The sequence below is a fragment of the Pristiophorus japonicus genome, chromosome 6, assembly GCF_044704955.1.
Source record: "Pristiophorus japonicus isolate sPriJap1 chromosome 6, sPriJap1.hap1, whole genome shotgun sequence".
Lineage (NCBI taxonomy): Eukaryota > Metazoa > Chordata > Chondrichthyes > Pristiophoridae > Pristiophorus > Pristiophorus japonicus.
The window spans coordinates 180,875,865-180,947,953 of NC_091982.1; the positions used below are offsets into that span (position 1 = coordinate 180,875,865).

Below are 72,089 nucleotides of genomic sequence, written 5' to 3' on the forward strand. Positions count from 1 at the left end.
CTTGAGCATCCCTGATTATAATCACTCAACCATTGGTGGTCATGCCTTCTGTTGCCTAGGCCTCAAGCTTTGGAACTCCCCGCCTAAATCTCTCCACCTCTCTACGTCTCTTTCCTCCTTCAAGATGCTCCTTAAAACATACCTCTTTGACCAAGCTTTTGGTCACCTGAGCTAATTTCTACTTATGCAACTTGGTTTAAAAATTTTTTTATCTCATAATATTTCTGTGAAGTGTATTGGGATGTTAAAGGTGCTGTATAAATACAAGTTATTGTACTCTCTGTTTTCTGTCCGTTAACCAATCCTCAATCCATGCTAGTATATTACCCCCAATCCCATGAGCCCGAATTTTGTTTAATAACCTCTTGCGTGGCATCTTATCGAATGCTTTCTGAAAATCCAAATACACCACATCCACTGGTTCCCCCTTACCTATTCTGCTAATTACAACCTCAAAAAACTCTTAACTGAGTTGTCAAACATGATTTCCCTTTCATAAACTCATGTTGACTCTGCCCAATCCTATTATTATTTTCTAAGTGCGCTGTTACCGCGTCCTTAATAATAAATTCTAGCATTTTCCCTACTACTGATGTCAGGCTAACTGGTCTGTTTCCCCGATTTCTCTCTCCCTCCTTTCTTAAATAGCGGGGTTACTTTTGCTACCTTCTAATCCGAGGGAACCTTTCTAGAATCTATGGAATTTTGGAAGATGACAACCAATACATCCACTATCTCTGTAACCACCTCTTTCAAAACCATTGGATGTAGGCCGTCAGGTCAGGGGATTTATCGGCTTTCAGTCCCATTAATTTCTCCAGTACTTTTTTTTAACTAATAATTTCTTTCATAAATAAAAACAGAAAATGCTGCAAAAAAACTCAGCAGGTCAGGCACCATCTGTGGAGAGAGACAGTTAACTTTTCAGGTCGATGACCCTTTGTCAGAACTGGAAAAAGTTAGAGATGTAACAGGGTTTTAAGCAAGTGTAGGGAAAGGGGGGAGGCGAGAAAAGAACAAAAGGGAAGGTCTGTGATAGGGTGGAAGTCAGAAGAGATTAAGAAATAAAAGAAGTGATGGTGCAAAGCAAAAGGAGATGGTAATGGGGCAAGTTAAGAAATAAAATATTAGTCTAGATGGGGCCTCGGACAGTGAACAGTGTAAATGGAAAACTCATCAACAGCTGCCATGGAAAGAGAAAAAATAAAAGAAATAAAAAATAGGGGCAGGGGTTATGGTCTGAAATTGTTGAACTCGATATTGAGTCCAGAAGGCTGTAAAGTGGCTAAACGAAAGCTGAGGTGTTGTTCCTCGATCTTGCGTTGAGCTTCTTGGAACAGTGTAAGAGGCTGAGGATGGAAAGATCAGAGTAGGAGTGGAGCAGAGAATTAAAGTGACAGACGACCGGAAGCTCGGGGTCACGCTTACGGACTGAACGGAGGTGTTCTGCAAAGCGGTCACCCAATTTGCATTTGGTCTCCCCAATGTAGAGGAGATCACGTCGTGAGCAGCGAATACAATATACTAAATTGAAAGAAGTACAAGTAAATCGCTGTTTCACTTGGAAGGAGTGTTCAGGGCCTTGGACAATGGGAGGGGAGGAGATAAAAGGGCAGGTGTTGCATCTCCTGCACTTGCACAGGAAGGTGCTGTGGGAAGAGGAGGGGGTGCTGGGGATGATTGAGTAGTGGACCAGGATGTTGCGGAGGGAGCGGTCCATTTGGAATGCTGAAAGGGGAAGGGAGGGGAAGATGTGTTTGGTGGTGGGATCATGCCGGAGGTGGCGGAAATGGCGGAGGATGATCCGTTGAACGTGGATGCTGGTGGGGTGAAAGGTGAGGACAAGGGGAACCCTATCATCGTTCTGGGAGGGAGGGGATGGGTGAGAGCAGAAGTGCGGGAAATAGAACGGACACGGTCAAGGGCCATATCAACCATGGTAGAGGGGAATTTTAGGTTGAGGGAAGCACTAGTATGGAAGGTGGCGTCGTCAGAACAGATGCAACACAGATGGAGAAACTGGGAGAATGGAAGAGGGATGGGGGGAGGAAGTGTAGTCCAGATAGCTGTGGGAGTCAGTGGGCTTATAGTGAATGTTTGTCAATAGCCTTTCCCCAGGAATTGTGACAGAGAAGTCGAGGAAGGGAAGGGAAGAGTCGGAGATGGACCATGTGAAGGTGAGGGAAGGGTGAAAATTGGAGGCAAAGTGAATGAAATTTTCTAGTTCAGGGTAAGAGCAGGAAACAGCATGGATACAGTCATCAATGTACTGGAAAAAGAGGTGAGGCATGGGCCCTCAATAGGACTGGAACAAAGAATGTTCCACATATCCCACGAAAGGCAGGCATAGCTAGGACCCATGCGGATTCCCATAGCAACACCTTTAATTTGGAGGAAATGAATGGAGTCAAAGGAGAAGTTGTTCAATATGAGAACAAGTTCAGCCAGGCGGAGGAGGGGGGTGGTAGATGGGGACTAGTTGGGCTCTATTCAAGGAAGAAGCAGAGCACCCTCAGGCTGTCCTGATGGGGGATGGAAAAGTAGAGGATTGGACGTCTATGGTGAAAAGGAGACGGTTGGGGCCAGGAAACTGGAAACTGTTAAAAGTGATGGAGGGCATCAGAAGAGTTGCGGATGCAGGTGGGAAGAGACTGGACAAGAGGAGGAAAAATAGAGTCGCGATAGGAAGAAATCAGTTCTGTGGGGCTAGACCCTTGGTTCTCCACTATTTCCGGAAGGTTTTTTTTGTGTCTTTTTCAGTGAAGACAGACACAAAGTATTTGTTTAATTTCTCTGCCATTTCCTTATTCCCCATTATAATTTCAACTGTATCAGCCTTGTAAGGGACCCACATTTACTTCGCTAATCTTTTCTTTTTTACCTATCTATCCCCGCATTGTGACACTCGACCAGTTCCGTTGGGCAGGCCACATCGTCTGCATGCCCGACACGAGACTCCCTAAGCAAGTACTCTACTCGGAACTCCTACACGGCAAGCGAGCCGCAGGTGGGCAGAGGAAATGCTTCAAGGACACCCTCAAAACCTCCTTGATAAAGTGTAACATCCCCACCGGCACCTGGGAATCCCTGGCCCAAGAGCGTCCAAAGTGAAGGAAGAGCATCTGGGGAGGGTGCTGAGCACCTTGAGTCTCGTCGTCGAGAGCATGCAGAAACCAAATGCAGACAGCGGAAGGAGCGTGCGGCAAACCAGGCTCCCCATCCACCCTTTCCTTCAACCACTGTCTGTCGCACCTGTTACAGAGACTGGATTTCTCGCATTGGACTGTACAGCCACCTGAGAACTCATTTTAGAGTGGAAGCAAGTCTTCCTTGATTTCAAGGGATTGCCTATGATGATGATGATGATGATGATGACGACATATCTATCATATCAGCATCGAAGCATTGACCATGCTCAATCAGCTCCATTGGGCGGGTCACATCGCCCACATGCCCCACATGAGACACCCAAAGCAAGCGCTCCACACGGAACTTCGATACGGCAAGCGAGCCCCAGATGGGCAGAGGAAATGATTCAAGGACACCCTCAAAGTCTCCTTGATAAAGTGCAACATCCCCACCGACTGCTGGGAATCCCTGGTCCACAACCGCCCAAAATGAAGGAAGAGCATCCGGGAGGGTGCTGAGCACCTCGAGTCCCATCGCTGAGAAGAAGCAGAAACCAAGCATGGACAGCGGAAGGAGCGTGTGTCAACCCTGACTCCCCACCCACCCTTTCCTTCAGCCACTTTCTGCCCCACCTGTGATAGAGACTGTAGGTCCCACGTTGGACTCCTCAGTCACCTGAGAACTCACTTTTAGAGTGGAAGCAAGTCATCCTCGACTTCAAGGGACTGCCTATGATGATGATGATGACATACCTATAGAAGCTTTCAGTCTGTTTTTATGTCTCTCGCTAATTTACTCTCATATTCTACTTTCCCTTTCTTTATCAATTTCTTGGTCCTCCTTTGCTGAATTCTAAAATCCTCCCAAACCTCAGGCTTGCTGCTCTTTTTGGCAACATTATAGGGATCTTCCCCTGACTTTGGTCCATCAATAGAATGTGAGCATCACATTTGCTAAGTTTCAGCAACTGCATATCTTGTGCATGTAGTTATTCTGATATTCTCATTGGGTTTTTAAATCTGCCCTGAAGTATAAATGGCTGAAAGTAGATCAAAACTGCAGAAATGCTTCCACCAGAAGAGACTCTGTGACACAGTATAAGTTCAGTATTTAAACCATAACTGACATTTTAGTTAACTACCCTCTTAGCCATGAAGCTATCTATGCATGGCACAAAGAGACCTAAAGGAAATTAAAATGTGACAATAAAAGAGTGACTTAAAAAAATTATTAAATTGTTCAGAATGTTATTTAAAAATAGGTTTAGAAACATAGAAACATGGAAAAATAGGTGCAGGAGTAGGCCATTCGGCCCTTCGGGCCTGCATCGCCATTCAATAAGATCATGGCTGATCATTCCTTCAGTACCCCTTTCCTGCTTTCTCTCCATACCCCTTGATCCCCTTCACCGTAAGAGCCATATCTAACTCCCTCTTGAATATATCCAGTGAACTGACATCAACAACTCTCTGTGGCAGGGAATTCCACAGGTTTACAACTCTCTGAGTGAAGAAGTTTCTCCTCATCTCAGTCCTAAATGGCCTAGCCCTTATCCTAAGACTATGTCCCCTGGTTCTGGACTTCCCCAACATCGGGAACATTCTTCCCGCATCTAACCTGTCCAGTCCCGTCAGAATCTTATATGTTTCTATGAGATCCCCTCTCATCCTTCTAAACTCCAGTGAATAAAGGCCCAGTTGATCCAGTCTCTCCTCATATGACAGCCCAGCCATCCCTGGAATCAGTCTGGTGAACTTCGCTGCACTCCCTCAATAGCAAGAACGTCCTTCCTCAGACTAGGAGACCAAAACTGAACACAATATTCCAGGTGAGGCCTCACTAAGACCCTGTACAACTGCAGTAAGACCTCCCTGCTTCTATATTCAAATCCCCTAGCTATGAAGGCCAACATACCATTTGCCTTCTTTACCGCCTGCTGTACCTGCGTGCCCACTTTCAGTGACTGATGAACCATGACACCCAGGTCTCGTTGCTCCTCCCCTTTTCGTAGTCTGCCGTCATTCAGATAATATTCTGCCTTCGTGTTTTTGCCCCCAAAATGGATAACCTCACATTTATCCATATTATACTGCATCTGCCATGCATTTGCCCACTCACCTAACCTGTCCAAGTCACCCTGCAGCCTCTTAGCGTCCTCCTCACAGCTCACACCGCCACCCAGTTTAGTGTCATCTGCAAACTTGGAGATATTACACACAATTCCTTCATCCAAATCGTTAATGTATATTGTAAAGAGCTGGGGTCCCAGCACTGAGCCCTGCGGCACTCCACTAGTCACTGCCTGCCATTCTGAAAAGGACCCGTTTATCCCGACTCTCTCCCTATCTATGGACTGGGTAATTCAGCTGGTTAGCACATTACCGCTTCATTTCTGGGATCTGAGTTACAATACATCACTAACTGATGGACTGAAAGTCTCTTCTTTCCAGGCTGTAATGCCTGTGTTATATTCAGGGATCAGTACATTATCAGCCACTACATTCACCCTGAAACTACCAAAATATGAAACAGTACTGTGAGTTTGTGCTGCTGATGTATGAATTACCTTGTGGTAGGCTGGGCTTAGAAGACTAATGAGTGGCATTAGGGTTTCAAGTGTTTAAGGATGAGCTATTTTGAGGAAAATCAGGAAAATTGAGGCGCAGAGATAATTTTAAAGATGCTCAAAGGTCAATGGGAACAGAACCAGGAAAGTTAGTGTAAACCAAGAAACATGGAAGGCACCATGAATATGGAAAAAGGATGGGGGACATTAAGGAAGACACAGAATGGGGACAGCCAGCGTGGGGTGCAGTGCAGAGTAGTTTGTTTTCTAAACATATATTCTATTCTCATCATTCCTCTAGAAGTAACTTTAACTAACACCCCACAATAAAAGTGCAAAATGTTGCACTATGGATTCAAAGGTCTATGTATAATTTTAGTTTGAGACCTTCAATGAAACACTCCACACACATTAGTCCTAAGGTCAGGCTTTATTTTTAAAATGTAAATTCCTATGTAATATAATTCATATGCTAAAACATTTACTATCTAAGATTCTACAAAAGTTAATATTCACTTAGTGTAAAATTCATATAATAAGACAAAATTTACAGTAAAATTCTTCATCTAACAAGCTGTGTCCACAAATTGAACAGATTGATAGTTACCAAATCTGGGAGGCACCAGATGATGTTCCACCTTGACTTTAGCTATCAGCTTTCTTGTCACACTCAACTAGGCTGATAACGGCCCCTCTATTTATGGCCTGAAACTACTGTCTCTATGACTCTTTGACACATCTGCCAATCACTATACAGCTGTACCAGGGGAATGTTACAGAAGAAACAATCTCACAAGGTAAAATTAATGGGCTGACAAAGTCCTTCTATCTAACTGAAGGAGTGTAGTCCTCTTATCAATTAATGCATTCCTTTCACAGATGTGGCCTTGTAGACTTGTTTTTGCAGCTAACAATTCTGCAGCATATCCTCTTCCCACGATTAAATGCTGGGCTTCAGGAATTAATTGAAACTATAAACTCCTATATTAATAGCTAAACCATGAGGTTTACACAAAACATTTTGTCCTGTGAAGAGCTGTAATAAAGATGGCATAATATTTCCTATATCCTTGTGAATCTGGGAGAATTGATAGTACTTAAGGTGTAGATGTTTCTAAAGTTTTATATATTTGTTAACACCAAAAGGGTAATTAAAATGCTGGCGGTATAAGTTTAGCTATAATTCAAAAGTTTTAGTGGTTTAATTTTATTTTTAATTCAGAATCTAATAGCCTCTATCTTAGCCAGGCCTGTAAATAATACAAAAGCAAAAAACTGGATATTCTAAATCTAAAGTAAAGAAACGCAAAATGCTGGAAACACTCATCTGGTCAGGTAGCATCTGTGGCAAGAGCTAAAACATTTCCAGTCAATGAACTTTCATCAGAACTGGCAGATTTTGCTTTTAAACAAGTGCAGATCCAGGGAAGAGAGAGAGAGAGAGAGAGAAATCAGGAAATTATAGACCTGTTAGTCTAACATCTGTTGTGAGGAAGTTACTTGAATCTATAATTGAGGACAGAGTGACTGAGCACTTGGAGAAATGTGATCTGATTAGAGAGAGCCAACGTGGATTTGTAAAGGGTAACACATGTCTAATGAACCTAATTGAATTTTTTGAGGAAGTAACTAAAGTAGTGGACAGGGGAATGTCAATGGATGTAGTTTATATGGACTTCCAGAAGGCATTCGATTAGGTTCCACATATCAGACTGTTAACTAAAATTAAAGCTCATGTGATTCAAGGCAAATTATTGACCTGGTTAAGAGATTATCTTCTACCTCTAAGAGTAGGGAATGGGTATGTACTCGAATTGGAAGTGTTGTGTATGTATAATGTATGTACTGTAACCCCAGACCACTGAATGTATCTTCACACTGTATACACCATACCAGTACCACCAGATGGTGACACTGGTGGAGACCAAAGTGTCACTGCACACTGCAGGTAACCAAGTATAAAAGGGAGCTCACCTCATTGTGTCCTCACTCAAGGAACTGCAATAAACGGACTAAGGTCACTACGGTTCAAGTACAATACCCTTACCTCGTGGAGTCATTATTAGAGTGCTTGCATATACTACAACTGGCGACGGAATTACGAATTTCCACGCGCAATATGTCCAACCTAAGCAACTTTCAACAACGGTGTTCCAGTCTCGATGGAGGTCGACACGGGCGAGCCAATCGCTGATGAATCAGACGGCCTTCGAGAAACTCTGGGACAATCCCGCCAAACGACTCAAAATGCTCCCAATCCAGACGAAGCTGCTCATTTACACAAAAGACACCCATCCCAGTCGTTGGCAGCGTGGATGTCCAGGTGTCCCATGGCGGCGCGATGCACAAGCTACCTTTATGGATCGTTGCTGGTGATGGCCCAATGCTGCTGGGAAGAAGATGGATGAAGCAAATCCAAATCTGTTGGAGCTGGGAAAGCCTCCAGGCCCCGGCGATCGACATCCGACGCGGTCCCAAACTTGAATCCGTCACAGCACCTGGAAATCCTACCGTCCAACTCGATTGCGTGGCGACAACACAGACTGAACAACTCAACAACGAGATGATCCAACCTGAACGACCAGACCTCACCTTCCGGGCTCCAATGGCAGGACTCCGAGGGAAGAAGTTCGGCGCAGAAGGTAGATTCCCGGCTTCCGTGGCAGAACCTGTGGAGAAAAGGATCACTGCAGCCTACCTCGGAGAGAAAGAAGATGGCGCCCGCACCACGAGGTGAAGCACCTGAAATCAAGATGGCCATGACCAGACCACGAGGAGCAGCGTTGAGGGAGCAACACGTGTTGCCGAGCAGCGAACCGGATTGGGGTAAAGGTTGCAAGGCCCTTTTAAAGGAGACCGGCAACCCAGAACAATTAAAGGGACAGTTCCACTCTTTGTACAGCGATGCCAGTGACACTAATGATAAGGATGTAATTAATGAATGCAAGTATACAAATGTACCGTTGAACAGCGATGCCGGTGACACTAATGAAAAAAATTTAACTAACAAATGCAGGTATCTAAATGTAACCTTGCACCGAGATGCAGATAGTACACAGGAAAGTGAGGTCATTGACAAATGCTAAAGTGTAAAGATAAGTAACAATGTCGAGTCGGCTGATTACGGTCGGAGCCAATGTATCGTGACTGCTAATGATGAAATGAGATACGATGCCGGGTTCTACATGCACGCTGACAAAGCCAAAGGTAATCTCCCTTGGGAAGCACCCGGGTCCAGCGGGCTACCTGATCATGTAGCCTGTGCCTCTGGGACCAATGTGATGCCCCAGGGAGTGTGGCCATATACACAGTGGGTATGCTCCCACTGTAGGGCCAGCGATCAATGGATGGCACAGGCACCACCACTGGCACCCTGCCCCAGATCGGCCCTACCCCCCAGCCACCAGGGCCAGCACCGGGAGCAAGAGGCCAGCACCCTCCAGCCCTCCCGGCGAGGCCTGGGATGACCAGACTCCCACCACCGCTGAAGGGCAGCAGGGAGACCCTGCAGCCCTCAAAGGAGGACAGGGAGGCCACACACTCCTGTGGCTCTGCCCACCACTAAACGTCCTCACCCACCGGCACCCACACCCCAGTGGCCAGACCGCAATACCACGTATGTACCTTACCTGTAATATGCACTTGCTCTACCACTGCTGAACGCTAAAACAGTGACATAACCAATCCGATTCTTTATTCTCAGTACATGTATGCCAATGCAGGTATTGAGCCACACACATGATCTATGTATGTGGTGGGGGAAATGGATGTATGTAGCCATGGACACATGGATCACACCCAGAACCCACACAACCCTCACTACAACCTCCAACCGTCCACTGCCAACCACTTCCCAATGGCGTGGCAATAAGGACTTGGGGGTCCACAGGGAGAGAGCCATTCCCAAGCAAAGACAAAGTGCTTTGGGCACTCAAGTCGAGGGCCAGAGCACACAGTGCAAAAGCCTGTGGCACAAGACTAGGGGGGAATGTTGTGTATGTATAATGTATGTACTATAACCCTAGACCACTGAATGTATCTTCACACTGTATACACCAAACCTGTACCACCAGAGGGTGCTACTGGTGGAGACCTAAGGGTCACCTGCACACTACAGGTAACTAAGTATAAAAGGGAGCTCACCTCCTTGTCCTCACTCAAGGAGCTGCAATAAACGGACTAAGGTCATTACAGTTCAAGTACAATACCCTTACCTCGTGGAGTCATTATTAGAGTGCTTGCATATACTACAGGAAGGAAGTGACTAGTGGTGTCCCACAAGGATCTGTGCTGGGGCCTCAACTATTCACTATATTTATTAATTATTTAGATAACAGTAGAGAGCCATATATCCAAATTTGCCGATGACACAAAGACTGGTGGCATAGTAAGTAGTGTAGATGGGAGCATAAAATTACAGAGAGACGTTGATAAATTGAGTGGGCAAAACTGTGCAAATGGATTTCAACACGGGTAAGCATGAGGTCATCTATTTTGGACCAAAAAAAGGATAGATCCAAATACTTTCTAAATGGTGAAAAGCTAAGAACAGTAGAGGTCCAAAGAAATTTAGGGGTCTATGCACACAGATCACTAAAATATAGTGGTCACGTACAAAAAATAATCAGAAAGAAAGAAAAAGAAAGACCTGCTTTTATATAGCGCCTTTCATGACCACAGGACATCTCAGTGCTTTACAACCATTGAAGTACTTTTGAAGTGTCGTCACTGTTGTAATGTGGGAAACGCAGCAGCCAATTTGCGCCCAGTAAGCTCCCAGAAATGTGATAATGACCAGATAATCTGTTTTGTGATGTTGATTGAGGGATAAATATTGACCAAGACACCGGAGACAATTCCCCTGCTCTTCTTTAAAATAGTGCCAGGATCTTTTTACGTCCATCTGAGAGAGTAGATGAGGCCTCTTTTTGTTTTTAACATCTCATCTGAAAGACGGCACATCCAACAATGCAGCACTCCCTCAATATTGCATTAGAGTGTCAATCTAGATTTTTGTGCTCAAGTCTCTGAACCCACAATCTTCTGAATCTGAGGCGAGAATGTTACCAACTGAGCACAGTTGTCACTGAAGGTTAATGGAATGATAGTTGTTATAACTAGACAGCTAGAATATAAAGGGGAGGACGTTTTGCTACAGCTGTACAAAGCCCTGGTTCGGCCACATATGGAGTATTATGCACAGTTCTGGGCACTTTAGAAGGGATATACTGGCCTTGGAAGGCGGCAGTGCAGATTCACCAGAATATTACCAGGGCTCCAAGGGTTAAATTATGAGGAGAGATTACATAAACTGCATTCCCTGGAATATAGAAGGTTATGGGGTGCTTTGATTGAGATTTTTAGTATTTTGAAAGGAATTGATACGATAGAGAGAAACTTTTTATGCTGGTCAGGTAGTCCAGGACAAGAGGACATAACCTTAAAATCATAGCCAGGCCATTCAATAGAGTAGTTAGGAAACACTTCTTCACGCAAAGGATGGTAGAAGTGTGGAACTCTCTCTCACAAGATGCTAGCTCAATTAATAATTTTAATTCTGAGAGTGATAGATGTTTGCTAGCCAGGGGTATTAAGGGATGTGGAGCCAAAGCAGGTGGATTGAGTTATGATACAGATCAGCCATTGAATGGCAGATCAGACTCGAGGGGCTGAACGGCCTACTTCTGTTCCTACTTTCCGAGAACAAAAGGGAAAGGTCTGTGATCTGGTGAAGGACAGGAGGGCAGGAGTAAATGACAAAAGTGATGATGGTGCAAGGCAAAATTAAATGATGAGTCAAGTATATAGACAAAATATGGGTCCAGGGGAGGTGCAAATTATTAGAGCAGAATAGCAGAGATGGAGGGAAGCATAAAAAATCTGGCAAAGAGAAGGCTCACATAGTGCAGGAATGCAGCAGAGAAGAGACAGATATACTCCAAGGGTGTGAATCACTTCTTCAGCTGTGTATTCCACCCTCAATGTCAGCCACATTTCCTCCACTTCCAGTGGCTCTGGCATGGCCATTCTCCATTACCAGCACCTGCTGTCTAAGAGAAAATGGATGTGGTGGTTAAGATCTATAGTTGTTAAACTCAATGTTAAGGCCAGAATGTTGTAAAGTGCCTAACAGAAAAATGAGGTGCTGTTCCTCGAGTTTACGTTGAACTTAATTGGAACAATAGAGAAGACAAAGGACAGAGGGTGAGTGGGATGGATAATTAAAGTGGTAAGCGACTGGAGGCTCAGTGTCATGCTTGGCGAATGGTTGGAGCTGTTCAGCAAAACCATCACCCAATCTGCATTTTGTTTTCCCAATGTACAGGAGACTGTGAGCAGCGAAAAACAGTATACTAAGTTGGAAGAAGTACAAGTAAATCACTGTTTCACCCAAAAGGACTTTGGGACCCTGGTTGGTGGGAATGGAGGAGGAAAAAGGGCAGGTGTTGCATCTGCTATGCTTGCATAGGAAGATGCTGGGGGAAGTGGAACAGGTGTTGGAGGTGAATGAAGAGTGGACCAAGGTGTCACAGAAAGAATGGTCCCTTTGGAATGCTGAAAGGGGAGAGGATGGGAGGATGTGTTTGGTGGCATTGCACTGGAGATGGTGGAAATACCCGAGAATGATCCGTTGAATGTGGAGGCTGGTGGGGTGGAATGTGAGGACAAAGGTGGCCGTATCATGGTTCTGGAAGGGATGAGAGAAGGTGAGGGAGAAAGTTTGGGAAATAGGACAGATACTGTTATGTATCGATGTGTGTAGCGTCCTGCGTCCTGGGGGGGAAGTGAGATGTTATGTATTGATGTGTGTATCGTCCTGGTACCTTAAATGTATAATAAGCACAATGGTACACCACAGAGGGCGCTGTGGTGGGAGACCTGAAAGTCCCTGCAAGAGACAGTATAAAAGGCTGACCACCACACCTGAGAGGCGCACTCTGAGACTGTTCAATAAAGGACGAAGGTCACAGCAGTTAGATTAACACCAGACCCTGTGGAGTCGGTGATTGTGTGCTACATACACCACATTGGCGACAAGGAAGCGTACGAACTCCACGCAACCATGGCTACTCTGGGCTCGCTAAAGGATTTTACCGTGGGCAATGATCGGGAGGCCTTTACGGAAAGGCTCGAGTACTACTTCACAGCAAACGACCTGACGGAGGACACGGATGCAATGAGAGATAAATGTAAGGCGATATTGCTTTCCAGTTGTGGAGATGAGATTTACTGTCTCGTCAGGGATTTGTGGGCACCCGAGAGCGCCAGGGACAAGTTATAGGAGGAGTTGATCGCATTCATTTGTGACCAGTTGAAACCGAAGGAGAGCATCCTCACGGCCAGATACAAATTTTACCATCACTGCAGACCTGAGGGCCAGGATGTCACAATACGCTGCGGACCTCAGGAGACTCGCAGCGCTGTGTGATTTTGGCGCACACCTTGACAAGGCGTTGCAGGACGTTTTCGTTATGGAGATTGGCCACGAGGGCCTCCCTCATAAGCTGCTAGCCACGGAACCCACAGTCACCCTGACAAAGGCCATCACCATCAGCCGGGCATATATGACCTCGACTTGCAGCACCAAGCAAATGATCCACACAGTCTCGAACCCGGCAGGCACTGTCCACAGGATAGCGCCCACCATGGACAAAACTGCAGAACATGGCTCTGCCCGGGGCAGAGAGCACGGACCTCGGGGTCCTAGAGCTCAGAGTCCGCTGAGGGGGGGCCATTCAAGCAGCACCATGCTGGCACTGCGGAGGAAGCCATGGGGTTCACCCTGGTGCAGGTTTGCGGAGCACATGTGCAATACCTGCCACCTGAAAGGCCACCTTCAGCCGCATGTGTAAAAGAAATCGGACTCACCATGTGGCAGAGGAGATGGGGGATGAACCACTGTTCAGCGAGGAGCAGGCAGAAGAAGATGAGGTGTTGGGACTGTATATGTGCACCGACGATTTGCCCCCAGTGATAATGGAAGTAAAAATCAACGGAGTCCCTGTGAGTATGGAAGTGGACACGGGCTCGGGTCCGTCGTTGATGAGTCGGAGAACTGATAAACTGTGGATTAACCCAGCTGCACGACCCAAGCTGGTCCCGGTCACGGCGAAGCTGCATACCTACACCTGGGAACTAATACCTGTTCTTGGCAGAGCGGAAATGCAGGTATCCCACGGGGACAAGATGCACGGTTTATCTTTGTGGGGCGTTGCAGGCGATGGGCCAACGCTCCTCGGCCGGAGGTGGATGGGGACAGTCCACTCAACAGGCTGCAGCTCCCCGGGGTGCTGCCATGCCCTGGGTTCCCAGAGAGCAGCGCCGACCGAGCTTGAGCTGCAGCCTCAATCCACCCACAGGCAAGCAGAGCAAGCCCCAGCCCCGGACCTCAAGCCACAGAGATCCTGCAGCCTTAGCCCCCACAGGCAAGCAGCCCAGCAGAGGCGGGCCTAGTGGGGGGAGGTGAACCGGCGAGGCGCTGCAGGCGGGGTGCGAGGGATCCAGGATGGCTGGCGAGGCGCTGCGGGCGGGGTGCGAGGGATCCAGGATGGCCGGCGGATTGGAGGGGCTCACGCAGAGGGAGAGTCGGGCGGCAGCAGCAGCTGGAGGTCGGCGGCCGCAGGGGAGGCCGCTATGGAGGCCACCGGAGAAACGACAATGACGGCCACAGGGGAGGCGGCAAGTCAGGTGGCAGCGGAGGCTGCGGCGGCGAAGGGCAAGATGGCGGCGGCCTCGTGTCCAGAGCAGCAGAGCATCAAAGATGGCGGTGCCCAAGGAGAAGCCTCGTGGAATCCTGCTGCATCAAAGATGGCACCTTAAAAAGGAAATGCACCCGGGAGTCTTAAAAGAGCCTTACCACGTGGTGGTCCCCACAAAGGACTTCTGTAAGGCAAGAGCGAGTCTAAAATGAGCTATGTTAATGTGAGATGGCGGATTTACAATAAGAATTAATATTTTAATGCTGAATGGTCACTGTTTGTGTAAAATAATGGATATGAAGTACAATTAATGATAAGAGCTAATAAGGAAATCAGGGATCCGTTACCAGTTAATAACTATTTAATGTAACTGCTCAGTGTACCCGCAACCCATTGACGCAACATCTGTACCAGATAACATGTACCATATAAAAGCACTGTCTATGCATACCTGCCTTCCGTTGGACAAACAAGGCCGAGATCCCCGGCAACGGCTTCAGGACTGCGGGGGGGGAAATGAGATGTTATGTATTGATGTGTGTATCGTCCTGGTACCTTAAATGTATAATAAGCACAATGGTACACCACAGAGGGCACTGTGGTGGGAGACCTGAAAGTACCTGCAAGAGGCAGTATAAAAGGCTGACCACCACACCTGAGAGGCGCACTCTGAGGCTGTTCAATAAAGGATGAAGGTCACAGCAGTTAGATTAACACCAGACTGTGTGGAGTCAGCGATTGTGTGCTACATACACCACAGACACAGTAGAAGGCCCTGTCAACCATGGTGGAGGGGGATCCTCGGCTGAAGAAAAAGGAAGTTCTGGTGGAAAGTAGCATTGTCAGAACAAATGCAACAGAGACGAAGAAACTGGGAGAATGGAATACAGTCCTTACAGGAAATGGGATGGGAAGAAGTATAATCCAGTATAATGGCTGTGGGAGTTGGTGGGCTTGTAATTAACATTGGTGGGCAACATATCCCCAGAAATGGAGATAAAGAAGTTATGGATGGGATGAGAAGGGAAGAGTCAGAGATGGACCATGTGAAGGTCATCATAGGCAGTGCCTCGGAATCGAGGAAGACTTGATTCCACTCCTAAAGTGAGTTCTTTGGTGGCTGAGCAGTCCAATATGGAGCCACAGACCCTGTCATAGGTGGGGCAGACATTCGTCGGGGGAAAGGGGGGGGTGGTGGGACTGATTTACCACATGCTCCTTCTGCTGCCTGCACCTGACCTCTTCACGCTCGCGGCGTTGAGAATCAAAGAGCTCAACGCCCTCCCGGATGCACTTTCTCCACCTTCGGCCAGGGACTCCCAGGTGTCAGTGGTGATGTCACACTTCACCAGGGAGGCTTTGAGTGTGTCCTTGTGAAGGTAGAGGAGGGTTGGAAGTTTGAAGCAAAGTTGCTGACGTCTTTTAGACGGCAGCTGACGATGGGTTACATTTGAAATATTAACTATTTTCTTCTTTATGTCTTCAGTCATAGAAACATAGAAAATAGATGCAGGAGGTAGGCCATTCGAGCCTGCACCACCACTCAATAAGATCATGGCTGATCATTCACCTCAGTACCCCTTTCCTGCTTTCTCTCCATACCCCTTGATCCCTTTAGCCGTAAGGGCCATATCTAACTCCCTCTTGAATATATCCAATGAACTGGCATCAACAACTCTCTGCGGTAGAGAATTCCACAGGTTAACAACTCTCTGAGTGAAGAAGTTTCTCCTCATCTCAGTCCTAAATGGCTTACCCCTTATCCTTAGACTATGTCCCCTGGTTCTGGACTTCCCCAGCATCGGGAACATTATTCCTGCATCTAACCTGTCCAGTCCTGTCAGAAGTTTATATGTTTCTATGAGATCCCCTCTCATCCTTCTAAATTCCATTCAGCATTGCAATATAAATAGACAGCCTTAGGAGGTCAATCCTTCTAAAGAGACAAAGCACTGGGAGAAATAAAGAGCTTTTACGACTAGCAGTTCCCATCTGCACCACTATTTTATTCTAGTGGAGGGCAAGGCTGAGTAGTTATCTTATTTTTAACACTATTTGCTTGTCGACCTCCTCTCCACCTGAACTGCATGTGTTAACCTAGTGTTACCAAATTTATCCCACAATAACCATACAGTCAACCATGTCAGCTTGTCAATGTTTGCAGGAAAAATCTTTTTTTTTTTTACAAGGATTGAGGTTGTCAAAATTAACTCAGAACCAATCAAGTGGATGCCAAGATTAGAATTTGTCAATCAGATGTTATTTTTTCCAACTGATGGTTCCAATGAATTATGAGGCAAAAAGATTTTAAAATGAGTTTTCGGTTACTGAGATACAGTTACTTTGTGTTTGTCCCCAAAGAAGTTATATATCGCAAATAAGCTGCTGATATAGCTTTAAAAACTTTTCCTGAACTGTAAAAGAACTTTGTAGGGCATACTAAACTGTTGTCTAACATGAAGGTTATCTTCTTCAGGATAAATTACAGCCAAATTTTTTGAGCTAAGGAAGATGTTTTCAGATGTGAATAATTTGAGTATTCCTATCACTGCACATGTAGAATTGCCGATATCTGGAAAAAAAATAGGGAGTAGGATGGGAGTGGTGTTCATTTTGACTTAAAATTAAAAAAATTAATTGATTCTCATATTTAGGATTTTACTACAAAACATACCATGTGTGCCATTGGTTTGCTTTTGATTACAGCACCCAATTGTACTCTGTAACTTTGAAATATGTTTTTAGTTTGTTTGCATGTGCACCGTGGAAGTCCCATTGCTACAGTGGCATACCCAAGAGAGAGAAGCTCCAACATCTGTTTTGAGCTGTCAAATCCACGGAGAAATCTGAGGACTGGCTCTCTTCTCGCCCCAACAAGACTGCAGGCACCAAGTCAAGTAGACCAGAACCAACCCATGCCTGTTTATGTAAACGGCACTTTAGTTTTATTTTAATGACTGCAAACTACGAGAAAATAAAACTTTCCCACAAGTTGAAAAGAGCTAAACACAACTGTTTTTATTAATAGTAAATGGATGTTTAACACATTGTTTCACAATCTTGTGTCTATTACTTTAATGGAGGGCTTTAACCCACATATTTTATCATGTAAAGTTGTATTCAACTAGCTTCAAGCTTTTATTTTCATACTTAAAATATCTATAACCCTTCTAGGGTGATTTATTTATGGCTTGAAAGGCATATTTACAACGAGCTCCACAATGCACCAAATAAAATGTTAAAAAACTATTTTCTTGGGAGGTGGTAATTGTCCTAGAAAATAAATCTCATGTCTTCATCACTCACACATGGTGTGTCAGCCAATGGTTCAGATGGTAGCACCGTCGCCTGAGTCAGAATGTTATGGGTTCAAGTCCGACTCCAGAAACTTGAGCATAAAAATCTAGGCTATCACTGCAGTGCAGAAGTGAGGGAGTGCTGCATTGCCGGAGGGGCTGTATTTCTGATGAGAATTTAAACCTAGGTCCTATCTGCTTTCCTAGGTGGATGTGCAAGATCCCATTGCACTATTTCAAAGAGCAGAGGAGTTAACCTTGGTGTCCTGGCCAATATTTATCCCTAAATCAGCGTAACCAAAACAGATTATCTGGTCATTAACACGTTGCTGTTTGTGGGAGCTTGCAGTGCGCAAATTGGCTGCTGCGTTTCCTACGTTGCAACTGCACTCCAAAAATACTTTCTTGGCTGTATAGCGCTTTGGGATGTCCATTGGTCGTGAAAGGCACTATATCTATGTCTCCAGTAAATTCTACATTTATTATTGAGCGTTTAGGTCCCCCTACAATGAAAAAGATGGATTGTTTGCCGTATCTGCAGTTTGTTCCCCCAATGAAGCCCGAGACAAAATGAAGTGGTTCTAAAAATTCACCAACATTCTCAAAGTACAGTCAAGTGTCACTCAAACACAGTTTCACCAAACACAACCTCCTGCTCCTCCCCTAGCTGAGAGCCATTTTACTTTAACAATTTAAGAAAGCTTCAGATAGCTTATATGCCAGTACTATTAATATTTACTGTCGCATACCTCAACCTTGCACAGATCGATAAAATATACACAAAGCAGTGATTTTTTTTAAATGTTTACTCTTTCAACAAGGCCAGTCAGTAGTTATTTTTGAACTGGTCACCGTTTATTTTAAGCTCACGTCAGCCATTTTAAAAGAGCGCGCATATAATTCGGCCTTTTGAGTTAATACAGGGTTGCTGATTTGCTGCTTAGAATATTTATCAACTCTCATTGGCTAATGCTTCTTACAAAGGCTCCGATTAGATTGGTTCGCAGCTTAAGGCTGGTCGCAGGATGGGGGCCAAACTACACGCTAGCGCGTGATTGGACGATTCTCTGTGTGGGGAATCCGAAGTGGACTCTGAATGGGGAAAGCGTGTCACGTGAACAGGTGATGTAAGTCAAAACTGTGACGTTGGCGCTGGCTTTCTCTTTGCTGCGCAGCTTGCTGGGGAGTTGCACGTGGGTCACTGTTCGTCAGAATTGTCCCGTCTGCTTGATAAAGAAACAGCCATTCTCTATCTGAAAAATGGTGAAATTAGCGAAGGTAAGCGCGCCTGTTTTCGGACTGGATTGGACGATATCCACTCGGCCTTGAGGAGTAATGTCGCGGTAGTCGATCGGTGCCAGGGTTGCGCCGTGCACGGTGCGCGCCGAGCGAGGCCTTGGGATCGATGTGTGTTTATGGAGCCCGCGAGGCAAAAGGCTGGACCGCGTGGAAGGGGAACACGGTCCCCCCTAGTTTTGCACGCTTCTCCACCCCCTCCCCCCAAACTTGTATTAACTATCCTGGATGGTTTTAGATCCCACCGCCGTAACCTGCGCTCAGAGCCTTCTCGACAGGCCTCGTGTATATTTTAACCCGTTTTTTTTTTGTTCACTCCATCCGGGCTTTTGGGGCGATGTAGTCCACCTCTCGCGAGTGGCTGAGCGATGAGCTTGGGCTGGGGGCCGCTTCCCCCGGGGCACGAGGCCCGGGCCGGCCCGGGCTAGCACAGCGTGGCGCTCCTCCCTGTGTATTCTCTTTGCCAGTTCCCTCTGCCCTCTCTGCCATGTAACTAGCATTTTTTAAATATACTCGGTTTAGTGTGTATCTCGCCACGGTTCAGTTTTTTTTTAGGGAATCCGGGAAAGGAATCGTTTTGTGGAAGTGGCCCACGTTTTCGAAAGGCACGTGTGGCTTGAATGTGTTTTCAGTCACGTTGATGCCTGATTTTGGTCGCTTGGGGATTATTTTCGTATTGCTACTAATACCTTACTGAGCATAATTTTAAATTAATTTAGTTTATATTTTTGAATGTTACTAATTAACTTAAACACTGCTATTTTTAAAAAAAAATCCAGCCACTGCTGTAGATTGTCGATCAGAGATTTTGTTGGTATCCAATCAAGTAAAGAGAAAAACTTGAATTTATATAGCACGTACACCACTTTACAGCCAATTAAGTACAGTGTAGTTAACTGTTGTACAGTAGGAAACAAATACCTCCGATGAAAAAGAAAAGGAGAGCAACTTTTAAGTATTGTTGGGGGGAGGGGGGAATTGAGTAGTTGGTTAAGAAATGTTAAATCCATGTATCAACATAATCGCTTTTGCAATTTTGTATTGCAGCAGTTGCGGTACATAATTTTACTGTTCAGCAAACCCGTCCAGTGTAATGAAATATTTTATTTAAATATTGTGGAATACTTGATCTCTCAGGAGGATAGGATTCTTACTCTAAATCTAGTGCCGTGATGCAATCTAATTTGTTTTATTCTCCAGGCCGATAAAAAGCAAGGAAAACCCAAAAAGGCTGCTCCTCCACCACCCCCTGAGGATTTTGAAGAGTCGACTTCCGAGGAGGAAAGTGAAGACGAGGTGATTATAATAGTTCAGTCATAACTCATCAACTCCTGTGTAACTAACTTGGACGTCCACAATGATGTATCTCTGCAAATCGTTTTGTAGAGAAGATGGATCAGTGTAGAGTGGTGGAACAGTTTAGATGTTTGCAGGCTAAATTTAGAGACTAGGATGATCCAATGGAATGGGGGCGAAGGTGTGTAATCGCATTACACTTTATTCATGGTATGATACAACAGTCTGCAAAATACAATCTACACTAGAAGCAATTAGAAAACTTAAGAATAATCTCATTCCATTTAAATGTTGCATTGATTTAGGAACTGCCAGTAGCTCCTGTTAAAAAGGCTGCCACTCCAGCGGCAAAGACCCCACAGTCTGTCAACAAAAAAAATGGTAAGGCTGTAAAAAAAGAGAGCAGTGAGGAAGAAGATGAAGAGGAGGAGGAGGAGGAAGACGACGAAGAGGATGATGGTTCTGGTGAGTACAAAAATTAATTTCAATGTTTGTCACCTCTAGTTTGTGAAATGTAAAAATTTCCATTTACATAGCTCCTTTTACATCTCGAGATGCTTCTTTGGCGTTATCAAACAAATGATAGTGCTACAGGGCTGGTGACAAAGCTTGGCCAAAGAGGTAGGTTTTGAGGAACGCCTTAGAGAAGAGAGAGTAGAAAGCTAGAGAGGCTTGGGGGTCTCTTGCGCAGCCCGATTGCAATCACTGCACCTTTTGACAACCATGCCTTCAAGCGCCCAGGCCCCAAGATTTAAATTTACCACCCTACAACAACTTGCATTTATATAGCGCCTTTAACACACTACAGCACCCCAAGACGCTTCACAGGAGCATTTCATTTCAAACAAAGTTTGACACCAAGCCACATGATATTAGGACGGATGACTAAAAGCTTGGTCGGGATAGTTTTTAAGGAGCGTCTCGAGGCAGAGAGGGTTAGGGAGAGATTTCCAGAGTTTAGGGCCTAGGCGGGTGGCAGTTGGAGTGGTTGAATTCGGGAATGTACAAGAGGCCAGAATTGGTTCAGCGTAGGGCTGGAGAAGGTTAGAGATGGGAGGACTGAGGATTTGAGCACAAAGATGAGAATTTAAAAATGGAGGCATTACCAGACTGGGAGCCAATGTAGAGGGGGTGATAGGTAATGGGACTTGATGCGATAAGATTCAGGCAACAGAGTTTTGAGTGAGTTGAAGTTTATGCAAGGTGTGAGGCAAGCCAAAAGAACATTGGAATGGTTGAGTCTGGAGGCAACAAAAGCACGGATGGAGGTTTCAAATAGTGGGTAAGTGCACCATGTGGTGCAGTACTCAGCCACTGATTGATTCATTGCTTCAACCCAACAGTTTCTCATGGAGGTCAAAATTGATGGGGAAGTGTGGACAGGTTCAGAGCATGCTCTGGTGTCTCATGATTCAACAGCCTGCCAATATTTCTATTGGCCCATTTTGAGAAAGAATAGCTACACAGACAAGGCTGAATCCACCCAACTTCTCCCATTCCCCCCAATTGTGATGGTGAAAAATTGGGAGGGTGGCAAAGAAGGAAAAAAAAATTTCCGCCATCTTTTATTTAATGCAATTTGTCAAGAGTATGTAAAGTGTGAGAAACAGCTTTCTTGGAGGAGTAGAATTAATATGCAAGTAAAAGACCCCTGTAGTAAATAAAGTTATGTATGAACATTTTTTTTCTCTCAGAGGAAGAATCTGAAGAAGAGAAACCTGTAGCGAAGCATGCAGCTGCTCTGACTAAAAAAGCAAAGGAAGAATCTGACGATGAGGATGAAGACGAGGATGGTAAACAAAATTTAAAGATATGCAATCTAGACTCCTTTGGCTTAGCGAATTTAACTAGAGACTCAGATTAGCAAGGGACTTGGGTTGAAACCGCTGTTAGGCTAGGTAGCTGGTCCCACCAGAAGCGGCAATGCCATGCTATAATTGGCCCCTGGATTTGAGAGTAACTTCTTTAACCATGTGCGTGTAGGGCAAGTGGAGTGTGTTGCAGTGGCAGAATATCTGAGTAATAGTGATCATATATATGGTTTAAAGCAGTTATTGAGAGGGACAAAGAAAAATCTGTGAAAATACCCAACTGGAGAAGAGCCATTTTGTGATTTGAGAAGGATTCTTGCATGGATGGTCTGGAAACTAAGATTGGCCAAACAGTAAATATGCAATGGGGTGCAATTTGGGTACAAACCAAGTATATTGCTGTATGGAAGAAAGATGGGACATCCAAAGCTAGCTGAATGATAAAGTAAACAGGTTAAAATAAAACACAAAAAGGTGTTAGATGTCAGGTACAGTATGCAGTAGGAAACCAGGCAGAATAGAGTGCGTAGGGGGAAATTGAAAAAGAATACCAAAGGAAAGAGTATGAATAAAAATTAGTGGGTAGCATGAATAGGAACCCAAGGTAAAAAGAGAATTAAAGGAATGGCAGGGCTGATGAATGACAAGAAAGGAAATCTTGTGGCGGCAGAGGGCATGGCTGAGGTGCTGAATGAGTACATTGCATCTGTAGGGACAGTAGAGATATTGGATGGGATAACAATAGACGGAAAGGAGGTACTAACTAGGTTGGCACCACTCAAAGTTATCATGTCGCATGAGCTAGATGGGATACATCCTAGTTGTTGAGTGAGCTTTGGCGCAGATAGCAGCTGTGACCACAATCTTTCAATCCTCCTTTATTATGGGAGTGGTGGCTGAGATCTGGAGGATTGCAAATGTTGTTTATCCCTAATTAAAATGGGAAGAGGGATAATCTACAGTCTTAATGTGAGTGGTGGTAAAACTACTGGAGACCATTGTCAGGATCAAAATTAATTCTCTGAGAAGCATGGGTTAATGAGGGACAGCCAGCACGGATTTGTTAAAAGCAAATCGTGTGTGAGGAACCTGGTTGAGTTCTTTGAAGGAACAGAATTGGAGAGGGAATCCTTGTGTGTTTGTGTGTGTGATTGGCTAAGGGATAGGAAGGAGGCAAAAAATGGTGATTGGAGAAAAGTATGCTGTGTGGTTCCCCCAGTGGTGGGTATTGGGATCATTGCTTTTCTTGTATATAAATAACCTTGAGTTGGGTGTAGGGAGTACAATTTCACTGGTTAGAACTCAGCCGGAGTATTACGCACAATTCTGGGCACCACATTTCAGGAAGTATGTCCAGGCCTTTGAGCTGGTGGTACAAAGGAGGTTTACCAGGGATGAGTGAGTTCAGTTTTGTGGAGAAACTGGGATTGTTCTCTTTGGAGCAGAGAAGGTTAAGGGGAGACCTAATGGAGGTATTCAAAATTATGAAGGGCATGTAGGGAGAAATTATTTCATCTGGCAATTGGGTCAGTAACGAGAGGTCATTAATTTAAAATAATTGGCAAAAGAACAGATCATTGGATTTTTGGATATTAAGGGAAACAAGTGATATGGGGATAGCGGGGAAGGTAGTGTTGCGGAAAATCAGCTATCGCCTACTTCTGTTCCTATAGGGGAAATTTCTTCACACGGGGTTGTTGAGATCTGGAAAGCACTACCTGAAAGTGGTGGTATCAGATTCCATAGTAACTTTCAAAACTCAATTGGGCATGCACTTGAAGAGGGCTGATTTGCAGGGTTATGGGGAGAAGACTGGGGTGTGGGACTAATTTGGGCAGCTTGTTTAAAGAGCCTGCGCAGGCCAAATCGTCTCCTTTGCTGATAGATGCTATGATTCTGTTGAGAATCAGTTGTGTGGGTCCTCATGTCATCCTCTTCTCCCCCCATCTCTCTTCCCTTCTGGTAGTTGGATAGCCTCCCAACACTCTTATTGAGACTTGTGCATGATCAACCACTATTTTGGTTACTTGAAGGTTCTTCGTCTTGGTGGGAATTCAAGTTGATATTTGGATGCATCAGTCCTCCCATTTCACTGTTTATTCATTGAATTTTTAACATATTCTTTTCTTAGAATCGGAAGAGGAAGAGGCTATGGATACAGCACCACCACCCAAGGCAAAAAAAGCTGGCATGGTAAAAGTTCAGGAAGACGATGAGGATGAGGATGAAGATGATGAGGATGAAGATGACGATGACGACGAAGAAGATAGTGAAGATGAGGAAGGTAGTTTAAATGTCTATTTAAGGTGGTAACCTGTATAATGTAAGTGTTGCATAAGTAATTTATTCCACGTGAGAATTTAAAATCAGTTGTGTAGGTCCTCTAATGTCACCTAAAGACCTAAGCTAGTATAAATCTACAAGACCCAATTTTGAAGGCAGTTTATTCTACATTTTAGTAAAATGGCTGTCTGATATGATAGTTTGCACATTTCTAGAGATATATTTGGTTAGCTGCTGTGTTGGAAACTTGTTTCAGGTGATGAAAGTTAAGTATATGTAATTATTTTGTTATAAATGATAGAATATCCATAAAATTCCTCCCTTCTGTTAATGCCGTTACACAGTTAAACAACTCCGAGTCTGGGTAAACCAAATGAGTAATTGAAAGATCTGATGTTCAATATCTGGTATGTCCTCAGTGTGCCCAAGTAAGCAAAGTGACTGCTGTAACTAGGTAATTTTCAGTCTCTGCCATATTTGAAGTATGGTTCCCCCCCCACCCCCCTGTTGCATGTAGAATGCAAGATTTGGATTTGAAGTGACTTGTGTGCAATGTGTTTATAATTTAAATCGCATACAATCCTTGTGTGCATTAATTTGGCAGATTCCTCACTCATTGGCTTTATAGGCAGCAAGGGTATGTAATTTGTATACAATGTATATGGGTTGATCAATGTATATCAGTTGCAGCAGCTCTTGGGCCAATAGAAAGAGTCTATTTTTGATCTTCCATACAACAAGCAAACTTGTTTTACTCGGATGGCAAACATGTAATGTTCCCGTTCAATTCTGAAGAGTCTAGAAGTTTAGTTTGTCTTTGGTTCATTTCGTAGCTGCCATTTTAAATTTTAGGTAAGGATTCCAGTCTTTACTAAATTGGAAAATTTGAGCAAATGCTGAGCCGTGGTATGAATAGGTTGCAGTCCACCCACCATATTTTATGCAGAGTGTTGGCTTTTTTGTCTGAACGGCTGTTCAAAATATGCATTGGAAATCAAAATGCTGGGTTGAACATCGGTTCAGTTGAAAAGAACACTTTCCCAGTAATGAAGGGGAAAAGGCCTAGAAATCCAATTTTGTTCATCTGAAATGCCAGCTGATTTTCCCCTCAATTGAATAATCTTGTGTTGACTGAACCTTTGCAGAGATAGCTGTGCCAAAGAAAGCTGGAAAGAGAAAGAAAGAGGAGCAGAAGGCAATGACTCCAGCTAAAAAGCAGAAGACTGAAAGTGATGGTGAGTGCAAGGGAAATTTAATTAGAATTTAGGAAAAAATGTTCTGGGTTGAAGTTAAACTTTCAAAACATTGAAAGGTGATTCAGAAGGGGGTGTAAAAATGATTAACATTAGGTCTCTCTGAAGGGGCTGCAAACCCCAAAATAATTAGAAGATTGGTGAGCAGTAACAGGTTTTTTTGTAATGAGCTAAAGTTGGAAGGTTGGTGGCTAAATGAGGCATCCTCATTAAAAAGAAATAAAAACCATATTGGTTCCCATTCAGGAAAACTTGCATCATGTTTTTTTAAGAACCACTTCACTTCAAATTTATTGAACTTTTCTACTACTTGCACAGATGATGATCATCAAAAGGGACTTAATACTGAAGTATATGATGTTTTTTTGTTCCTGATGTGTCAGTAGTATGCCTTTTGGACTATAGAAGGCTCAAAATGATGCACACATTATAAGCTTTCCTTTTCTGCTTGACTTAATAGGAGCATTTTCACTATTTGTTGGAAACTTGAACTCTGAAAAGAGCTTTGAAGAACTAAAGAAGGCATTGAATGACTTCTTCACCAAAAAGAAACTTTCAGTCACAGATGTCCGAATTGGATCTAGCAGGTAATTATGTATCAATTGACAATATTTTTCAATGACCAGTTTCTAGAATTGGAGTCATGGGTTATGTTGTATAGATTCTTGTATACAGTAGGATATCAATGCTAACTTATATCAGCTTGGGCCATTACAGTAGGCTGTAGGCCCCTTATTTGGGGAAGGGGGTAAAATCTCGTGATAGCCATCAATTAACCTGCTGGATGTGTATTCATGTAGATACATGATCCGTCCTGGATTATTGGTTTACTGTAGAGGTAGATTTACATCAGCTATGTCTGTTTACACATGGTTTCAAATAGTGATTTTCTGCCATAGTCTGTACCCCACTAAAAAGTAATTGGATGTTTTGACTTGTCAATAATCTTGACATGGGAGTTCTAACATTGGGATCTCATGCAGATTATACCAAGAATAGAGTTTGCAATAAAGAGTTTTATTAAGAATGCTGATTGGGTATGGGATGTCAGATGTATAATAAATCAACTTTTTTTTATTGTGTGAATTTTGAGAGAATTTTAAGTGTTCCTTTTTTGGTATAGGAAATTTGGATATGTAGACTTTGAATCCGAAGAACAACTGGAAAAGGCATTGGAATTCAATGGAAACAAAGTTATGGGGCATGCAGTCAAACTTGACAAAGCACGCAGCAAGGAAAGCAATGCAGATAGCAAAAGAGGTACGGGCTGGTTCTCATTTTGTATTCTGTTTCAAGCCACTGAGTTATCCTTTTTACCAATTTCACCTCTGTTCCAGTAGACACTGGCATAAAGCATACAACTTTCTCTTGACTTGGCATCAAATGGGTAATCTTTTGGTCACGGGGATGGCTGGTATATGAAATGGAAAATGTTATGGGTGCAATAAGGATGCTCTTGTTGGGTGTTAATGCCACGAGAGCACTAAATGTAACATTACTCCACTTGGCTGATATATCTGACTAATATTCCTTCTGTTATTTTTAATTTTGCTTGTTTGCCCCTCTTTTCCCCCCCCCCCCCCCCCCCCAAACCCCATATAAAGAAAAACATTGTGTACAGTACATGCTTTCTGGCCAGAAACTTAACATTCGTGTAACATGTTTGTCAACAACATTGACTTGACCGCACCCCCCGGTATGGTCATAATCATTTTTGTCATCATGGGTAGTCCCTCGAAATCAAGGAAGACTTGCTTCCGCTCTAAAAGTGAGTTCTCAGATGGCTGTACAGTCCAATGCGGGAATTAATCTCTGTCACAGGTGGGGCAGACAATGGTTGAAGGAAAGGGTGGGTGGGTAGCCTGTTTTGCCGCATTCTCTTTCCGCTGCCTGCGCTTGATTTCTGTATGCTCTCGGCAATGAGACTCTAGGTGCTCAGTGCCCTCCTGGATGCTCTTCCTCCATTTTAGGCGGTCTTGTGCCAGGGATGTTGCACTTTATCAAGGAGGTTTTGAGGATGTCCTTGAAGCGATTCCTCTGCCCACCTGGGGCTCGGTTGCCGTGTAGGAGTTCCGAGTAGAGCGTTTCTTGGGGAGTATCGTGATCGATGTGGCCCGCCCAACGGAGCTGGTCAAGCGTGGTCAGTACTTCGATGCTGGGGGTGTTGGCCTGAGCGAGAACACTTGACGGTGCGTCTATCCTCCCAGTGGATTTGCAGGATCTTGAGGAGGCAGCGTTGTGGTGGTACTTCTCCAGTGTTTTGAGATTTTTGTGTGATGATTGGAACTGCCCATGAAAACTAATGAGATGCTTTTCTTGCAGAAAGGGACTACAGAACATTGTTTGTCAAGAATCTTCCATTCAAGATAACTCAGAATGGCCTCAAAGAGATTTTTGAAGATGCCATTGACATTAGAATTCCTGCTGCTCGTGATGGTTCAGGAACTCGGGGGTACGTTTTAAATTTTAATGTGGATTGACCTGTTACTTTCTTCCCATCTCTTAAAAATGTGGTGATGTATGAGAAAGATGGTTCTTAATCAGTAGATTGATTGACTGTCTACATTTTCTTGAATTCAGCATTGCGTATATTGAATTTGAAAATGAAGCAGCTGCAGATAAAGCATTGGAACAGAAACAAGGCACTGATGTTGAGGGACGCTACATCGTTATTGACTTCACTGGCGATAAGAGTATGTTAAATGTAAAAGGTGGACAAACGCAACCAGGTATGAATTTTTGTGGAATGTTGATCTAAAATTTGTGTATTAAATTAATTTTGAATTCTAAGCATGCAGATCACCCAAGAATTTTAGCAGGAAAGGCTATTTTGCATGATTCTTATGACAAGTCATGTCTCCAGATGTTTTAATAGCTGGATATGATGAATTTTCTGTCTGATAAACATGATGATATTTTTTGAACAATTCCTCTAGATAGTCAAGTACTGATCCAGCTGTAATAAAACAAAACTGCATTTAGATCTGATGAGTTAAAGATGACGTGCTCATTTTCATTTTAGATTCCGATACACTCATTGTAAATAACTTGGCATATTCTGCAACAGAAGAAACCCTTCAGGGCATTTTTGAAAAAGCATCATTGATCAGAATACCAGAAAAGAATGGCAGACCAAAAGGGTAAGTTGAATGTGTTTGAAACATCTGGTATGGGAATCTCAAACCCCACCGCAATCGTCCTACCGTGATAGTGTAACATGCGTTTAAGGCTAAAAAATTTGAGGTAGTGTATAAATGTCATTAAAGGAAACCAAAAAGATTTGGCCTCTTAAGATTTTCCCCATATTAATTTCAGTTGCATTGTTGGTGTAATCCAAGCACTAAAAAAAAACCCAAGTAAAATTACCAGCTGTGGAAAAAAATATGTTGGAAGTGGCTTCATTTCACGATTATTTATTTCTTCTATCCTAGGTTTGCATTTGTTAAATTTGAATCTATCGAGGATGCTAAAGAAGCTCTTGAGAATCACGGCAATACAGAAATTGAAGGGAGAACTGTGAGGTTGGATTTCAGCAACCAAGGACAGAGAAGTGGTGACGGTAAGTAGTAATGCATAAGATTTAATGTTTGCCCTTTTTTCAACTATTTGCTCATTTCCAAATGATTCAAATTGGTGTCCATTACTGTGTTGCACACTGTTTGCTAACTAAATCAACTTTTAGGTCCCAGCAAGACCTTGTTTATTCGTGGCCTATCTGATGACACGACTGAAGACACTTTAAAAGAAGCCTTTGAAGGAGCTGAGAGTGCTAGAATTGCAACAGACAGAGACTCTGGAAGATCAAAAGGGTATCTAAATTTTAAATTACTTTTTTGTTCCTTCTCATTGAGCTCCTCACTGTCTAATCAGTGATGGTGGATGGATTCGCAAGAGAAGCATAGCAAAACACAATCTGGTCTGTTTCTTTAAATAAAAGGAACGCTGGCCAGTCTGTGTCACACTTAAAATTTAATAAATGAAAGATTTTATTTATGGCTTCAATGCAATTTTTTTTTGTTTTAGTTTTGTATTACTGGGGTTTATTGTGTTTCTCCATAATAGAAAATAATGCTTGTTGCATAACTCTTTGTTTTAGTTTTGGTTTTGTGGACTTCCCATCTGAAGAAGATGCAAAATCAGCTAAAGAAACAATGGAAGATGGAGAAATTGACGGATGCAAAATTACACTTGACTTTGCTCGACCCAAGGGCGAAAGCCAGCGAGGTGGTCGAGGTTTTGGAAGAGCTAGAAGAGGCCGAGGTAGCTTTGGCGGCAGAGGTCGGGGTGGCCGAGGTGGTGGTGCTGGTCGGGGTGGATTTGGAGGTATGGGGCTATAAATGAGTTTTTGTTTTATTGGAATAAGTTCTTCAATACAATAAAAGGTAAACAATATATGATGTGTGCCATTGTACAGTGCAATTTCACATTAAAAGACTTGTACATGTATTTGATTAAAATTGGTCACGTTACTGTATTTTTCATTAATTCAAATACCCAAAAGTGGGGCAGATTCCATATTTAGATATGAACATCATCTGGGCAGAGTGTAGAGGGGAAAATCTGGAGCGATGGAAAGGAAAATGGGACAAGTTCTTAAGTATGCGATTCCCCCACATATGATCTTCTGCACTATGCCTAATGCCCAGGCAGTAAAGATGAAAATCTATGCCGTGGATGTGTTTAAATTCATGGATCGTGTAGGTTTGTGGTGCTGAGTCAGTCCTTAAGTATCTGCCCCATTCTGTCCTGCATTCATTTTTCCTTGTTTGTAGTTCTTTTTCCCTCTTCTAATACTGAGCCTGTTATCCTCACTTGATAACAGTGCACGATCACTTTCCAGGAGTCTGGTAACAGGACATTGAGTCCTGGTAAACTTGACTTGTCTTGGTCCAGTTCAGGGACACTAAAGCCAACTGTAACCACAAGCCTGAAGACCACATACCATGGTTTGTTGCTGGACTTTTCTGGCCTGTGTAGCTCACTATGCTATTTAGCCACCAAACAATGTTTACTGGCCTGTTTTTCTAGGAGCTCCTTTTAATTAGCTTGAATTATCTTTTGTCTTGCCCATTTTTAGATTTGAACCTAAATCTAAATATTCTTTTGTAGGCTTCAGAGGTGGAAAGACGACTCCTCAAGGAAAGAAAATCAAATTTGATTAAAGAGGCTAATAAGACTGCTTTACCTCTTTGTGTTCAGACAGAGCCTCTGTTGATTGCCTCACAGTCGGACATTCCAGAGTTCTGCATGGTCTGGCTGGCTATGCAGTTTGTGGAGTGTGGTGGGCGCTCCATAAGTTTCTGAATGGACTTGCAATTAAGTAAAGACAGAAATTGTTGGTACACCTTTGTGGATTTTGTCAAATTTATTAAGTATTCTGTTTTACCAATGTGTAAATGTACTGTTCCCAATTTTTTTTTAGTTACAATGTAAATGCAAAATGATGTTTTAGAATGTTGTGCTTGGCATACTGTCTGACGGATTAAAAGGACCTTATTTCATGTTTTGGGTATTCAATAGTGCGCATTAAACTGGTTACTAAACTTGTTTACAATATTGCAGCACTTCCTAAAATACCTCACCTGAAGCACCACCAAAGGTTTGAAGCTGGGCTCTTCCTTTCCATTTTCATATTACGAATAGCAATACTTTGATGTTGATAACCTTGTTTTGCAAATTCAATTTTTGATTTATTGCAGTTACTAGACAATAATTGAGGTGGAAATGTCAGCTGGATTATTTTCCCCTTCTCTAGCCCCTGGGTTCTAAGTCTAGTAACACTGCCTGGCTAAGATCAGCTAATGTGCATAGACCAGGGTTTAAATTTAGGACCCACCTGGTCTGTGTTTCAGTTGCTTACTTGATTTGGTTACTTTGATTTTCTAGGAAGGAAACTTAGTCCAAATCCTGATACTTCATTATTTTGACAAGCAAAATTTAGCAAAAAAGGATATCAACACTTAATTGGAACTAAGCTATTGTGATTCGTCAAGTTCCTGAACCACAAATAATTAGTTTTAAGAGTTGAAAGTTGTGTTTATAGCTCAGTGCAATTACATCAATCATTAAGATGTTAAGTATTCAAAACTGTACAACATGATTAAGTATGGATTCCATGTTTACAGTAACTACCTTGAACCTCGGCTCACTGCTGCATAATTCATTTGGCACAGATGCTGCAGGTCAGAATTGAAACAACTTATCCAAGTGTGTACTTTTATCATGTTTTTTATGGGCTGGGTGATGACATTCATTTTTTTATAACCAAAAGAACCCAACAGATATATCCCCTGACGAGTTTTTGTAATGTGTATGTTCTGCTCAATTATGTGAATTTTTTTTTTAAGCACTTGCAGTTTTCCCCTTGTGATGCTGCATTCCACAAGTAGAACAAAACCTACTCAACTACAGTGATACCCAAAATTCACAAGTTTGTTTTAAGCTAGCTGCTGCCCTGTACTGAGTGGGTTCTTTGGACTGTATTAAACATCATCCAAATCAAGTGACTGCTGCATGGAGGTTCACTGTGTGGAGTATGTTTAAAAAAAAAATATATATATATATTTAAAACTTGCAGATCAAAAAAAGAACCCATGGTACATCCCCAGCAGCTTTTGCTTGGTGTCCAGTTTCTGATCGATCATGTTATAATGGCTTGGTGAGAGCTTCTATGCTCCCTACTTTAAAGGGATGACTTTAAATTGGGACCTAACATTGTAACATCTGTTGCCTGAACTGTCCAATGCTACCTTAGTACTTGTCTCATGTCTACATTTTAGGATTGTCGATTGGGAGTGCTGTAGCAAGGGTCAACTGTATATACAGATTGAGTTTTTTAGTTGTCTTAATTTTTACAAAATGAAAGTATCCAAGGTGCAACATTGTAGAAAATATTTTTCTGAAAAGTGGAATAAATGGACATGTAAACCTGCCTCCCTGTTCAATGTGCATTAGTCTTTTGTAAGCTGTGAAAGAAGCCCTCAAAGGGTTTACCAGTTTCAGACTAATGTTTAAAGTTAAAATGCTGTTCAGCTAACCTTGGGTACAATATCAAAGGAATTACTAAACTGCATGCTATTTTTCTCATGCTCTCTGGGCCAGTTGCAGAATTTATAAATGAGTGCAAACAGTATAAATTTACAGGCACTTCATCCAAATCCAGTTTTATTACACAAACTGAACCAGTATGCGGTTTACTGATGAATTAACCATTTGCTACTTGCATTTAAAGAAATGGCAGTGCCATCTGTTAAAACACTGGATGACTTTTGCCTTTACTGCAAGGGTCTATGTGGGATTAACTAATGCTGCCAAAAATTAATTTATAGGCACTTCATCTAAATCAAGTTTTAGAATTAACTATTCCTATGTTTATTCAGAAAAATGGCAGTGCATCTTCTGTGCATACATTCCATTGACTGGGTGACTTGTTTTTAAATCAAGGGTGGGTCTGAGTGGGAATTAATTAAATGCTGATGGAGATTAAACATTTATTTTACCTCCAGCCACTTAATTAACTAATCACAGCTATGCTAACTGATCTTGGAGGATAGAGAGCAATTAAGATGCTTGGAATGTACACAGTAGAGTTGGTACTAGTATTGATAGCTGCTGGATGCAGCTTAATGGTGGCTAAGAACTAAAGGAAAATCAAGACACCCTCTTGCCCAACTTGCTTGTGTAGACAACTGGTTCCAAGATCAGAGTGTGCCTATGCTGTTCTCCACAACCAACTGGCTCATGTGATATTCAGAGGTTAGGTACAGTAGAGCCTGTAGTACAGTGCTCTTATGGAAGAGCTGAACTAGGAAAGAAGTAAAAAGCCATTGAGACTTGGAAATTAACATTTACCTCTTGACTACTGTAGCTCATGTATAATAGGAATGATGATGCCAACGTGCAAAACCTGGCTGCCTGTGTCTGTTCCCTAAGGAGTCTGGTTCGCCCTAACCCCTATTCCCAACACATTTCATTTAAAGTCCTTGGCTTAGTCTTCAAATTTGTCCTCAGCCTAGCCCTTCTCCAGCCCTTTATACCTTTCTGCACCTGTTGGTCCTTAATTCTGGCATGTGCATTATTCTCGTTTTTCCCCACCATTGGTGGCAGAGCATTCAGCAACTTTGTCCAACTGCTTGGCTAAATCCCATCACCTCCACTGCTCCCCAAATTTTAACAACTATGGTAGTTTGTAGTGCTAAATTAGCATCTCATTGTACGTTAAATTTAATTCACTAAAACTGATCTGTTCTGAGCTAGGAGCCAGACAAAATGACAGCTGCCAGATTGTGTAAAAGCACATAGTTCATTCATGACATTTAGAGAAAGGAACCTGCCACCCTAACTCAGTCTGATTTGTGACTCTAGTCCCACACTAATTGATTCTTGATGCATTCAGTAGCCTAGCAAGCCACTGAGTTGTAATCATTGAAATAATTTTATTAGCAAAATAAACTTTCTGTTCAAGTTTGAGGTTAGCTTCAAAATAAAATGGAAGATGGGGACAAGTAATGATGGGACTTTGGACTATTTTCAGAAACTGGATAGAAATTTGCAGTTTAATGCACATAGATGGCAATTGTGCACGAGGATGGGATTAATAGGGACAATAAGGAAAGGGCTCTGGGAATTGTAGATGGATCCCTCAACAATCTGACTAGATTTTCTAATGTTGGTTGGGGGGTTCAAGTCCCACTCCAGGAACTGCACAAAAACACAGCTGGGCATTATCACATTGCTGTTTCTGGGAGTTAAAAACAGAAAATGCTGGAAATCTCAGCGGGTCATGCAGCATCTGTGGAGAGAGAAATAGTTAATATTTCAGGTCGAAGACCCTTCATCAGAACTCTTCAAACTGAAACGTTAACTCTTGTTTCTCTCTCCACAGATGCTGCCTGAGCATTTTCTGTTATTTCAGATTCCAGCATCCACAGTATTTTGCTTTTCCAATCTGTCAAGTTGCTGACTCGGGAGCGAGGACATTTGTATGGGCAAGATTGTGGTATTTATCTATAACTTGCCCAGGAAATGTCCTGAAAACTCTTGCGCCTGATAAAAAGCAGACGCATAGCCTACTTTTATTCCGACGCGCAGTGAGTGGACGCCTCGGGACCGGGATCCCTCGTGGGTGCACAGCAATTTCTGGTAAGCCATAAGAGTTTTAAATATTTTATTGTTAAAAACCACCTCTACTATGGTTAGTTTATTTTAAACCATAATTTAAAACATTTTGTTTTTTAAAAAAACTTAGGGTATTTTTTTATAAGACAAATAACTGATTTAAATTAATGTTAAGTATGTGGTGTTTTTTATTAGTGTTTGGGGTGGAGGAGGCAGGAGTGGGGGGTTCTCAATCATAATGGGAATGCCATAGGTTGGAGTTCCCATTATGAATGAGGAAATATTGTATCTGGATTGGCTGCAGCTCTGCAGACGTGCACGTGCTCCCGATGCGCAGTGAGTGGAGGCCTCGGGACCAGGATCCCTCGTGGGTGCGCAGCAGGTTCTGGTAAGTGCGCATCTTTTTTCCCTTTTTTTAGCCGATCGCCCGCGGGGAAGCAGCCGACTGGGATTTCCAGGCCATTATGTATATTTTTGGAATTGCTGGAAGAATGTAGATGAGATTGAATTAGAGCTACTAAAATGTTTAGGAGATTGGAGAATAAATGCAAGAACTCTTCCCTGTAGAAGACTGGGATGTTAGGGAGGTATCCAAATGTATACCTCCTTGGCACAAGGAGACACAATTTGAAAAGGAATAGAATCGAGTGGGAATTAAGTGAGCATCAATTAACTTAGGTTTCTGAAATATGTTGGAGGGTGAAGTAGCTTAGATCTCGAGCTCAAATTAGACTAGTAAATTGCTAGGATATTGGGAAGTCTGACCAGATTTATCCGGGCCAAGGGTTTCTGCTTCTGCGTGTCATACTGTGAATTTCCATCCATTTGCTGAAAATTGCATTTGATAAGCGCAACAATCTTTTCCAAAGTTCAGATTTTCTGTTTCATTCCTTTTGTATACTTGCCCACACAAGACCCCCAACAGAACTTATGGCCAGCATTTCTTTTAACATTTTGTATTCTATGGTTTTAGAAAACCAATGATTCAGATTGCCTTTTTACTTACATTGCCATTGATTTGCAGATCTGTATATCATTTAAAATCTTACCATTCAAGGAATATTTCAATGTACTATGCATTTTTCTGCACTGAACTGTGTATGTTATCTATCTTCCCAATGCGCTCGGCGCTTGCCTGCTACAGTTTTTGTAACAGCTTGTATTTATCCAGCACTCCTTATCTATGAAACTTTTTTTTAATGTGTATGGATAACATTTGGAGGGGTAACTAGAAGCTTTGCCAAAGATGGGTTTTGAGGGTGTTTCCAATGGAGAAGCAGAATTCTCAAAAAGTAGGGCCTAGGCACCTGAAGGCTCTGCTGCCACTGGTTGGGTGAGGATTAGAGCTACGAACAGGAAAGGACCCTCTGGTCCATTCAACTTGTCGCAGTGAATTGTGATGCATAGCACCTTGTATTTATATATTGTCTTTAATGTAAAACATCTCAAGGCGCTTCACAGGTGCATTATGAAACAATTTGACACCGAGCCACATGAAGATATTAGGGCAGATGACCAAAAGTTTGGTTAGAGGTTTTAAGGTGCATCTTAAAGGAGGGAAGAGGTTTAGGGAAAGATTTCCAGAGCTTAGAGCCTTGGCAGCTGAATGCATGGCTACCAATGGTGAAGTGACAAAAATAACTCTAGGCCAGAATTGGAGGAGTGCAGATATCTGAGGGTTGTGGGGCTGGAGGAGATTGCAGCGATAGAGGGGCGGGGCCATGGAGGGATTTGAAAACGGGTGAGAATTTTTAAATTGAGGCGTTACTTAACTGGAAGCCAATGTAGGTCAGCAAACATGGGTGAATGGGACTTGGTGGAAGTTAGAGCACAGGCAGCTGAGTTTTGGGTGACCTCGAGTTTAGAGGGTAGAACTTGGGAGGCCGGCCAGGAGTGTTTTGGAATAGTCAAGTCCTGAGGTAACGGGCATGGATGAGGGTTTCAGCAATAGATGAACTGCGGCGGGGACAGAGTTGGGCGATGCTCTGGAGGTGGAAATAGATGGTCTTAGTGATGGTGCGGATATGTAGTTGGAAGCTCAACGCGAACGTATATGACACACAGGTTGTAAACTATCTGCTTTAGCCTCTGACAGTTGCCAGGGAGAGGGGTGGAAGCAGTGGCTAGGGAACATTGTTGGGGGGTGGGAAAACCAAAGTCGGTGGCTTTGGTCTTCCCAATATTTAGTTGGAGGAAATTTATGCTCACTGGATGTTGTCTGACAATTTAGATACTGTGGAGGGATTGAGAGAGGTAGCGAGATAGAGCTTGGAGTTAGCGTACATGGAGAAATTGATGTGATTTCAGCTGATGTCACCAAGGACAGCACGTAGATGAGAAATACGGGGTGGCCATGGATAGATCCTTGGACACCAGAGATAACGATGCGGGAGTGGGAAGAGAGGCCATTACAGATGATTCTCTGGCTACGATTAGATAGATGATAATGGAACCAAGCGAGTGCAGTCTCCCCCAGCAGCATGACAGTGGAGAGGCGTTGGAGGATCTACCCCACCCCAAAACCGTGTGATCTCCCAGGAGATGTGAAATCCTGAGGCCATAGAGGGTGTTAGTGACATTAGGGCTGTTTCAGTGCAATAACCACCCCTCCCCAATTTTGTGTTGATAGGAAATTTCAATATTGCTTCCTCAATAGTCCAGATTGTTTATGTATATGGTAATAAAGGGTGGCTCCAAAACAGATTTCTGGAACACTAGTCACCACACCTTTACATTGAGAAACATTCCCACTATCCCTTGAAAACTTGCATTTATATAGCAGCTTTCACTTTGTCAGGATGTCCTAAACTTTTCACTATTATGTGGGCAAATGATGCAGTCTATTTGTTTTGGTGATTTTGGCTGAAGGGTAATTGTTGGCCAAGGTGCCACAAAGATTCCTCTGCTGTTTAAATTGCCGTTTCTTTTACATTCACCTGGATAGACAGATAAGGCCTAGGTTTAATGTCATCAAAAAGACTACCCCTAACACTGCATCATTCCTTCGACTCCCTTGAATTTTCTGCTTAAGCCCTGGAGTCTTAGCACCTTCGGGGTCACATACAGCCTAGCTGACACGCTAAAATGCGGCCAGATTCCTCTTAATTTCATTTATCATATTGGCTATAAATCTCGTGAGTTATCTTATCAAATACTTTTTAAAAATCCACATAAATCACAGCTACTTTATTTCCTTTTACTTTAAATAATTCTATAAGGTTGGTAAAGACTTTTACAAATCTGGTAACTAACACTGATTAATGTTTCTCCATGTAATTTCATATTATTTGAGTCCTCTTCATTTATCCAATGCATTAATGACAAACCCATCCATGTAGTACCTGAAGAGGAAGAAACATGACAAATGAAAGTGGATATAACAGCTGGACAATACTGAGTATTTGATATGCTTGCCTGGGCATTGAATCTAGTAATGAAGGCTCTGATTTAGGAATGCATCTGGCCATAATACCAACAGGTTGATTATAAAAATGTCCTGGTTAATGTCCCCTAAATCCCAGAATGTGGAAATCCATAAGGCACATTTGTAGTCGTGCATTTACACAAGCAATTCAAAGACATTGTTGTAATTCATTGAATGATCTTCCATTTATTGTGATTTTATTGGATTCAGTAGTTTTTATAGAGCAATTGGAATGAATCAAAATAAAATAACAAACCATTCTATTTAAATGGATTATTTCAAATTACTACTGCTAGGATTTTTCCATATTGCTGACACTCAACGTGATTCCTATACCAAAGATGAACACCCAGTCCAATTGACCAGTGCACTTTGTTCAGAGAGCATTAAATCTAAAGAAAAGCAATCGATCTCATTAGAGTCATGCAGAAAACTTGCAGAAAACATGTGTTGAGAAACTGATTAAATAAAATTATTTTTGAACTGTAAATTCCCAAACCCAACTTGCACACCAATGCCCTTCATGGAAGCAAACCTGCCATCCACACCCCGTCTGGCCTAAATGTGACTCCAGCCCGAAACTATGTGGTTTACTCTTAATGCCCTCTGAAGTACCTAGCAAGCTACCCAGTTATAAATAAAGTTCAATAATAGGTCCATTCAATTTTCTTATCAACCATGACACAGACATTGTATCAGGATAAAACTAATCAATTTCTATTACATTTATATAGCACCTTTCACATTGTCAGGATGTCCCAGTCTACTTTTCAAAGTATCACTATTACGTGGGTAAATGCAGCAGTCTCATTAATATCTGGTGGCTGATGCTCAAATTGGAACAGTTGTCCCACAGATTAGTCAAGCAACAGCCTGATATTGTCGTACTCACTGAATCATACGGCCAACACCACAGGCTCCTCCATCACCATCCTTGGGTATGTTCTGTCCCCGCAGCAGAATAGACCCAACAGAGGTAAGGGCACAATGGTATAAAGTCAGATTGGAGTGCCCGTTGACCCCAGACCCCATCAAGTTTCAGGTCAAACAAGATCAAGGAAACCTGTTCACTGCCTACTGCCTCAACTAATGAATCAGTACTCTGCCTGGATGAACATGACTTAAAAGAAGCTCTGAGGAAAACAAAGGCATAGGAAAAGTAGACAACATAAATACTGCATGAATGGTGTTGACATAACCACAGAACGAAGAGACCTAAATGTCTTAGATTGAACACTAAACATGTCCAACCAATTCAGGTCAACAATTAGCAAAGTCAATAGAACGTTGGCTACATAGTCAAATACAAGTCAGAGAAAGTCCTGATCAAACTACAGTATTCTAGTCAGACCACACCTTGAGTGCTGTGCTCTTGACTGCTGAGAAACAAAGGAGACATTCAAACACTGCAAGCAGTGTGAAGAGGAGCCACATGGTAAGTCAGGGGTCTGAGTAATAAGGAAAGACTGGAGAGTCATTTCAATCTGGAAAAGCAATGTCAGAGGTGATAGTTATATAAGAACAAATTATCTCATACAGTAAATCTGGAATGTTACTTTAAACTGGGAATAAGACAAGGGAACACAAGTTCAAACTAGTATAGGGTAACTAGGACTGATACGAGGAAGTTCTTGCAGATGGTGATCAGTGCTTGGAATGGACTTCAAGGCAGTATGGTGGAGGAGAAAAACCCAGCAATCCTTTAAGAAACCATTATATACAGCAATTGGGGGGAGGGTCATGGGGGAAGTATTCGAGATGGATCAATTATAATGGGCTGACCAGCCTGCCTTATCTGCAATTATCTTGTAAGAGCCTGTGCAAAACTTGTACCATGACGACTCCACTAATTCTGAGACTAAGATTGCATCACAGTACACTACAAATGCCGAGAAAAACACCAAAAGATGTAAAAAATCAAATGTTCCTGGAGGGAACACCCCCCTGGTCTATCTCCCCTTCACAAACTACTAGATCCACTGGTTTGGAATACACTTTTGTATACTTTAGTTTTTTCTCTGCAATGCAAGCAATGGATACATCTTGTTTATATTTATAGCTTAATATAACAAGCAGTCTCAGCATAACCACGTGTCACATCATAGACTAGTCTTTAGCTTTCAGTTTTCATAGAAAAAGGGACCAAACAGAGATATGATCCTAAAACACGTGAAAATCCCGGAAGCCTATTTAATAAAACAATTTAACTTATTCAGTCATTGTAAAGAAGTGTTGGGCATATAACTTTTTGGGGCTGTTTTTTTGAGTTGCTTAATTTGTTAGCTGTTTTGGGGCTGTGGCTTTTCTGAATCAGTTTATCAGCTTTTGTGAGTTTTCTGGTTTGGCATCTGTATATCCCATGTTTTGTGGGTCAGTGTCCCCGATTTTAGGAGTGTCCCATGCTGCAGAGTTAGGATGTTGAGAAGTATTTCAGAAATTGCTGTTCAGCCATTTTGAGAAGTGATGTTTAACAAAAAGTTATAAAATGGTAGAAATACCTCAATGTCATACTGCCACTGCACTACAGATGGCAGCCTTGATATTAAACACAGTGGTGATTCAAAATTGTTTCATTTTTGTATACAACTGCGAGAGCTGAAATTGGGGAAGTTAAATTTAGAATTTAAGATAGACTATTGCTTTTCTAAAACCAAAGTCACATTATTAAATGTGATTAAGTATTCTCAACCAAAATATTTTGATAAGCTTCCACCGTATTCTGCAAAATTTAGGGTCTGTAAATTAATAGACATGGAAAATGGAATAAAAAATCAAGTAGCTTATCAACACTTGCTATCTAGGCTCATAATGGAGAATGGTTACTTGGGTTAGATACTGGCACTGTCTGCTGAACTATATCCCAGCATGTTGGGATGGTGGAAAGGGAGAAAAAAATGTTACTTTAAAAATAAATTAATGAAGGGAACCCAGTTATTCTAGTAGTCTGCAGAGTTAACGTGGATGTATATAATAACATATTTGTGTAGATATACTTTGAAAATGTAGTAAAACGTACTATTAAATAAAACTGCGGACGGTTAGTGGTCTTGTGTCTGAAGAGACAGGTGACAGTCTGTTCTGTGTTGAAACAGCAGACGAAAAGAAAATTGAAGCCTCTGTGGATCGACCTAATTCTACATTCAATACAATTCTACATGCAATATGAAAACCTGCAGGATAACAGTTAGCAGACTGAACTCCAAATCATAGTCAACATCTTCACTGAGGCGTATGAAAGCATGGGCCTTACATTAAGCATCCGTAAGATAAAGGTCCTCCACTAACCTGACCCCGCCACACAGCACTGCCCTCCAGTCATAAAGATTCACAGCGCGGCCCTGGAAAATGTGAACCACTTTCCATATCTTGGGAGCCTATTGTCAACAAGGGCAGACATAGACGACGAGGTTCAACACCGCTTCCAGCGTGCCAGTGCAGCCTTTGGCTGCCTGAGGAAGAGAGTTTTTGAAGATCAAATCTGGCACCAAGCTCATGATCTACAGGGCTGCAGTGATACCCGCCGTCTCGTATGGCTCAGAGACATGGACCATATACAGTAGACACCTCAAATCGCTGGAGAAATACCACCAACGATGTCTCCGCAAGATCCTGCAAATCCCCTGGGAGGATAGAAGCACCAACATCAATGTTCTCGATCAGATCAACATCCCCAGCATCGAAGCACTCACCACATTCGACCAGCTCTGTTGGGCGGGCCACATTGTTCGCATACCTGACACAAGACTCCCAAAGCAAGCCCTGTACTCGGAACTCCTACATGACAAGCGAGCCCCAGGTGGGCAGAGGAAACATTTCAAGGACACCCTCAAAGCCTCCTTGATAAAATGCAACATCCCCACCGACACCTGGGATTCCCTGGCCAGAGACCATCCTAAGTGGAGGAACAGCATCCGGGAGGGCGCTAAGCACCTCGAGCACAGACAGCAGAAAGAGCAAACCAGACTCCCCACATACCCTTTCCTTCAACGGCTGTCTGTCCCACCTGTGGGTGGGGAGACTATAATTCCCATTATGGACTGTTCAGTCACCTAAGAACTCACTTTCAGAGTGGAAGCAAGACTTCCTTGATTTTGAGGGACTGCTTATGATGATGATGACCAATTCTTCAAAGCTTGTAATAGTTGAGAAAGGAAACTATAATGGTTTTAAAGTCTATATAATTATAATTCCTATTTTGAGAGTTTCATAGCCAAGCCTTATATCCACATACACACACTTTCCAGCAAGGATCAATGGATGTGCTCACGATTCTGGCTCACTTTTGTCCTCCCCAACCTAGGGACACAGGGGCTAATTGTTGCACATTAACTGCTGCTCCAGTTAAGATACAAAGCACTGTTTGGTATGCAGCACGTCAATTCAAAGCAAGTAGAAACCATATGTTTTTTTCTATGATCAATCAATTTATGATTAAGTGCTTGGTAACACATGCAAATGGATTGAGGTCTCCCTTCTGGGTGGGGATTCTGAAACTTGCTTTAATTTCACAAGCTCACGAGATGAGCAAGGCCATTTAACCCATCTTAATTCATCCAATCAGAGAGATCCTTATCTCCCCCCACATTGTAACATCCAATTCTTTATTTAATGATTTCAGAGATACTGCTTCTATTAATCTGTTGGGAAATTTATTCCTGACTTTGATCATTCTTTGTATGAAGAAGTTCCTGATATCTGTCTTAAAGGCACCCTGCTCTAGTTTAAACCTGTGCCCCCTAGTTCAACTTGTTGCAGTTTAAATGAAAGTAAAATTCTGTTTAACTGTTTCTATACCTTTAACAATGTTATATATCTCTATAAAATCATTTATCAGATGCCTCCTTTCCAGGATGAAAAGTCCAGGTTTCTCTAGACTTTACTCATAACTCAGACACCTGAGATTGGAGATCACCCTCAGGGCTCCTCACTGCCTCCAACATTTGAATGTCTCTCCTTTCATGGCGACCAGAACTGGAAGCAGTATTCAAGATGCAGACCGAGTAGATCACTATAAAGTTTGATCACTACATCTGTGATATACATTTTATTGTTTTGGCTATGTAGTTTAACTTCCAATTAGCTTTGCTGATTACAGTTCTGATTGCTGATTGACTGGACATGTTTGGCATAAAAAAAATTGTGTGAATTAGAATTCAAAGGTTTTTTTAACTTCACCTCATGCGATTTGCACACCATTCACGGAGTACATGAGGCATCTATTTTTTTTTTTCCAATGTGTAACATTTTACCACTTAGCCGTGTTAAATTTCATCTACCTTTATTCTGCCCACTTGTGTATCTTGTTCAACTCATTCTACAGTTTCTGAGCTCTCCTTTCTGATTCCGCTGCCCCTGCTAGTTTGATATTATCTGCAGATTTGACCACTTTGCATTGGGTTTATGAATCCATGTCATCTAATTATATAAATGAGAAAAAAAACAGTAGTGATCCCAGCACTCGGCCCTGAATTTACTTGGGATAACTTTGGTGAGTTCATGCTACCTTCCATGGGATCAAGTTCTTTTACCTCTCCGATGTCTCCAAAAATAGGGCTAAAACATCTCTTTATTGTCCATTCAGTCTGAGGAAATCAACATCTGCTGCAGGCCTCCAAGACCAGAGCGTTCTGGCTGCTGATGCACATCAGGAGCCAGAAGGTCCTGAGTGCTAGCAATTATCCAGGGAGGAGGGGTTGTGGGTGCATATTTCAAAACCAAAATCCTACTTGTCTTCAAGGCAGTGTCTATACCCAGGATGCCCGCAGACTCTCTTACACCATGTTGTCATTTGGGTGCTCAGCGAGTGAAGTGACCAGAGAATGTTTGATGAGGTAACAGAGAGGGTGGATGAGGGCAGTGCAGTTAATGTGTTTATGGTCTTTCAAAAGGCAGTTGATAAAGTACCACATATTAGGCTTCTTAGCAAAATTGAAGCCCGTGGGTTAAAAAGCAGCATGGATACAGAATTGGCTAAAGGATAAAAAACAGACTTGGAGGTTAATGGCTGCTTTTCAGACTGGAGGGAGGTATACAGTGGTGTTCCCCAAGGTTCAGTACCAGGACCACTGCTGTTTTGGATATAGATTAATTCATTGGACTTGGGGGTACAGGGCGCAATTTTAAAATTTGCAGTTGACACGAAACTTGGAAGTGTAGTAAAGAGTGAGGAAGATAGTAATAGACTTCAAGAGGAAATAGACAGGCTGCTGGAATGAACAGATACATGACAAATTAAATTCAATGCAGAGAAGTGAGAGGTGATACATTTTGGTAGGAAGAATGAGGTAAGACAATACACACTAAATGGTACAATTTTAAAGGAGGTTCAAGAACAGAGTGACCTGGGTGTGCTTGTGCACAAATCTGTGAAGGTGGCAGGAGAGGTTAACAAAGGAATTAAAGCATATGGGATCCTGGGCTTTATAAATAGAGCCAAAGAATATAAAAGCCAGGAAATTATGCTAAACCTATATAAAACTTTAACACAGCCCTAGCTTGAGTATTGTGTCCAATTCTGGGCACCACAGTTTAGGAAGGATTTGGAGAGGATACATAAGAGATTTACTAGAATGGTTCCAGTTGATGTTATGGAGATGAAATAGGGGGAATCTTTTGAACAAGAACAGTTTACAATTTAATAAACTTAATTATTAGTAATCTATTTCCCTCTTGTTCATGACTAGTTGGTTATATACTAAAAAGAACAATAAATCACGCCATCAAAATAAGTACAGAGGAGGACAATGCAGAAGTCCAGATGGGCAGGAATTATGGTAAATGGAATATGTAGAGGAGATTTTCCTCTGGCAGTTTCATGGATACATTAGAGAAGCTGGGGTTGTTCCACTTGGAGCAGAGAAGGCTAAGAGGAGATTTGATAGAGGTGTTTAAAATCATGAAGGATCTGATCGAGTAAATAAACTTCCAGTGGCTGAAGAGTCGATAACCAGAAGGCACAGATTTAAGGTGATTGGCAAAAGAACCAGAGGCGACTTAAGAAAAAACATTTTTGTGCAAGGAGTGGTTAGGACTTGGAATGCACTACCAGATTGGGTGGATGGCAGATACAGATTCGATACTAACCTACAAAAGGGAATTGGATAAATACTTGAAGGAGAAAAATTGCAGGGATATGGGGAAAGAGCAGGGGGGTGGGACTAACTGGATTGTTCTTCGAAAGAGCCGATGCAAACTCGATGGGTCTTCTATGCTAATGAGTCCACCTCAATAATCTGCCAATAAGAACATAAGAATTAGGAACAGGAGTAGGCCATCTAGCCCCTCGAGCCTGCTCCGCCATTCAACAAGATCATGGCTGATCTGGCCGTGGACTCAGCTCCACTTACCCGCCCTCTCCCCGTAACCCTTAATTCCCTTATTGGTTAAAAATCTATCTATCTGTGATTTGAATACATTCAATGAGCTAGCCTCAACTGCTTCCTTGGGCAGAGAATTCCAGATTCACAACCCTCTGGGAGAAGAAATTCCTTCTCAACTCGGTTTTAAATTGGCTCCCCCGTATTTTGAGGCTGTGCCCCCTAGTTCTAATCTCCCCGACCAGTGGAAACAACCTCTCTGCCTCTATCTTGTCTATCCCTTTCATTATTTTAAATGTTTCTATAAGACCACCCCTTATCCTTTAGAACTCCAACGAGTAAAGACCCAGTCTACTCAATCTATCATCATAAGGTAACCCCCTCATCTCCGGAATCAGCCTAGTGAATCGTCTCTGTACCCCCTCCAAAGCTAGTATATCCTTCCTTAAGTAAGGTGACCAAAACTGCACGCAGTACTCTAGGTGCGGCCTCACCAATACCCTGTACAGTTGCAGCAGGACCTCCCTGCTTTTGTACTCCATCCCTCTCGCAATGAAGGCCAACATTCCATTCGCCTTCCTGATTACCTGCTGCACCTGCAAACTAACTTTTTGTGACCGGTACGCTCGCGGCCTTCCGCGAGAGGTGGGCACCGGAGGGACTGGAGTGCATCATCACGCCCGGCAACCAAATTTTAATTTGATTTTACGTTTTAAAGTTAATTTGTTTTAATTGCCGGTGCTTTTAGTGTCCCCTTCCCTTTTATAGGGGGCACTGGGGAAAAATTGTGATTTTAGTGCCCAAAAAAAAAAAAGAAAAAACACAAAAAAAAACAAAAAAGGGGGGAAAAAAAGGGCCTTGTAAATGTCTGGAGTGTCACCCAGGTCGGGTGGCACCGTTTAATGTCTTTATGTTTTGCAGGTAGACTCTAAAAGAGTTTCATGCATCAGGTCCCTCTGCACCTCAGCATGTTGTAATTTCTCCCCATTCAAATAATATTCCCTTTTACTGTTTTTTTTCCCCAAGGTGGATGACCTCACACTTTCCGACATTGTATTCCATCTGCCAAACCTTAGCCCATTCGCTTAACCTATCTAAATCTCTTTGCAGCCTCTCTGTCCACTACACAATCCGCTTTCCCACTAATCTTTGTGTCATCTGCAAATTTTGTTACACTACACTCTGTCCCCTCTTCCAGGTCATCTATGTATATTGTAAACAGTTGTGGTCCCAGCACCGATCCCTGTGGCACACCACTAACCACTGATTTCCAACCTGAAAAGGACCCATTTGTCCCGACTCTCTGCTTTCTGTTAGCCAGCCAATTCTCTATCCATGCTAATACATTTCCTCTGACTCCGCGTACCTTTATCTTCTGCAGTAATGCTGGGCCTGCATCTACTCTATGTGCAGGCCTGGCTGCATCTCTTGCGGGAGCCCCAGAAAATTGTAGGGCAGTACAATGAGGACAGAGTGCTGATATAATGAGTTTGCATGTTTTTCCTCTACCCTGTACCTGGGAAGCATCAATTCCCCAGGTGCAGGGCAGAGGAAAATCTCCTCTACATATTCCATTTACCATAATGGGGAACATGGAGATGGCAGAAGCTCTGAACAAATATTTTGTATCAGTCTTTACGGTAGAGGACACTAACAATATCCCAACAGTAGATAGTCACTGGGCTATCGGGGGGGAGGGGGCAGGGGAGGAACTTAACACAATCACAATCACTAAGGAGATGCTACTCAGTAAGATAATGGGACTAAAGGCAGATAAATCCCCTGGACCTGATGGCTTGCATCCTAGGGTCTTAAGAGAAGTAGCGGCAGGGATTTGGATGCATTGGTTGTAATTTACCAAAATTCCCTGGATTCTGGGGAGGTCCTAGCAGATTGGAAAACTGCAAATGTAACGCCCTATTTAAAAAAGGAGGCAGACAAAAAGCAGGAAACTATAGACCAGTTAGCCAAACATCTGAGGTTGGGAAAATGTTGGAGTCCATTATTAAAGAGACAGTAGCAGGACATTTGGAAAAGCAAATTCGGTCAGGCAGAGTCAGCATGGATGTATGAAGCGGGAGTCATGTTTGACAAATTTGCTGGAGTTCTTTGAGGATGTAACGAACAGGATGGATAAAGGGGAACCAGTGGATGTGGTGTATTTGGACTTCCAGAAGGCATTTGACAAGGTGCTACATAAAAGGTTACTGCACTGGATAAAAGTTCATGGGGTTAGGGGTAATATATTAGCATGGATAGAGGATTGGCTAACTAACGAAAACGGAGAGTCGGGATAAATAGTTCATTCTCGGGTTGACAATCAGTAACAGGGATCAGTTCTGGGACCCCAACTATTTACAAATATTAACGACTTGAAAGAAGGGGCCAAGTATAACGTAGCCAAGGTCGTTGACGATACAAAAATGGGAGGGAAAGCAATATGTGCGGAGGACACACAAAATCTGCAAAAGGACATAGACAGGCTAAGTGAGTGGGAAAAAATTTGGCAGATGGAATATAATGTTGGAAAGTGTGAAGTCATGCACTTTGGCAGAAAAAAATCAAAGAGCAAATTATTATTTAAATGGAGAAAGATTGCAAAGTGCCACAGTGCAGCGGGACTTGGGGGGGTACTTGTGCATGAAACACAAAAGGATAGTATGCAGGTGCAGTAAGTGATCAGGAAAGCCAATTGTATCTTGGCCTTTTTTGCAAAGAGGATGGAGTATAAAAGCAGGGAAGTCTTGCTACAGCTATATAAGGTATGGGTGAAGCCACACCTGGAATACTGCGTGCAGTTTTGGTTTCCATATTTTCGAAAGGATATACTTGCTTTGGATGCAGTTCAGAGAAGGTTCACTAGGTTGATTCCGGAGATGAGGGGGTTGACGTATGAGGAAAGGTTGAGTAGGTTGGGCCTCTACTCATTGGAATTCAGAAGAATGAGAGGTGATCTTATCGAAACGTATAAGATTATGAGGGGGCTTGACAAGATGGATGCAGAGAGGATATTTCCACTGATGAGGGAGACTAGAACTAGAGGGCATGATCTTAGAATAAGGGGCCGCCCATTTAAAACTGAGATGAGAGAAATTTCTTCTCTCAAGAGGGTTGTAATTCTGTGGAATTCACTGTGGAAGCTGGGACATTGAATAAATTTAAGACAGAAATAGACAATTTCTTAAACAATAAGGGGTTATGGGGAGCGGGCGGGGAAGTGGAGCTGAGTCCACGATCAGATCAGCTATGATCTTATTGAATGGCGGAGAAGGCTTGAGGGGCCGTATGGCCTACTCCTGTTCCTATTTCTTATGTTCTTATAATTCCTGCCCATCTGGACTTCTGCATTGTCCTCCTCTTTTTAGTATATAATCAACTAGTTATGGACAAGAGGGAAATATATTACTAATAATGAAGTTTATTAAATTGTAAACTTCTTTTTCTAAAGATTCCCCCTATTTCATCTCCATAACATCACTCAGCTCTGTCCCTGCTTCAGCTTATCTGCTGCTGAAACCCTCATCCGTTTTTGTTTCCTCCAGACTCGACAATTCCAATACTCTTCTAGATGGCCTTCTACCTGTTAGAAATAGCCAAGTTACAGCTATCTCTGTTCACTTTAAATAATCAGGTTCAAGTGCAAACCAATATGGTGGGTACATTGTGTTTAATCAAAGTTTAAGACAGAATTTAACACATTAGTTATACAGCAAAAACATAGGACCGTGATAAATAGCTGATACCAATCCAATCGGACAGATGGCTGGCACACGTGAGCAATTCTCTTCCTTTCATCTAGAACTTCTCTCTTCTCTTCTGTCTGTGAGAACAAGCTTGCTCTCTCTCTCCCATCTGTGAGCTTCCTTTTCTCCTCCTTCTATGAGGACAAGCTTCTGGGAGGTCACTTTTAACCTATTTTTAGGGGTCGGCCTGAACTGGAATTTTAACAAGACCGTTTGACCTATAGAGGTTCCCCTAAAAACTTGGTATCCAATACTATATATTGTTCTTTGTCTTGATTCTTGTTTCAAGAAGCTGCCCTAAAGATATCTTCCGATTTTGGCTGCATGTCTTTGTTTATACCTTTCTGAAGATGATTATCTGTGTAATTCCTTTAATCTCTCTCTGTTCCGATTCATTCGGGTACAATCAATACAAGGCCTTAGTTCTCTACCCTTTTAACTATGAGGTCCAAAGCAGAGCTTTCTCATTCTAACCGGTCATTAACTTCTTTACGATGTAGCAAACTGCTCATGTTTACGTTAAATCCTACGAACCTCCTTCATTATCTTCGCCAGCAGTTTAGTTAAGCTAACTTCAAATCCTACCTTAGCATTATACAAAAATACATAACCACAGTTCAAGTCTTAACTTAAAAACAACAGATAATTGCGTGTCAGGGAGATTATATATTGGTAAAGCAGAGGAGAGGGAAGGTCGTGGCGGAGGTGCGGCGATTGAGTGAGGCCGAGGTGCATTGAGGGATCGTGGATGAGATTCGGTGGGTGATAGTGGCGGAGGTTCGGCGAATGTTTGGTGCGGAGGTACGGTGAGAGATCGTGGCGGAGGTACGGCGAGTGTTTTGTGGTGGAGAAGCGGTGAGAGATCATGGTGGAGGTGCGACAAATGAGGGTACGGGGCCCAGAAGAGTCAAGGGCCCAGGGGCAGCACGGGCCAGCTCACACTGCGATATGTGTGCGCACTAGGTCTGTGCAGCAGAGCTGGTCTCCAGTCGTCCTGGTTAACCCTTGCCACTGGATAAAGGCCTAGCTCTGTCAAGCCCGTGTGGTGGCTGATGTGCAACGGTCACCCCACGTTAAAAAAATCAACGCATAGGCATTTTCCACCCCCTCAATTGGAGTTCAAAACTGGAACATTGGGTCCTTCATTGAAACATCTGTGAACTCATGTGGAAGCAAGTCATCCTCGTTCGAGGGACCGCCTAGGATGATGATGATGATGATGATATTGGGTAGCAGAGGTGGTTACAAAATAGCGTCCCTAGCTTAGATAACGAACCCAAGTGTGATTATTGCCCCATGTTTGTACTTGGATGGTGCAAGTAGGTCACTCTTCATCTACAGTGAACCCACATGCTGGTATCCCTGGTTCAAGACTGTCGTGCTGGGGCTGGGCTGCTCCTCTTATACCCACTGCTGGTGGTGGTGTTGCCTCCTGACCTAGAAGGGAACACCACCACTGGCAGCAGGGATAAGAGGTGCAGCCACTGCATGAAGCAGCACGAGTCAGCCTGAGAGTGCGACGCTGGCAAAGCGAGCAACAAATCGGATGTCACGGCATCCTAGGTAGCTGATTGGTTGGCGTCTCTTGGTGCGAGGTCCAGCATCGGAGTCGGGGCCCAGAAGAGGTCGGCGAGCAGCGGGAGGCCCAGAGGTCGAAGAGCAGTGGAAGGCCCAGAGGTCGGTAAGCAAAGGAGACCCGGGGTCGAAGAGCAGCGGGAGGCCCAGAGGTCGGCAAGCAAAGGGAGATCCGGAGATCGGCAAGCAGCGGGAGGCCCGGAGGTCGGCGAGCAGCAGGTCGGAGGGCAGCGGGAGACCCGGGGTCGGCAAGCAAGGGGAGATCCGGAGATCGGCGAGCAGTGGGAGGCCCGGAGGTCAGAGGGCAGCGGGAGGCCCAGAGGTCGGCAAGCAAAGGGAGATCCGGAGATCGGCGAGCAGCGGAAGACCCGGAGGTCGGAGGGCAGCGAGAGGCCCGGCGGTCGGACGGCAGCGGGAGGCTTAGAGGTCGGCGAATAGCAGGAGACCCGGAGGTCGGAGGGCAGTGAGAGGCCCGGCGGTCGGACGGCAGCGGGAGGCTTAGAGGTCGGCGAATAGCAGGAGACCCGGAGGTCGGAGGGCAGTGAGAGGCCCGGCAGTCGGAGGGCAGCGGGAGGCTCAGAGGTCGGCGAATAGCGGGAGACCCAGCAGTCGAAGAACAACGGGAGGCCCAGAGGTCGGCGAGCAATGGGAGGCCCGGAGGTTGGTGAGTAGCGGGAGACCCGGAGGTCGGAGGGCAACGGGAGTCCCAGAGGTGAGAGGGCAGCGGGAAGCCCAGAGGTCGGTGAGCAAAGGGAGGCCCGGAGGTCGGTGAACAGCGGGAGGCCCGGAGATCGGAGGGCAGCAGGAGGTCCAGAGGCTGAAGGGCAGCAGGTGGCCCGGAGGTTGGAAGCAGTGAGGTATGGAGACCGCAGCCTAGGAGCGGCGCAACGTAGACCAGCAGCGGGTCGTGGTCCAGAAGCGGCGCAGCGTAGACCAGGAGCAGTGCAGCACGGGCCAATAGCGAGTTCATGAGAGGCCGCCATTGCGTCCTATGAAACCCAGGAAGAGAGGTCATGCGGCAAGGCGGACAGTAGGAGCATGTGTGTTTGTATGTAGTAGGCCCAAACAACGAAACTGGTCTCCAGTCGTCTCGGATCCCCTTGCCACTGGACCAAGACCATGCTCTGTCAAGCCCGTAAGGTAGCTGGCGTGCAACGGACACTCTACGTTAAAAAAATTCACGCACAGGCATCTTCCACACTTTAAGATGAAGTTCGGGACCTGGAACGTCAGGACCCTCATGGACAACCCCAACAGCAACAGACTGGAATGCCGCACCGCTATCGTTGCCCAGGAACGCAGACGTTTTGACATAGACATTGCCACCCTAAGCGAGACTTGCGGGCAGGGGAAGGCCAGCTCAAAGAACAAGGTGGTGGTTACACCTTCTTCTGGAAAGGCAAACCAGAAGCAGAACGCTGCCTCCATGGGATTGGCTTTGCCGTAAAAAACGAGCTAGTGGGCCGTCAGAGACTCCCCCTGCGGAATAAACGAACGCTTCATGACTCTTCGGCTCACCCTAGCCCAGAACCAGTGCGCTACGGTCTTCAGCGCACATGCCCCAACTCTGCAAGGTACAGATGAGACCAAAGAGGAATTCTACTCCAGCATCGAACAATCCCTGTCCCAAGTCCCAATGGGCGACATACTGATCCTCCTTGGTGACTTCAACGCCAGAGTTGGAAAGGACACTGACCTCTGGGGAAGTGTGATCGGGAGAGAGTGGGTAGGGAAAGCCAACTCCAATGGCACCCTCCTCCTGACGAAATGCTTAGAACACGGCTTCGTCATAACCAATACCCTGTTTCATCAGAAGGACAAATATAAAGCTCATGGCAACACCCTCGCTCCAAGCACTGGCAGCTGCTAGACCATGTCATCGAGCGAGGGACCGCAAAGATGTGCGCATCACCTGCGTCATGACAGGAGCTGACGACTGCTGGACGGACTACCACCTAATTCGCTTTGTCATTACATAGAAACATAGAAACATAGAAAATAGGTGCAAGGAGTAGGCCATTCGGCCCTTCGAGCCTGCACCGCCATTCAATGAGTTCATGGCTGAACATGCAACTTCAGTACCCCATTCCTGCTTTCTCGCCATACCTCTTGATCCCCCTAGTAGTAAGAACAACATCCAACTCCTTTTTGAATATATTTAGTGAATTGGCCTCAACAACTTTCTGTGGTAGAGAATTCCACAGGTTCACCACTCTCTGGGTAAAGAAGTTTCTCCTCATCTCGGTCCTAAATGGCTTACCCCTTATCCTTAGACTGTGTCCCCCTGGTTCTGGATCTTCCCCAACATTGGGAACATTCTTCCTGCATCTAACCTGTCTAAACCCGTCAGAATTTTAAACGTTTCTATGAGATTCCCTCTCATTCTTCTGAACTCCAGTGAATACAAGCCCAGTTGATCCAGTCTTTCTTGATATGTCAGTCCCGCCATCCCGGGAATCAGTCTGGTGAACCTTCGCTGCACTCCCTCAATAGCAAGAACGTCCTTCCTCAAGTTAGAAGACCAAAACTGTACACAATACTCCAGGTGTGACCTCACCAAGGCCCTGTACAACTGTAGTAACACCTCCCTGCCCCTGTACTCAAATCCCCTCGCTATGAAGGCCAACATGCCATTTGCTTTCTTAACCGCCTGCTGCACCTGCATGCCAACCTTCAATGACTGATGTACCATGACACCCAGGTCTCGTTGCACCTCCCCTTTTCCTAATCTGTCACCATTCAGATAATAGTCTGTCTCTCTGTTTTTACCACCAAAGTGGATAACCTCTCATTTATCCACATTATACTTCATCTGCCATGTATTTGCCCACTCACCTAACCAATCCAAGTCACTCTGCAGCCTCATAGCATCCACCTCGCAGCTCACACTGCCACCCAACTTAGTGTCATCCGCAAATTTGGAGATGCTACATTTAATCCCCTCGTCTAAATCATTAATGTACAATGTAAACAGCTGGGGCCCCAGCACAAAACCTTGCGGTACCCCACTAGTCACTACCTGCCATTCTGAAAAGTATCCATTTACTCCTACTCTTTGCTTCCTGTCTGACAACCAGTTCTCAATCCACGTCAGCACACTACCCCCAATCCCATGTGCTTTAACTTTGCACACTAATCTCTTGTGTGGGACTTTGTCGAAAGCCTTCTGAAAGTCCAAATACATCACATCAACTGGTTCTCCCTCGTCCTCTTTACTGGAAACATCCTCAAAAAATTCAGAAGATTTGTCAAGCGTGATTTCCCTTTCACAAATCCATGCTGACTTGGAACTATCATGTCACCTCTTTCCAAATGCGCTGCTATGATATCCTTAATAATTGATTCCATCAATTTACCCACTACTGATGTCAGGCTGACCGGTCTATAATTCCCTGTTTTCTCTCCCTCCTTTTTTAAAAAGTGGGGTTACATTGGCTACCCTTCACTCCATAGGAACTGATCCAGAGTCTATGGAATGTTGGAAAATGACTGTCAATGCATCCGCTATTTGCAAGGCCACCTCCATGAGTACTCTGGGATGCAGACCATCAGGCCCTGGGGATTTATCGGCCTTCAATCCCATTAATTTCCCCAACACAATTTCCCGACTAATAAGGATTTCCCTCAGTTCCTCCTTCGTACTAGACCCTCTGACCCCTTTTATATCCGGAAGGTTGTTTGTGTCCTCCTTAGTGAATACCGAACCAAAATACTTGTTCAATTGGTCTGCCATTTCTTTGTTCCCAGTTATGACTTCCCCTGATTCTGACTGCAGGGGTCCTACGTTTGTCTTTACTAACCTTTTTCTCTTCACATATCTATAGAAGCTTTTGCAGTCCATTTTAATGTTCCCTGCAAGCTTCCTCTTGTATTCTATTTTCCCTGCCCTAATCAAACCCTTTATCCTCCTTTGCTGAGTTCTAAATTTCTCCCAGTCCCCGGGTTTGCTGCTATTTCTGGCTAATTTGTATGCCACTTCCTTGGCTTTAATACTATCCCTGATTTCCCTTGATAGCCACGGTTGAGCCACCTTCCCTTTTTTATTTTTACGCCAGACAGGGATGTACAATTATTGTAGTTCATCCATGCGGTCTCTAAATGTCTGCCATTGCCCATCCACTGTCAATCCCTTAAGTACCATTCGCCAATCTATCCTAGCCAATTCACACCTCATACCTTCAAAGTTACCCTTCTTTAAGTTCTGGACCATGGTCTCTGAATTAACTGTTTCATTCGCCATCCTAATGTAGAATTCCACCATATTATGGTCACTCTTCCCCAAGGGGCCTCGCACAACGAGATTGCTAATTAATCCTCTCTCATTACACAACACAATAAGATGGCCTCCCCCCTCGTTGGTTCCTCGACATAGTGGTCTAGAAAACCATCCCTTATGCACTCCAGGAAATCCTCCTCCACCGTATTGTTTCCAGTTTGGTTAGCCCAATCTATATGCATATTAAAGTCACCCATGATAACTGCTGCACCTTTATTGCATGCACCCCTAATTTCCTGTTTGATGCCCTCCCCAACATCACTACTACTGTTTGGAAGTCTGTACACAATTCCCACTAGCGTTTTCTGCCCCTTGGTATTCCGTAGCTCCACCTATACCGATTCCACATCATCCAAGCTAATGTCTTTCCTTACAATTGCATTAATTTCCTATTTAACCAGCAACACCACCCCGCCTCCTTTTCCTTTCTGTCTATCCTTCCTAAATGTTGAATACCCTTGGATGTTGAGTTGCCAGCCTTGGTCACCCTGGAGCCATGTCTCCGTGATGCCAACCACATCGTATCTGTTAACTGCTATCTGCACAGTTAATTTGTCCATCTTATTCCGAATACTCCTCGCATTGAGGCACAGAGCCTTCAGGCTTGTCTTTTTAACACACTTAGACCCTTTAGAATTTTGCTGCAAAGTGGCCCTTTTTGTTTGTAGCCTTGGGTTTCTCTGCCCTCCACTTTTACTCATCTCCTTTCTGTCTTTTGCTTCTGTCTCCATTTTGTTTCCCTCTGTCTCCCTGCATTGGTTCCCATCCCCCTGCCATATTAGGTTTACTCCTCCCCAACAGCACTAGCAAACACTCCTCCTCGGACATTGGTTCCAGTCCTGCCTGGGTGCAGACCGTCCGGTTTGTACTTGTCCCACCTCCCCCAGAACCGGTTCCAATGCCCCAGGAATTTGAATCCCTCCCTGCTGCACCACTGCTCAAGCCACATATTCATCTGAGCTATCTTGCAATTCCTACTCTGACTACCATGTGGCACTGGTCGCAATCCCGAGATTACTACTTTTGAGGTCCTACTTTTTAATTTAGCTCCTAGCTCCTTAAATTCGTCTCGTAGGACCTCATCCCGTTTTTTACCTATATCGTTAGTACCAATGTGCATCACGACAACTGGCTGTTCACCCTCCCTTTTCAGAATGTCCTGCACCCACTCCGAGACATCCTTGACCCTTGCACCAGGGAGGCAACATACCATCCTGGAGTCTCGGTTGCGGCCGCAGGAATGCCTATCTATTCCCCTTACAATTGAATCCCCTATCACTATCGCCCTCCCACTCTTTTCCTCCCCTCTTGTGCAGCAGAGCCAGCCACGGTGCCATGAACTTGGCTGCTGCTGCTCCCCCCTGATGAGTCATCCCCCTCCACAGTACTCAAAGCGGTGTATCTGTTTTGCAGGGGGATGACCGCAGGGGATCCCTGCACTACCTTCCTTGCACTGCTCTTCCTGTTGGTCTTCCATTCCCTATCTGGCAACATTGCCCCTAAACAGCAACAGCAACGGAAACAATGCTGCAGGAAAATAAACGCCGGAGTACTCAAAGATCCCGCTAAGAAAGCCCTGTTCAGCCAGCGCCTCGCCACCAACCTGATGACTCCCAGTGACCTAGAGACGCAGTGCCTGGTCTGCCATCAAGGCTTCCACAATTAGTAGCTGAGAAGGGACACTCGGACACCCGACCAGGAAACACCAAGACTGGTTCGACGAGAACGACCAGGAGATCCAGGAGCTAATATGCCGCAAGCGCAAGGCATTCTTGGACTGGAAGCAGCAACACAATTCGAGGGCAAGAAAGCAGCTCTACAGACGTCTGAAGGTTAAGGTCCAACAGAAAACCCACGACCTAAAGAACAGATGGTGGGTGGAGAAAGCACAAGAAATTCAGCAGCTAGCCGACAACCACAACTTGCAAGGATTCTTCAGCGCAGTCAAGACGACCTACGGCCCAAGCACCCAAAGCCCTACCCCACTGCTGGCCAAGAACAGAGAGGTGCTCATCAAGGACAAAGAGGCACAGTGCCCGCTGGAAGGAGTACTTCAAGGATCTCCTTAACCAAGACTCTGTCTTTGACGTGAGTGTCCTTGACTCCATCCCAAAGTATGCCACCCGCCATCATCTCAGCACAATCCCAGCCCGACACGAGGTTGAAGGCCATCCGACAACTGAAGAACAACAAGGCATCAGGAGCAGATGAAATCCCCGCCGAAGCACTAAAACATGGTGGAGAAGCACTACTGGCACAGATTCATGACCTCGTCTCTCTTATCTGGGAGGAGGAGATGATGCCAGGAGATCTCAGAGATGCTGTAATCGTGACCATCTTCAAGAAAGGTGACAAGTCCGACTGCGGTAACTGCAGAGAAATCTCCCTGCTGTCGACCACTGGGAAAGAATCCTCCTCAATCGTCTTCTCCCTGTGGCTGAGGAGCTCCTCCCAGAGTCGCAATGGAGATGCCGCCCACTAAGGGGCACAATGGACATGATCTTCACCACGCGGCAGATACAAGAGAACTGCAGGGAACAGCACCAACCCTTGTACATGGCCTTCTTTGACCTCACAAAAGCATGAGGGATTATGGAGTGTCCTCCTCAGATTCGGCTGCCCTCAAAAGTTTGTCACCATCCTCCGCCTGCTCCACGATGACATGCAAGCCGCAATCCTGACCAAAGGATCCATCAGAGACCCCATTCGGACCTGGGTCAAGCAAGGGTGTGTCATCGCACCAACGCTCTTCTTGATCTTCCTTGCTGCAATACTTCATCTCACCCTCAGCAAGTTACCCGCTGGACTGGAGTTAAATTATAGGACAAACGGGAATCTGTTCAACCTCCGCCACCTCCAGGCCAGATCCAAGGTTGTCCCATCCTCCGTCATCAAATTACAGTACGCAGACGATACCTGCCTCTGCGCACACTCGGAGGTCGAACTCCAAGCCATCGTCAACACCTTCACCGAGGCATACAAGAGCATGGGCCTTACACTAAACATCCATAAGACAAAGGCCCTCTATCAACCTGCCCCCGCCACACAGCACTGCCCCCCAGTTATCAAAATCCATGAGGTCTTGGACAATGTGGACCATTTTCCATACCTCGGGAGCCTACTGTCAACAAGGGCAGACATCGATGACATGGTCCAACACTGCTTTCAGTGTGCCAGTGCAGCCTTCGGTCACCTGAGGAAGAGAGTGTTTGAAGACCAGGACCTCAAACCCGGCACCAAGCTCATGGTCTACAGAGTTGTAGTGATACCCGCCCTCCTATATCGCTCAGAGACATGGACCTCAAAACACTGGAGAAGTACCACCAATGTTGCCTCCGCAAGATCCTGCAAATCCATTGGCAGCCATTGGCAGAATAGGCACACCAACGTCAGTGTTCTCGCTTAGGCCAACATTCCCAGCATTGAAGCATTGACCACACTCGATCAGCTCCGCTGGACAGGCCACATCGCCCACATGCCTGACACGAGTCTCCCAGAACAAGCGTTCTACTTGGAGCTCTGACACTGCAAGCGAGCCCCCAGGTGGGCAGAGGAAACACTTAAAGGAACCCTCAAAGCTTCATTGAAAAAATGCAACATCCCCACCGACACCTGGGAATCCCTGGCCCAAGACCGCCCAAAGTGGAGGAAAAGCATCCGGGAAGGCGCTGAACACCTTGAGTCTCTTCACCGAGGACAAGCTGAAGCCAAGCGTCAACAGCAGAAGGAGCGCGCGGCAACCCAGGCACCCCAACCTCCCGTTCCTCCAACCACCGCCTGCCCCGCCTGTGACAAAGACTGTAGGCCCCGCATTGGACTCTTCAGTCACCTGAGAACTCATTTTTAATGTGGAAGCAAGTCATCCTCCACTATGGGACTCCATAGATCCTATTGATTCTACTTTGAACGCTTCCCACCTATTTGTCTTGTTTAATCGGGGCAATCATAGGACTACTGGTATGAGAATTCTTTTGGAGTCTAGATAATCATTCTCCCCGCTTGGCAAGGGTAATTTGCCATAGTAAGCTAACCCATGTTTCCTAGCAGTACACGATGGTTCAGTCTTGTTAAACATTTCTCTAAATGTTTGTCATTCACAAAGTTAGGTATCTGATTATCTTCGATGTCCATCAGACCCTTCTGTACCTGATCCAATAGGAAACTCCTATACATAGCACAGTGATACCCTTAGAAGATTGGTCCTTACTTCCTTCAGATTCTTTCATTAGCTCATTAACCTTATCCTGAATCTCTTGAAAATTGTGTACCATGTCTAAGTTTTTAGTGCTTCTTGCAATTCTTTAATTTGGTCTGAACCTTCCTTATTTATTTTGATTAAAATTCCCTTTAATTGTCCCCTCATAACCTCATCATGTTTCCACATAGATTCTATATCTATTCTGTTCCATGCTGCAGTTCCTGCTGTGACTCCTATTCCTATCCATTCTCCCAATCCTCGCCTATTTCTCGACTTACTCATACCACTGGTTCGTACCATTGTTCACCAATTCGGGGCTAAGATTTGTCACTGTCTTTTCCCACATTACTTTCAACAAAATCCTTAACTATTTGCCTCACTGTTAAATAACTCATGTGCGTGGTTGCATAGGCCCTTTGGCATTTGGACTGCTGAAAGATTAAATATCACTGGGACAATCTCATATCTAACATCATTATACAGGCTCTCATGGGTGCGAGTTATTACTAAACAGTATCGGGATCTTCTGTTATTTTGGGACAGTTTCCTTTCCTACTACCGGTTTTATTTACCAGATGGGCTGGCATTCACATTAGTCGCCCGGTCATAGCCGGGTAGAGCGAGATACCAGTTGTGCTACGTGGGGTGGATCTAACAGCCATTAGACACATTGGCAACATACTTGACCATTTGGTGGGGTGATCTGCACAAAATTTGTTTAACATAGTTTTCAGAGTTCGATTTCCTCTTTCCACCATTCCACATGATACTAGGTGATGGGAGATGTGAAGTTTATGCGAGATACCCATTATCCGTTGTAATTCGGTAAAAGTTTGGCTGGTAAAGTGTGATCCCTGATCATTATCAACTTGGATAGGCCTCCCCACCTGCAGATCACCTCACCCAATAAAAGTCGAGTCGCTGTGTTTTATATGGAAAAGCCTCCATCCATTTATCAATGGTTATCAACTATAACCAGACAATATCGCAAACCAAAAGGTCCCATAGGTAAGGGTCCTATAAAATCAATTTGAAGGTGAGTCCACAGCCCATCGGGAGGAGTGGAACTACGCAACAGTGCACGGTTAGTGTGGACATTTGGATTGCGCTGCAAACAGGGCAGGCAACGATTCACCCTATGAGTAACATCCGTCACACAATCAGGATACCATGCAAATTTCCGTAGCTTTTGAACGGTTACATCAGCTGAATAATGTCCTTCCTACCGGGTGTGAGTGGAGGAGGTCAAAAATTTTGAGCGCCATGGATGAAGGAACACAGACAACTGGAAGATCAAATGATAGCCACCGCAAGCGGGGATTGTACATTAACGGGGGGGGGGGCAGCTTTCCCAGACTGATCCGGAGCCAATTGTGTGTCTGCAGCCCATGGAGTGGGCTGAGGTAATGGACATCCATTTTAATGCCATGCAATAACTGCTGCATAGGGGGAATAACTGGACTGGAGGGAAGGGAGGTCGATGTCCCCACCTGGGATACTCGAGTCTGACCTTAAGAGGGGTACGGGCTTGCTAAAGGTCACCATTAACAGTGGCATCCTTAGCAGCACAATCTGCCTGTGAGTTACCCTGGGTGTGTATGTTAGAAGAACGTGAGTGGGGCTTCACTTTACCAACATAGACAGGGGCTGAAGGTGAATTTAAAGAGTCCCAAAGTGAAGCAACGAGGTCTGCATGGCCAGTGTCTTACCATAAACAGTACAAAAATTATTCCGAGCATACAGCGGTAAAGATAAAAAAGTGTTAATCGCATCGGCACTATCTGACCTGACATTAACAGGTATGTCATGGGTAATTTGGATCACTGTCACCAGGGCTGCAACTTCAGCATATTGAGCGGAGTGGGAAATGCATGTATACTTAAGTTCTCGGTCAGGCATAACTACTTCAAATCCAGTAAGGGGCTTTCTATCCCAGTGATGGGATGATCCATTAATATGGTCGTCCTGGGCGTCACATAGCGGAGTAGGAGAAACGGGGTGACGGTCGAACTTCAGTGGTGGAAGTGGGCATTCATGACTTCCCCCCCCCCTCATACAGTAGGAGCTGGGGTAGCAGAGATGTCTGCTTTGGTGTTATTTCTGATTCTCTCTGAGTTAACAGAAGAGTCCAATGACTGAGTCGAGCGGAGGAGACCAAAGTGTCCCCTGGTTTAAGTAGAAGATTCAAGGGAGTGTGGGGGCTGTGAATAATTGTTTTGTTCAACCCTACAATGAAAGTGAAGTGTGTGGTGTATGTAGCACACAAATCACTGACTCCACACGGTCTGGTGTAAATCTAACTGCTGTGACCTTCGTCCTTTATTGTTCAGCTTCAGAGTGCCTCTCAGGTGTGGTGGTCAGCCTTATATAGCACCTGTTGCAGGTACTACCAGGGTTTCCCACCACAGCGCCCTCTGTGGTGTGGCATAGTGCTTACATTACATTTAAGGTACTGGGACGATACACACATCATTACATAACATCACCTTCCCCCCCCCCCCCCCCCCACCAGGACGCAGGACAACGATACACACATCATTACATAACATCACACTTGTCCAACGGAAGGCAGGTGGGCATAGACAATGCGTTAGTATGATACATATTATCTGGTACATGAACTGGTTATTGACTGGTAACGGATCCTTGATTTCCTTGTTAGCCGTTATCATTAATTGTACTTCATCCATTATTTTACACAAATACAGTGGCCATTCAGCATTAAAAAAGTAATTCTTATTATAAATTCACTATCTCACATTAACATAGCTCATTTTAGACTCGCTCTGCCTTACAGAAGTCCTTTGTGGGGACCACCTCTTGGTAAGGCCCTTTTAAGGTGCCATCTTTGATGCAGGAGGATTCCACGAGGCTTCTCCTTGGGCGCCGCCATCTTTGATGCTCTGCTGCTCTGACACGATGCCGCCGTCATCTTCTTCTCCGCCGCTCCGGATGCCCTCCGCCGTCGCAGCCTCCGCTCCCCTCCGCTGCCACCTGACTTGCCGCCTCTCCTGCGGCTGTCGTGGCCTCTCCAGCGGCCGCACTTGCCGCGTCCCCCGCGGCCTCTGTAGCAGCCGACCTCCAGCTGCTGCCGCCCCCGACGCTAACAGTTCCTCGGCGGGGCTCTTCCTAACCGCCGGCCATCCTGGATCCCTCGCACCCTGCCGGCTCACTCCCCCCCCACTAGGCCCCTCTGTACAGGGCTGCTTGCCTGTGGGGGCTGAGGCTGCGGGATCTGTGTGTGAGGTCCGGGGCTTGCTTGTGGGGGTTGGGGCTGCAGGATCTCGGTGTGAGGTCCAGGCCTGGGACTTGCCTGTGGGGGCTGAGGTTGCAGGATCTGTGTGTGAGGTCGGTGCCTGGGGCTTGCCTGTGGGTGGATTGAGGCTGCAGCTCCAGCTCGGTCGGCGCTGCTCTCTGGGGACCCGGGGCATGGCAGCACCCCGGGGAGCAGCAGCCTGTGGAGTGGTGAAGTCTTCCCAGCTCCCACGGACCGTCCCCATCCACCTCCGGCCGAGGAGTGTCGGCCCATCACCTGCACCGACCCACAAAGGTAAACCGTGCGTCTCGTCCCGGTGGGATACCTGCACCATCGCTCTGCCGAGAACAGGTATTAGTTCCCTGGTGTAGGTACGCAGCTTCACAGTGACCGGGACCAGCTTGGGTCGTGCAGCTGGGTTAATCCACAGTTTATCAAAAGTTCTCCGACTCATCAACGATGGACCCGAGCCCATGTTCACTTCCATACTCACAGGGACTCCGTTGATTTTTACTTCCCTTATCACTGGGGGCGATTCGTCAGTACACGTGTGCAGTCCAAACACCTCATCATCTTCTACCTGCTCCTCGCTGAACAGTAGATCATCCCCCATCTCCTCAGCCACATGATGAGTCTGATTTCTTTTACACATAAGCTGAAGGTGGCCTTTCAGGTGGCAGGTATTGCACATGTACTCCGCAAACCTGCACCGGTGAGCCCCATGGCTTCCTCCACAACGCTAGCATGGTGCTGCTTGATTGGCCCCCCTTTAGCGGACTCTGAGTTCCAGGATCCTGAGGTCCGTGTTCTCTGCCCCGGGCAGAGCCACGTTCTGCAGTTTTGTCCGTGGTGGGCGCTATCCTGTGGACAGTGCCTGCCGGGTTCGAGACTGTGTGGATTATTTGCTTGGTGCTGCAAGTCGAGGTCATATATGCCCGGCTGATGGTGATGGCCTTTGTCAGAGTGACTGTGGGTTCCGTGGCCAGCAGCTTGTGAAGGAGGCCCTCGTGGCCAATCTCCATGACGAAAACGTCCCGCAAAGCCTCGTCAAGGTGTGCGGCAAAGTCACACGGCGCCGTGAGTCTCCTGAGGTCCGCAGCATATTTGGTGATATCCTGGCCCTCAGATCTGCAGTGATGGTAAAATTTTTATCTGGCCGTGAGGATGCTCTCCTTCGGTTTCAACTGGTCATGAATGAGTTCAGTCAGCTCCTCGTATGACTTGTCCCTGGCGCTCCCAGGTGCCAGCAAATTCCTGACGAGACAGTAAACCTCATCTCCACAACTGGAGAGCAATATCGCCTTACGCTTATCTCTCATTGCGTATGTGTCCTCCGTCAGGTCGTTTGCTGTGAAGTAGTACTCGAGCCTTTCCGTGAAGGCCTCCCAATCATTGCCCACGGTAAAATCCTTTAGCGAGCCCAGAGTAGCCATGGTTGCGTGGAGTTCGTCCGCTTCCTCGTTGCCAATGTGGTGTATGTAGCACACAAATCACTGACTCCACACGGTCTGGTGTAAGTCTAACTGCTGTGACCTTCGTCCTTTATTGTTCAGCTTCAGAGTGCCTCTCAGGTGTGTTGGTCAGCCTTATATAGCACCTGTTGCAGGTACTACCAGGGTTTCCCACCACAGCGCCCTCTGTGGTGTGGCATAGTGCTTACATTACATTTAAGGTACTGGGACGATACACACATCATTACATAACAAAGTGTTTAACTGCCCAAGAAATTGGCCAACAGCTGTCGCTCACAAACTATAATTCATCTCCACGCCAGTCAAAATGTGAGAGATGTACGCAAATGGCATAAGTTTATCGTGTACCTCTTGGCACAGAACGGCAGCAAGACTCTGATCTGTGGATCCCACCTCCAGGTGGAAAGGCTTGTCCCGGTCAGGACTTGTCAGGCATGTGGCTTGCATAACAGCAGTTTTAAGGAGGCATGCAGCCGTGGTATGCTCGGCTGTCCAATCGCACGCCACAGAATCCTCTTCACCTTTTAATAGGTCATATGGGGTTTGGCCAGCTCCGCAAATCTGGGAATAAACGAGCGCTGGTATCCCACCAGACCCAAGAAGGAACGAAGTGCAATTTTGGATCCAGGCAATGGTAAATGCTGAATCACATCAATCTAATGCTGGTCTGGACTAAACCCCTTCGGTCCCACATTAACCCCTAAAAATATAAATTCTGGTTGTAACAATTGTGCCTTCTTTGGATTAATTTTCAATCCAGCCTTCAGAAGGTGGTCCAGTGACACTTCCATTAGTTCAATATTAGAGTCTGTCAGGTGTAGCAAGCAAGAGGTCGTCGACACATTGCAGCAGACAATCGGGTTTAAGTGCTTGAGCCATCCATTTGTGGAATATAGTCAGAGTGTTGTGAAAGCCTTCAGGCAAACATGTCCCATGTATAACTTTGATCTTCAAAGGTGAAGGCAAACTTATACTGATCCTCTGCCCGAACAGGAATACTCCAGAACCTATTTGAAATGTCCAAGGTAGAGAAATAGCAGATACCCGGTGGAATCTGGGACAGGAGAGTGGGGGTCTCCCGAACAACAGGGGCACAAGCTGGGGTTACCGAATTAAGCTTGTGATAATTCATTGTTAGACGCCAACTATCATCTGGCTTCTTAACTGACCAGGTTGGAGGATTAGTGGTAAAAGTGCCAGTGCGGATAGCACCCTGTTTTAACAACGAATAAATTGTAGACCGGACATAAGGTTTACTCTCAGCCGGAATGGAATACTGCTTAACAGGACAATGGGAGGTCCATTATCACCTCATCTGCTGACATTCTACCACAATCATGTTTGAACTTAGCAAAGACCTCAGAAATTATATTTGTTTATTGACCACGGGGTCTTCAATCCCAGGAAATGGCAAAGCCTTCGGGTTTGTTAATCACATATACTGGGCCCAAAATTCCACATGGACTTTTTTTGGCGCAGTTGTAGAAGTACTTCCGATTTTTTAGTGGCCCGACTGCGGCAAAAAAAAAGTTCCAAGTTTTGCCGGCATAACCTTTCATTTTGGAGCAGCGCAGATTGTCCTTAAGCTGTGTGGTTGGAGCTTAAGGTCTGCACCGAAAAACTGAGATTGCCAAGGTAACGAGGGACACACTGAAGGGCTGAGGCACAAATAAAGCATTTCCCCTTTGTAAAATGGAATTGGGACAACAGACTGAAATCTCAATATATGAAACCAGGAGCCTATGAATGATATGTAGAGAAATGTTTGCAGATGACACTAAGCTGGGTGGCAATGTGAGCTGTGCAGGGGATGCTAAGAGGCTGCAGGGTGACTTGTACAGGTTAGGTGAGTGGGCAAATGCATGGCAGATGCAGTATAATGTGGATAAATGTGAGGTTGTCCACTTTGGTGGCAAAAACAGGAAGACAGAATATTATCTGAATGGTGACAGATTAGGAAAAGGGGAGGTGCAACGAGACCTGGGTGTCATGGTACATCAGTCATTGAAGTTTGGCATGCAGGTACAGCAGGCGGTGAAGAAGGTAAATGGCATGTTGGCCTTCATAGCTGGAGGATTTGAGTATAGAAGCAGGGAGATCTTACTGCAGTTATACAGAGCCTTGGTGAGGCCACACCTGGAATATTGTGTTCAGTTTTGGTCTCCTAATCTGAGGAAGGACATTCTTGCTATTGAGGGAGTACAGCGAAGGTTCACCAGATTGATTCCCGGGGTGGCAGGACTGACATATGAGGAGAGACTGGATCAACTGGGCTTGTATCCACTGGAGTTTAGGAGAATGAGAGGGGATCCCATAGAAATATATAAAATTCTGACGGGATTGGACAGGTTAGAGGCAGGAAGAATGTTCCCGTTGCTGGGGAGATCGAGAACCAGGGGTCACAGTCTAAGAATAAGAGGTAAGCCATTTAGGACCGAGATGAGGAGAAACTTCTTCACTCAGAGAGTGGTTAACCTGTAATGGCGGTGCAGGCTCGAAGGGCTGACTGGCTTACTCCTGCATCTAATTTCTATGTTTCAGTGTTTCAATGTTGCACATGCAAGTGTTCACAGGCCGAAAGGCCCCCTCCCCCCACCCCCCGCCCCCCGCCCCCGGTTCCGTATCTTCAGCTCTGCTAAAACAATGTTTTTTTTCTCTGTGCTGATTTTCTCTTCTTCGCGCCGATTTTCTTAAGTGCAGGTAAGGTTTTTCAGAACGGTGCACTGTGCCGTTTTTGAAAAAATCCTACTTGGCCAAACTGGCTTAAATGGCCAGAAATGGCACAGCCGACAGGAGCCAACCCCAGTGACATCAAAAAATTGGGAACTAAAAAAATTGGACGTATGTCCTTTAGAATGGTGCAGAAAATTTGGCTCAACTTGCACATTTTAGTCGACTCCAAAAAAAACAGCGCAGGTCAAAAAAGCGGCGCAGAATGGTGGCGGAAGTTCAGCCCACTGAATGGGCATCCGAAATAGGTATCGGTGGTCCCTCATTAAAGTGCCACCAAAGACAATTATTAGCTTAATCAAAGACAGCACGGTGTTTATACAGCATGTCATTTCCGAGGATATCTTTCTGGTCATGGGTGGCCATAAGAGGGGACATCGACGGAATTCCCATCGACGGACAAGACTATGGAGCTCAATCCCTGATTAGCTAACTGAATAGAAGCATTAAAGCTGGAAAGGTTTTGGGCGGTGCCAGAATGGGAAAAGGGAGCGTGTAAAATAGTCATGACGGAACCGGAATCCACAAGCATAACATGGCGGCGGCCTCCATGATCGGTGGCCCGGACAAAGGGTCATCCGTCCTCCCCGTACCAGACAGGAGAAAATGTGGTCACCGCAGAGGACTGTGACCATCACTGGAGCCGTGAGTCTGGGATCGCATCTCCGCTACTAGTAACAGACGAAACGTTTTGCCCCTTTGTCTGATCGCGTTTCATGGCCGCAATTCTTGCCAAAAGACTTTCTAGCTGCTGCTGCACAGAGTTCAAATCAGGCCCATTACCTTCACGGATTGGGGCTTGGCAACGTGGGCCATTATTCGGACATCGACAATAGTGGCATTCGCGAGCATAATGTCTGGGCTTATAACAGTTATAACAAATTAAGTTGTATCTGTCTCCCAGCTGGGGAGGGGGTCTGTGGAATCAGAGGACCCTCCACCACCAAAATTTTGGACTCAGTAGGGGTGAAGGATGATTTAACTCAGTCCCAAGCTCGAATGCAAGAGTCCATCAGATCAGCCCACGGGATTCCCTGAGAGAGCGTTGATGAATGTCAGTTTATATCCCTCAGTTTCCCAAAACCCTTGACCATCATGGTTTTCCTGGGACTGGTCATACAAATCATATAATCGATTTGCAAAGGTCAAGGGGTGTTCGTTAGCCTCTTGCCGGGCTTCCCCAGCCGCGCCGGTGAAATTGAATGATTTCATGCCCAAACCGGTACAAATTGCATCCATGACATTCATAAGAACATAAGAAATAGGAGCAGGAGTAGGCCGTACGGCCTCTCGAGCCTGCTCCACCATTCAATAAGATCATGGCTGATCTGATCATGGACTCAGCTCTACTTCCCCGCCCGCTCCCCATAACCCGTTATCCCTTTATCGTTTAAGAAACTGTCTATTTCTGTCTTAAATTTATTCAATGTCCCGGCTTCCACAGCTCTCTGAGGCAGTGAATTCCACAGATTAACAACGCTCTGAGAGAAGAAATTTCTTCTCATCTCTGTTTTAAATGGGTGGCCCCTTATTCTAAGATCATGACCTCTAGTTCTAGTCTCCCCTATCAGTGGAAACATCCTCTCTGCATCCACTTTGTCAAGCCCCCTCATAATCTTATACGTTTTGATAAGATCACCTCTCATTCTTCTGAATTCCAATGAGTAAAGGCCCAACCTACTCCATCTTTCCTCATAAGTCAACCCCCTCATCCCCGGAATCAACCAAGTGAACCTTCTCTGAACTGCCTCCAAAACAAGTATATCCTTTCATAAATATGGAAAACAAAACTGCACGCAGTATTCCAGGTGTGGTCTTACTAATACTTTATATAGCTATAGCAAGACTTCCCTGCTTTCATACTCCATCCCCTTTGCAATAAAGGCCAAGATACCATTGACCTTCCTGCTCACTTGCTGTACCTGCATATTATCCTTATGTGTTTCATGCACAAGTACCCCCGGGTCCCGCTGTACTGCAGCACTTTGCAATCTTTCTCTATTTAAATAATAACTTGTTCTTTGATTTTTTATCTGCCCAAGTGCATGATCTCACACTTTCCAACATTATACTCCACCTGCCAAATTTTTGCCCATTCACTTAGCCTGTCTATGTCCTTTTGCAGATTTTTTGTGTCCTCCTCACACATTGCTTTTCCTCCCATCTTTGTATCGTCAGCAAACTTGGCTACGTTACACTCAGTCTCTTCTTCCAAGTCATTTATGTTATGTTTATATGTAAACCTTACCAAAATATAAGACTTGCCACTAGGGGGCACACCTGTGGGAGACCTAAGGGTCAAGCAGGTATAAAAGGTTGTTCACCATGCTGCTTCCCCACCCCGGAGTCTGAATAAGGAGACCAAGGTCACAATAGCTTGAGATTATAATATAGTCCTGTGGATTTATTCTGAACACAACAAATTGGCGACAAGTAACGTATCACGAACTTTCATGCTGCTGTTTGTATTCTTGAAAGATTTGTTGAGGGTGATGATTGGGAGGCCTTCATTGAGTGCCTTGACCAATACTTTGTGGCCAACAAATTGGATCAAGCGCAGGGTGATTCTCCTCACCGTATGTGGGTCATTGGTATATGGTATCCTTAAAAGTTTGCTGGCACCGGTCAAACTAATGGACAAATCTTACGCAGAGCTGTGTACGCTGGCTAGGGAACACTTCAAGCCAAAGGAGAGCATCGTCGCTCCGAGGGTCAGAACGTGATGAGTTTTGTCGCTGACCTAAGATGCCTTGCGGGGCAGTGTGAATTTGCAGGATCCTTGTTGCGGGACTTTTTCGTGCTTGGAATTTGTCATGAGGTCATTCGTCGCAAACTGCTGTCTGCTGAATCCCTAGATCTGAGCAAGACCATCACGATAGCCCAAGCCTTCACATCCACAACAATAACACGAAACAGATATCTTCACAGAATCGAAGCTTCCCGGTAAGTACTGGCATAAAATAATGTTTTCAGCAGGCAGATCTGTCTAGGGCAGGGCCCACACGACTGCAGAGGCCAGACCTAGGCCTAGAGTGACTCGGTGTCCGCCGTGGGGCATGAATGCGTATCCATTAGCACCATGTTGGCGCTGCGCGGGCAGCCTTAGGGCTTGAATCGACATCAATGTCGATTCAAGCCCTATGTGTGCAAGGGCTGTGGAACAATGGGGCACCTCCAGCGAATGTGCAAACGATTTCTGGCTCACCACGTGGCAGAGTCAGGAGAGGATGACCGATCCAGCGAGGATCACGATGAACGAGCAGGAGAGGCAACTGAACCTGAGGATGAAGAGGAAGTATATGGGATACACACCTTCACCACCAAAAGCCCTCCGATAATGATAAAAGTTGAACTTAACGGCACTCCAGTCTCCATGGAACTAGACACGGGGACGAGTCAATCAGTTATGAGCCAGAAGGCATTCGAGAGGCTGTGGGGCGACGAAGCACAGCGACCCAAGCTGATCCCGATTCAGGCAAAGCTGCGCACCTACACCAAGGAGCTGATACCAGTTATTGGTAGTGCGGACATAAGACTATCCCATGAGGGAGCAGTGCATGATTTACCACTGTGGATTGTTTCAGGTGATGGGCCAACACTGCTTGGCAGGAGGTGAATGGGGAAGATTCGATGGAACCGGGAAGACCTCTGCGTACCTTCTCCGGTGAACGACATCTCCCTTTCTCAAAGGCTGAGCAAACCCCCACCTTCAGCGGAACCAGGCATTGAAGTGCAGATCTATTTGCAGATCCCCGAGACACAGGCCACTCATTACGACCACGAGGAGGTGAAGATCAACTGAGCAGTGGTACCGTGCGGTACCCACCACCCGAAGCCGACGAAGTCTTCGCGGCGATGGAAGAGGCTCCAGGTCGACCATGCGGAGTGGGACTCTGGCTGAAACGATCCGAATGCGTCTCTCCCATGCCAGAGGCCAAATTCCTGGGGAGGAAGATCGCAGCAGTCGGCATCACGGACACGGACGAGAGGGTGTCCAGATCACAGGATGAGAGTGCGTCCAAACCACGGGACGAGAGAGCGTCCAGACCACAGGATGACAGAGCGTCCAGACCATGGGACGAGACAGCGTCCAGACCACGGGACAAGAGAGCATCCAGAACACGGGAGGTCACCGCAACGGAATGGAGGAGGGTGTCGCCCAGCAAGGAAGACGACAGGGTTTGGGGCAAAGGTAAAGGGGCAGCTGCTGAGAAGGCCAGGAACCCACTACGCTCTAATAAATTGTGTGCACTATGTAACCCTTGTGAGCGTTTTTTCACGGCCAATGATGTACCATTATATGGGGTTGGGGATACCTTACAACAAGCCAAAGTAGTGGCATATATGTATCTGACAAAGTACTTGTAACGTATTATCACACGGGGTAGGATGTGTTGTACAGCAAGCCAAAATAGCAGACGAACCCCAACCGATTGTATATATATCGAACAAAGTATTTGTAGCAAGTGAGATGTTACCGCATGGGGTCGGAAGTGTTGTGCAGCAAGCAAAAGTAGCAGGCGAGCCCCAAATGATTGAACATGTATCCAATAAGTTAAACAAAGCAGTAGCCTGTATTCACGGGACTAAAGAGACGTATCAAAGAGTGTCCCAATATGTGCTCGAGTCAGACAAGCTGCTCATCCCACAAGTTTGGGAGAGCGGAGGCACCATTATCGATGCGTTGTTTCGAGAATGTCTAACACTATCTGTGCACAGGCCAGGTACTGAGAACAGCACTAATGCCCTCAGTTGGCTACCGTTGCCCACCACCGGGGTGGAAACGGCGCAGCCTGCAGACCCACTCGCGGTCGTGGAAGCGCTAGAAAGTGAGGGGTCAACTGTAACGGCCCCCCAGCTTAGGACCTGGACCAGCCAGGACCCCACATTACCGTCTGCCAAAGGTGAACGGCTAGACGGGATGTGGCAAACTATCCGTCGCAGAGACGAAAAACCCATCCCAACGTTGCAAAGTAAGGCAGGGTGGCTACACACAGTCGGTGGTCTGGGGCCCCTATACTACGGGCCAAGGTCCACGGGGACCACTAGGCCTCCCGACACTATCGAAAGTCTCAAGGCCATTGCTGCCATCCTGGGCTTCCTAGACCTCAGGGTCAGAGAAAATAGCCCGGAGCAGGCAGCCCAAATCACTAAACCTAGCACCACGAATGTCACGGTAGACTCCCGACAGACCCGGCTATCCTGGGTGCTACGCAGTCACCAGACAAAATCACTCCGAATCGAGCCTTCCATATGCCATCAGCAGAGAATGAATTATAATTGCACGCCCCCTCCACGCGACATCAGAATAAGTGATGTAGACCATGTTCAGGCCGCTAGCACCGCATTAGCC

At 45.0% G+C, this 72,089-nt stretch overlaps 1 protein-coding gene and 2 non-coding genes across 3 annotated transcripts; all 3 read left to right on the plus strand.

The window, feature by feature from the left end:
* Positions 1-18,833: 18,833 nt before the first annotated feature.
* Positions 18,834-32,560, plus strand: ncl (nucleolin). The gene is made up of 15 exons (XM_070883453.1): positions 18,834-18,968; positions 20,187-20,282; positions 20,588-20,747; positions 21,977-22,075; positions 24,225-24,377; positions 25,522-25,611; positions 26,090-26,216; positions 26,753-26,889; positions 27,952-28,081; positions 28,210-28,358; positions 28,652-28,769; positions 29,061-29,188; positions 29,312-29,438; positions 29,726-29,952; positions 30,739-32,560. Exons 1-15 carry the CDS (start codon positions 18,951-18,953, stop codon positions 30,789-30,791), a joined length of 1,812 nt encoding a protein of 603 aa, XP_070739554.1. The 5' UTR covers positions 18,834-18,950; the 3' UTR covers positions 30,792-32,560.
* On the plus strand, positions 25,941-26,009 carry LOC139266477 (small nucleolar RNA SNORD82). The gene has a single exon (XR_011593721.1). It is a non-coding gene; the product is annotated as a small nucleolar RNA SNORD82 (small nucleolar RNA).
* On the plus strand, positions 28,506-28,585 carry LOC139266478 (small nucleolar RNA SNORD20). Its single transcript, XR_011593722.1, has one exon. It is a non-coding gene; the product is annotated as a small nucleolar RNA SNORD20 (small nucleolar RNA).
* Positions 32,561-72,089: the final 39,529 nt, after the last annotated feature.

Coding starts and splice junctions, on each gene's coding strand:
- ncl (XM_070883453.1), top strand. Junction 26,890..27,951: donor CAATGCAGATAGCAAAAGAG/GTACGGGCTGGT, acceptor CTTTTCTTGCAG/AAAGGGACTACAGAACATTG. Junction 29,189..29,311: donor AGGACAGAGAAGTGGTGACG/GTAAGTAGTAAT, acceptor ATCAACTTTTAG/GTCCCAGCAAGACCTTGTTT.